A 72,089-nucleotide genomic window follows, 5' to 3' on the forward strand; every position below is an offset into this window, starting at 1 on the left:
TAAGAGTAATGCTTAGAGGTTGCTAGTCATGCCAAAATGATATCTATAGTTCGGGTCAAGGTAATGGAGTCTTGGGTCGGGTCAAGCTATTCTATGGAATCAATTCCGCTCTCTCGAGCCGGAAGTAAACGAGTCAAATCTTGATTAACAATACTGAAATATAATCCACTCTCTTGCTCATAAATTTCGGTGAAATCAATCAAGTCGACTAATCAAGTAAACTTCACAACCGAAATAGCCCTAAATCACGCTAGTGCGTCGACTAATCAAGCAAATTTCACAACTGAAATAGCCCTAAATCACGCTAGTGCATCTAGGTCTAAATCATGTACTTCCCTAAATATAATCTAATTAGTTAGCTCTCGTCCTCCTAATTAAATCACACAACAAAGATTAAGAGGCCAACCTAATCTAGGCTTTAAGCTCAAGAAGCATAACAACCACTATAAACCAAGAACCCTTACCCTAATCACCTATCTAAACAAACATGGCAATCATAACAACCCCTAAACAAAGGGTCTAACCACTAATCATCATCATAACATAGCTAATTAAGTGGTAATAAAAATTAAGCATAGTGTAGAGATTAGGTACCTTGGGAATATCAATAAGCAATAATAGCATTAACAAGATAATGAAGTTTCAATAAATAATCTAATACTTGTATTGAATAATTTTCTCAAAATAGCAAAATTTGGAAATAAACTTGAAGAACACTAAGAACATTCAATTTCTATACTATATTTGGAGAACAAAAGGAATAATAACTATTTGATTCAAAGTTGTCTTACAAAAGTGAATAATCAAAACCTAAAAAGATAAAGTGACTTATATAGTCAAGACAAATAAGATAAGTAGAGACATCCTAGTACAAGAGTGTTGGGTTAAAAGAGGAAATGGGCCAAATAAAGCTCTCTTTTCAAAATAAATTTCGTTTCAGCTTTTTACTCATGTCTTGATCGAGAAGGTCATTTAAGTTGAGCTTCTCGATCGAGAAGGTCCTTTGATAAACCTTCGTGCAAAATGTTCCTTTATGTCTTGATCGAGAAGTACATGTCTTGATCAAGACATGTGTTAAATTACACATGTCTCTTTTGCTTCTCAACTTCTCTTTTGGTTTTGAACTTCTCTTCCAAGACATGCTCTGGAAACTTGTTTTCTATTTAACTCTTTGCTCTTATTTCCAACATCGTTAATTCCTTGAATCTTCACTCTTTTTAGCCCAAATAGTTCCGCAAACGCTCCGAATCACCTGAAACGCCAACACACGTAATAAGGTATCGAAATACCTAAAAACACATGTTAAAACACAATAAAGTGATGCAAAAACTATCTAAATACTAGGAGTATTCTACTCCTATCAACAATCAATCAAGTGATCAATCTATTAAGTTTCGGACTCAATGAGAACTTTACTCATGTAAGATCTCAAATACTGATGAATGAGGTATTGCCTCCTATCAACAAGGTTGTTTCACTTTTGATACAACATGAGAGGCAGTTGAACAATCCTGGAAAGCAAGTTAATTCTGAGGCTAGTATTTTTGCTGTAAAATCTAGTTTCCATAATCAATATGAAACTGAGTCCAGCTACTCTGATGGAAATCAGATGATTGAATATGAGTCTAATGTAAATTATGTGAGAGGAAGGGGTACACCAGTTTATAGGGGAAGAGGTACCTATAGACCAGCTTTTAATAGCAATTTTCAAGCAAATCAGTTGAAAATGTGTTCATATTGTGGTTATAATGGACACACAGTTGAGATTTGTTACAGGAAGCATGGATATCCTCCAGGTTTTCAACCTAAATATAAATCAGATAATAAATACTCTACTCAAGCTAACTATGTTGATACAAATATGTTGCAGGCATATTCAGAGCAAACTAAACTGCTCTTGAGAGTAATATCTGCAGACAGCCTCCTGAAGTTAAAAATGCAAGTCATGTTTTCCCTTTTACTTCAGAACAATGTGAGCAAATAATGTCCTTAATTCAGAACTCATCCAATGGCCCCAGCATGCCTGAAGTCTCTCGTGTGAATGCACTATCATCAAACTTTAGTCCAGAAATGCAGACTCAAGGTATCATTTGTTCATGTCACTCTAAAAACAATGCATACAAGAATGTCTGGATTCTTGACACATGAGTTATTGACCACATAGTCTGCAGCATTGATTATTTAAAGGCATATATACCTGTCATGAATGTGAATGTGAAATTGCCAAATGAAATTCTTCTTCCTGTGACTCATATGGGATCAATTCAGTTAAAAGCTGATTTAACCTTGAAACATGTACTTTGTGTTCCAGCATTCACTTTTAACCTTATCTCAGCAAGTAACTCATTGAAGATAAGCAAACATGCTTAATTGTTCACCATGACTCATGTTGTATTCAGGCTCTGCCTTCATGGATGATGATTGGCATAGCTAAAAGGAAAGAGGGATTACAGACTTGGACAATGTTTCTAACACAACTTTTCAGCTAGTGTTGATAATAAATTTGTAAACCTATGGCATTACAGACTTAGACATTTGTCTTCCAAAGTTCTGAAACAAATGCAGAGGTTAGAACCTTCAATTGTTAGTATTATGGAGCATGCCTGTGATGTTTGCCATTATGCTAAATAGAAGAAGCTACCTTTCCCTGTAAGTACCTCTTTTACTAAGCATAACTTTGAATTGGTTCATGCAGATATTTGGGGTCCTGTTTCCGTTAATTCAATCAATGGTTATATATATTTCTTAACTATTGTTGATGACTATTCAAGATATACTTGGGTTTTATGATGAAAAGTAAAGCGGAAACTAGGGGTATTATGCAGAACTTTAACACTTTTGTTCAAACTCAGTTTGATGTAAAAATTATTAGAAGTGACAATGGTCTAGAGTTTATGAACAATGAATTTTATGAGAAAAATGGAATTCTACACCAAACCAGTTGTGTTTATACCCCTGAACAAAACAGTATATTTGAGAGAAAGCATCATCATTGCAAGGGCCTTAAGGTTCCAATCTTCCTTACCGATGCAATTTTGGTCACATTGTGTACAACATGCAACTTATATGATAAATAGGACTTCTTCTCCTGTGATATCAAACCAGACCCCCCTATGAAAGACTATATGGTATTTTGCATGTTCTAAGTCACCTAAGAGTTTTTGGCTCTTTACGTTATGCTGGCACTATCAGTGACGGAAGATCAAAGTTTGACACTAGAGCTTTGAAATGTATTTTTCTAGGCATTCCTACAGCAACAAAGGGATATATTCTCTACTCTTTAGACACCAAGAAACTTGTAGTTTCCATAAATATGATCTTTTATGAGCACATTTTTCCTTTTTCATCAAAGTCATCACCTCTCACACAGTCTTTTGCTGATAATTCTATTCTAGACTTTGATCTATATACAACTACCTCTCTCCCGTCATGTCCATCTCAAACAAACTCTTCTACACTCTGGAATGCTAAACCTATCATTTCTCCACCTTCACCACCTCTATTTCAAACTGAGGATTTTCCTCATCTTAGAAGATCCTCAAGAATCACTCACATACCTAACCATTAAAAGAATTTTTCTTATTCTTTACCTCATTCCCTAAACAAAACATGTTGGTACAAAAATTGAATTTGAAAAGATAAGAAAAAGAAAAGTGCTAAGTGAGAGTAAAGAGAGTAGTGTGGAAATCCCACATTGCTTAGGAGAGCTCATTTAATTGAGCTTATAAGGGTGATCTCTCACACTTGGGTTTGGGCCCCAAGGGGTACCCAGTTTTGTGAACCTGCTAGGAGTTACATCCTACCCGATTTACCACACACGCGCGCGCGCGCCGTCCGTCCGGTCGGTCGGCTGGTCTGGTCAGGTTCGGTTCGGTTTTAGCACTTAATAAATTTTTTATTTCTGAAATCTTTTTGTAACGGTTTTATTTTTGAATAAAACACAATCCCTGATTTGTCTCCCACGTTTTGACTGACTGTTTTAATAAAGGAAAACGTTTTGATTTAATTTTACCGTTTCAGTTTTATTATTGCTATAAAACTGTTGTCTTCCCCATCAGATAAAACAAGTTTTACAGAACAGCTATTTTCTTACAAAAACAAAACTGAGTTCTTGAGCAATAGACAGAAAGGTGTAATTGACCGCTGAATACAGTGCAGTATTCATCGGAGTTCGGCTGTTTTATCCTGGGGGCGACGTGGTACGTACGACTGCTTGCACAATCAGAGGCAGAGCCGCGAAACGTCTCAAAGAGAGCGACCTAGTCCGCGACTCAACCAGAAACTTTGTTTGGTAATTTCGTTCCATTTCATAAATTGTTCCAACAATTTTAAGACGTATACAGTTTCTGCGATGGCTAATGATGATGTTTCTGGTTTAGATTCTGGTCGCTTTGATGTTAACAAACCGTTCCGTTTTGAGGGTCTCCATTTCAAAAGATGGAGGCAGAAAACTTTATTTTTCCTTACTATGAAAAATGTTGCTGCTGTTCTTACTAGTCCTTTACCTGTTGTTGCTGATACTGCCGATGGTGATGAACTGGATAAACAAACTGCTGATGTTCAACAGTGGCTTAACAATGACTATTTATGCAAAAATTATATTCTGAATGCTTTGTGTGATGATTTGTATGACTATTATAATTCAGATAATTATAAGTCAGCTACTGAAATATGGGAGGCGCTGCAAAGGAAGTATGATACGGAGGAGGCTGGAACAAAGAAGTATGCTGTCAGTCGCTATCTGAAATATCAGATGACGGATGAAAAATCAGTCGAGGCTCAGTCACATGAATTGCAGAAAATTGCACATGAGATAATATCTGAAGGTATGGTCCTTGATGAACAGTTTCAAGTTGCTGTATTGATTGATAAATTGCCCCCTTCGTGGAAGGATTTTAAGAATTCTCTCAGGCATAAAACCAAAGAATTTTCGCTGGAAAGTTTGATTACTCGCCTTCGTATTGAGGAAGAGGCGAGAAAACAGGACCAGAAAGATGAGGTGCTTGTTGTTTCTAACAACACCAGAAAGTTCAGTTCTGCGGTTCTGAAGCCAACTGGCAAAAATTTTAAGAATCAGAATCGCAATGGGAACTCGAACCAAAATGTGAACCGTAACAGAAATAATCAGAATGGTAATCCTGCTCGGAACCATAACGTGAGACAGCAACCACCTGTCAGAAATGATCCGCCACAGTTTCTGTGTTTCAACTGTGGAAAACCGGGTCATATGGCACGCAAGTGTCGGAACAGACCAGGGGCAGCCCCTCAGGCTAACCTGACTGAAGAGCCGTTTGTGGCTATGATCACTGAGGTGATGGCTGAGATCAACCTTGTTGGTGGATCAGAAGGGTGGTGGGTAGACACGGGCGCATCTCGCCATGTCTGTCATGATCGTGCTATGTTTAAGACATACACTGCTGTTGAAGACAAGAAAGTGCTGTTGGGTGACACTCACACCACTACTGTTGCTGGAATTGGAAGTGTCGAACTGAAGTTCACTTCAGGGAAGACATTGATCTTGAAGGATGTAATGCATACTCCTATGATGAGGAAGAATCTGGTGTCTGGCTATCTTCTCAACAAGGCTGGGTTTTTTCAAACTATTGGGGGTGATTTGTACACCATCACTAAGAATGGTATTTTTGTGGGAAAGGGTTATGCTTGTGAGAATATGTTCAAGATGAATGTTGAAATTAATAAAGTATCTGCTTCAGTTTACTTGTTGTCTGATTTTAATGTTTGGCATGCTAGACTTTGTCACGTTAATAAACGGATAATTAATAATATGAGTAATCTAGGATTAATTCCTAAAATGACTTTAAATGATTTTGAAAAATGTGAATTTTGCAGTCAGGCTAAAATAACAAAAACGTCACATAGATCAGTAATTAGAGAATCTGAACCATTAGATTTAATTCATTCTGATATATGTGAACTTGATGGAACTTTGACTAGAAATGGCAAACGTTATTTTATCACTTTTATTGATGATTGTTCTGATTTTACTTTTATGTACTTGATGAAAAATAAGAGTGATGCACTTGATATGTTCAAGTTATTTGTTACAGAAATTGAAAATCAATTTAATAAGAAAATCAAAAGATTTCGCAGTGATAGAGGTACTGAATATGAATCAAGCTTGTTTATAGATTTCTATAACTCGCATGGTATAGTACATGAAAGAACTGCACCTTATTCTCCTGAAATGAACGGTAAAGCCGAAAGAAAAAATAGAACATTTACAGAAGTTGTAGTGTCTATTTTATTAAACTCAGGTGCTGCTTCTTATTGGTGGGGTGAAATATTATTGACTGTGTGCTACGTGCTAAACAGAGTACCAAAATCGAACAATAAAATTTCACCTTATGAGATTTTAAAGAAAAGACAACCAAATTTGTCTTATTTGAGAACATGGGGCTGTTTAGCCTATGTTAGGATTCCTGATCCAAAACGAATAAAATTAGCAAGTAGAGCCTATGAATGTGTGTTCATTGGGTATGCAGTCAATAGCAAGGCATACAGATTTTATGACTTGACTGCACGAGTGATTATTGAATCCGTAGATGCTGATTTTTATGAACAGAAATTTCCTTTTAAATTAGGAAATAGTGGGGGCGAATCATCTAGTAGCATTCCTGTTGTCAGGAATAATGAGATTACAGATGATATAGAACCAGAGATCAGAAGGAGTAAAAGAGCTAGAATCTCGAAAGACTTTGGTCCAGATTTCCAAGTCTATTCTTTAGAGGAGGATCCTGCAAACCTCCAGGAAGCTCTAACTTCTTTAGATGCTGATCTTTGGCAAGAAGCCATAAATGATGAGATGGAATCTTTGGAGTCCAATAAGACTTGGCATTTGACTGATTTACCCCCCGGTTGCAAGACCATAGGTTGTAAGTGGATTTTGAAAAAGAAAATGAAACCTGATGGCACAGTTGATAAATATAAAGCTCGACTAGTGGCTAAGGGTTATAGACAACGTGAAAACGTTGATTTCTTTGATACCTATTCACCAGTTACTAGAATAACATCCATTAGAGTGCTGATTTCGATCGCTGCACTTTATGATTTGGTAGTACACCAAATGGATGTTAAGACCGCTTTTTTGAATGGTGAATTGGAGGAAGAAATTTACATGGACCAACCTGAAGGTTTTGTGATACATGGACAGGAACAGAAAGTGTGCAAGTTAGACAAATCCTTGTATGGTCTAAAACAGGCACCTAAACAATGGCATGAGAAATTTGATAATCTTGTCATCTCAAATGGTTTTAAAGTGAATGAAAGTGACAAATGTATATATTATAAATCTGAGAATGAGCTTTGTACTTTCATATGTTTATATGTTGATGACTTGTTGATTTTTGGATCAAATATTCATGTTGTGAATGATGTGAAATCAATGTTGGGTGCCAACTTTGATATGAAAGATCTAGGTGAAGCGAATGTCATTCTTGGCATAAAAATAACTAGATCTGAAAAAGGAATTTCTTTAAATCAATCTCACTATGTTGAGAAGATTCTAAAGAAATATAACTACTTCGACTGTAAACCTGCATGTACACCTTATGATCCAAGTGTAAAACTTTTTAAGAACACTGGTGATAGTGTACGACAGTCTGAATATGCGAGCATCATTGGCAGCCTTCGATATGCCACTGATTGTACTAGACCCGACATTGCATATGTCGTTGGATTACTGTGCAGGTTTACTAGTAGACCTAGTATTGAGCACTGGCATGCTATTGAAAGGGTAATGAGATACCTTAAAAGAACCATGAATCTTGGACTACATTATTTGAAGCATCCTGTTGTACTTGAAGGGTACAGTGATGCAGATTGGAATACATTGTCAGATGATTCCAAAGCAACGAGCGGCTATATTTTTAGTATAGCTGGTGGAGCTGTTTCTTGGAAGTCAAAGAAACAGACGATTCTGGCTCAATCTACGATGGAGTCAGAAATGATAGCACTAGCTGCTGCTAGTGAAGAAGCAGGGTGGCTAAGAAGCCTGCTAGCTGAGATTCCTTTATGGGAAAGACCGATACCAGCTGTGTTGATCCATTGCGATAGTACCGCGGCTATTGCAAAAATTGAGAACCGTTATTATAATGGTAAGAAACGACAGATACGTCGTAAGCACAGCACTGTTAGAGAATTTATCTCAACAGGGGCTGTTAGAGTGGATCATGTACGCACTGATGATAACTTAGCAGATCCTTTGACGAAAGGATTAGCTAGAGAGAAAGTCCATAAAACTTCCAAGGGAATGGGACTATTGCCTATAGAATGAATCATTCATGATGGTAACCCGACCTAACTGACTGGAGATCCCAAGAAATAGGTTCAATGGGTAATAACAAGTTATGAATGATATGAGCCAGAACATGCAAAATTGAGGCATGATTCCTGAAGCGATTAGAGGATGAGTTAATAGAATCTCTTAATGAAGTCTATACTCCATTTGGAGTGGAGTACCTAGCTACGGGAGTACTCTTGATAGCTTCACCTTTGTGAATGTGAAAGTGGGGCCGCTTTCTATGAAATTTGAGGCAAAATTTCTAGAGCGTTCACTAAACTGGGATAGACGTGCATGGCCATAAACGCACGGGCTTTTGAATACACTCTTAGAAAAGGTTGTGTGTGGTTAGATGTCCGAGATAGAGTTCAAGACTACGAGTCACTCTTGTTGAATCAGAATCTAACACACTACGCAAAGGTTCAAATCGAAAGATACCTCTGCTTAAGCGCAATCTTACTGGATCAGAAATTGCTCGAGAAATTATTTTTAAAATTCAAAGTGGGGGATTGTTGGTACAAAAATTGAATTTGAAAAGATAAGAAAAAGAAAAGTGCTAAGTGAGAGTAAAGAGAGTAGTGTGGAAATCCCACATTGCTTAGGAGAGCTCATTTAATTGAGCTTATAAGGGTGATCTCTCACACTTGGGTTTGGGCCCCAAGGGGTACCCAGTTTTGTGAACCGGCTAGGAGTTACATCCTACCCGATTTACCACACGCGCGCGCGCGCGCCGTCCGTCCGGTCGGCCGGCCGGCTGGTCTGGTCTGGTCAGGTTCGGTTCGGTTTTAGCACTTAATAAATTTTTTATTTCTGAAATCTTTTTGTAACGGTTTTATTTTTGAATAAAACACAATCCCTGATTTGTCTCCCACGTTTTGACTGACTGTTTTAATAAAGGAAAACGTTTTGATTTAATTTTACCGTTTCAGTTTTATTATTGCTATAAAACTGCTGTCTTCCCCATCAGATAAAACAAGTTTTACAGAACAGCTATTTTCTTACAAAAACAAAACTGAGTTCTTGAGCAATAGACAGAAAGGTGTAATTGACCGCTGAATACAGTGCAGTATTCATCGGAGTTCGGCTGTTTTATCCTGGGGGCGACGTGGTACGTACGACTGCTTGCACAATCAGAGGCAGAGCCGCGAAACGTCTTAAAGAGAGCGACCTAGTCCGCGACTCAGCCAGAAACTTTGTTTGGTAATTTCGTTCCATTTCATAAACTGTTCCAACAAAACAGCAACAAGTTCACATACTATAGCTAATGTCATATGAGCTATGATAAATTGTTTGATGCACACAAACATTTTGTTCTCACTATTGATGCCATTACTGAGCCAAAGATTTATAAAGAAGCTGTTAAGCACAAATGTTTGCAAGAAGCTATGAGTTCAGAACTACAAGCTCTAGAAAAGAACAGTACATGGACATTGATAGAACTACCACAAGGAAAACAACCAATAGGCTGTAAATGGGTTTACAAATTAAAGTATAACTCTGATGGCACAATTGAAAGATGTAAAACCAAGTTGGTTGCAAAGGGTTACACTCAACAAGAAGGGCTTGATTACTTGGACACATTTTCTCCAATGGTTAAGATGACTACAGTCAGAACCTTGCCTGTTATGGCTGCTGTTATGGATGGCATCTCCATCAACTAGACATCAACAATGCTTTTTTGCATGGTGATCTAGTTGAGGATGTATATATATCATTACCTCAAGGATTCACTAGTTCTGATCCTCTTAAAGTTTGCAGATTACAAAAGTCTCTATATGGACTCAAACAAGCTAGCAAACAGTGGAATGTTAAACTTGTTGGTAAAAATACGCAAGCGTACGTATGCCAACTTGTAATACAGATTGTGAAGTCCGGATATCGTACCGACAGAGAAAGCTTCTAAATACAACCAGTTAGGAGACTCGATTTGGATAGTTGAAAAGATATTTTTATTTTGTTGTGTAAATTAAAGACAAAATTAAACTAGTGTAAATTAATAAACTAAAGCTGAAATTAAATTGATGTTAAACAATAATAGGTAAAGCAGGGATTATTAATTTTCATTATGTTGTTCAATCATATTGGAATATGGATTTGGTTGTTTTACTAAGGTTCAGGCTAATCGTAAGCACCTAAAATTCTCTCTCAAGCAATTGCAGGCAAAAACATACAACGAACTAAAACCAGATTAATTACTCACTCTCGCACAATGATTAACCTAATTATTGAACAATTGTTGTTTGTGAAGCAAACCCTAAGAACACGTACTCGTCAATTCACTCTCGCACAATTAACTCCTACGTTCTTAATTATATAGGTCTATTTCAGTTTTACTCTCTCAAGCTAAAACCAAAACACACGACAATGAATAAATTAGCTAAATAAATTCAAGCATTAAGAACAAAAATTAAAACATAGTAATAACAACAACCCATAAATCCAATTTGTTTAAACAGGCATAAATTCCATTAATAATCCTCACGATGGGTTTAGTTACTCATGATCAAAGATAAACCAACAATATAATATATGGAATTCATAATTGATAAGATAAACAATGAAAAAGATCTCTCTGAATTATCGCTTATTTGCATAAAAATTCCAATATAATATCGAAGAATAAAATCCAGCTCAAAGAGTAATCAAATCGAAGAACGATGAACTAATACTGAAATTAAGCTAATCTAATGTTTTTAGTCTAATACAATGATAAACTTACTAAGTGAACCCTAATTTTGTTGTAAAAACCACTATATATACCCGATGTCAGTCTTAGATTCGTATTTGGTGAAGTCCCGAAGTTGCTCCTTCATAATTTTAACATCGGACTGAAAGATTGGGGTTAAAAACATAATTCCAAACAATCAGCAGATAGGCGTGATGGGAGGCGCGTTGCTTCCATCGCGCCTTGCAAGCAATTCCTATTCTTCTTCTGAGGCGCGATGTGAGGCACTATGCTTCCATCGCGCCTTCCATCTTCCCTAGCACCTGTAGGAGCAAAATCAACTAGGGCGCGATGCGAGGCACTATGCTTCCATCGCGCCTTCCATTTTCCCTTAGGCAAAAATCTCAGAAACAGCTCCGAAACTAACTCGAAATGCCTATCCAACTCCAGTCTTGCTTAAACTTCACTGTATTGCTCCGATTAGGTCCAAAACTCCGTGAAATCTACGTGGTAGTACCTGAAACGCTCAACTAAGAAATGAGACCCAATATGCATAAAAATGATCACTAAACACACGTAAATAACTCGTAAAACAACGATAATATATGAGTAATTCTACTCCTATCAAAATTGTATACTGCTTTGCTTGCTTTTGGTTTCTGCTCTTCTGTTGTTGATCCTTCATTATTCATCAAATTATCATCTTCAAGTTTTACAGCTCTTCCGGTCTATGTGGATGATGTCATCATTGCAAACAATTGCAGAAAGGAAATACAGGATGTTAAAGATTATTTATACAATGCATTCACCATTAAGAACCTTGGCCAGTTGAAATACTTCCTTGGAATAGAAGTGGCCAGATCTGCTAAAGGTAAATACACCTTGGCTCTTCTCAAAGATATTGGATTCTTAGATGCTAAGCCTGTTCCCACTCCCATGGTCACCTCTAAGAAACTTTGCAAAGAAGATGACGATCCATTACCAGATAAATTCTTATACAGATAGTTAGTTGGTAAACTGTTGTACCTTTGTGTTACCAGACCAGACTTATCTTTTGCAGTACTGCAACTTTCTCAGTTCTTAGATTGTCCAATTGTCACTCACATAGTTGCTGCTAATAGAGTTTTTAGATATCTGAAGTCTGCTCCTGGAAAAGGACTTTTCTTCTCAACAAATTATGATCTAAATTTGCAGGCATTTACATACTCAGATTGGGCCACATGTTTGGATACTATAAGGTCTATTTCTGGTTATTGTGTATTCTTAGGTACTTCTTTGATCTCTTGGAAGTCTAAGAAACAAACAACTATTTCAAGATCAAGTTCTAAAGCTGAGTATAAGGCTTTGGCCATTCTCACTTGTGAATTGCAATGGCCTTCTTATCTTTTAAAAGATCTCAAACATCACACTACTCTTCCTACAACAATTTTCTATGACAACCAATATGCAATTCAGCTTGCACATAATCATGTTTATCATGAAAGATCCGAACATATCTCCATTGATTGTCATTTGATTAGACAAAAGCTTAATGAGGGTATTATTAAGCTTCTTCTTGTTCCCTCTATCAACCAATTAACAAACTGCTTGACAAGACCTATTCCACCTATTTCTTTTTCTCAATCAGTGTCCAAGTTGGGCCTCTTAGATCTCTATGCCCCAGCTTGAGAGAGAGAGGGGGGGGGGGGGGGGGGGGTAACACAGCATATTGGTTCCTGCTGCTAGTTCATGCTGCTGTTGAGCTTTCATCTTCAAAGTTTAAGTCATTCTGCTAAAGGTTCAAGTTCAAGTTGTTGTTGTTGTTGTTGCTACTGAGATTTCTTGCTTATTAAGCAATCCCTGGTTGATCTTCTAGAAGCAGAAAGAAGTGTATGCTGATGTGGCATCTCAGTCACTTCCTCATGAGCTCATGCTGTTCTTGTGATTAGTCAGTTATTAGTTTGTTACAGCTGTATTTGTAACAAACTTAGATACAATATTCTGTTTTCAGATTTGATAACCGTTTCTCCTTAAGTCTATACATGGAAGCAATGGATTTCATTTCTTTTGTAATCTTGATTTTTGAAAATTAGTAAAGGTATACAATTCTTTTACATGAATTTATTTTATCGGATATTTCAATCGGTGTATCGATTTTTAGAAAAATAATGATTGGTGTATATATTTAACAATTATTATAAGACGTGATTAAATTGTAAAATTATATAATTTACAAATTAAATTTAATTATCTAAGAAATTGTATTTTTTTGCCAAAGATAGAGTACAACTTTTAGAGTTTCAGTTTGTTAGTTGTTAATTACGGAAGTAGGGATCGGACACATAATCTTTTAATGCACTTGAAGATGCCTTATCTAAATTAGGTCCACACTGTCGAAATTGTACTTATATGCAACTAATTAAGCAGAAATCATTAATCCTTTTTATAAAACAAAATGAACCATTTAAAACAAGTGCTCTTTATACATCAGATTGAATTGGATTTGGATCCGACATTGCATTTGCTGGTGTAGTTTAAATAATGGTAGATAATGGATATACAACTCACTTTAAATAATGCTCCAACACATTTTTGCATTATACAAATTAAACCGATCATTTATATATATTTTTCTTCCCTTTTTTTTCTTTTTTTTTTCTCAATTTGAAGAGTGATTTTGAGCTATGCTTTTAATTGAGTACCATCATAGCATTGCATATGAATTCTTTTTATTCACGGAACCCCTGATGTTCTTATTTTTCTATTGTTCCGGTTTCGACTAATCTGAATTGAATTGGGTAGAAAATATTAAGACGATAAATTTTTTATAATAAAATTGTTCTACTTCGTAATTAATAAAGTTCAATCCTTTCTTTTAAAAAAATAAAATTGTTCTATATTCAGAGTTCGAACTCGAAACCTTTAATTAAAAAGATAGGAGTTTTGACCACAACATTCCAACTTTCGCTGTATATTAATTTTATATGAATAAAAGAATCTAAAATTTAAAAGTATAATTTTATAATTATATAATAAAATCATTCTCATAATAATTTTTATTAAATGAGCTTTATAGTTGTTTTCTACCAAAAAAACACTAAATACTCAATTCATTCAAAAATCAATCGACTTTATTATCTCTTTCACCCTTTTGAATGTTAATTGAACTTCAAAATTATTTTATTTAAGTATTTAAACATTTAATTAATTAAATAAGAATTATTAAGAATAAAAATTTCAAATTCTCTAATCATAGATTATGTTATCATGTCAAATAATCTATCATCTAAAAAATTGATACTATTAAATGAGTATCTAGCTAGAAATTTATTATTTTCTATAAATTAAAACTTAACAAACCAGTAAAAGTACTTTTATAATTCAGATACAAAAGGAGAACTGTAAATAATTTTTTCTCAAATTTTAATTTTACCTTTGACAAAACAAGTTTTAGTTTAGATTAATTAGTTTTTCAATTATAATTTTTACGAAAAACTGTAGAACAAAATATTAACTTTTTTTCATAATTTAAAGTACCGAATAGTTTTTAATAAAATAAATATTCAAATGAACATCATAATAATTAATATTTTGATGATGAAAAAATTTAGCATTTCGGATTGTAAAAGAAATAATTATAATAGAAGATTAGAATTCAGAGTTAGAGTTCACACTCTTCTATTCCATCGCTTTAGTAAATTTAGCAATACCTTAGTTTGTTCATCGTAGACACTAGCAACAAGAGTTTTAGCAGATTTTCAGAACGAAGACGACAGCTACATTATCAATATATATTGTCGTTTTTTTACTTCATCTCATGAATTCTTCCATTATTATTGCTGTCGTTTTTATTACTATGTATGGCTAAATTCTTAATTTGGTGATTAATATTTAAATATGTCTTTTTAATAGATTGAAATTGATTTTCAGCGTAATTTGATGTCTTGTTTATTGTGCTTCAAGCTTAATTTAGATTGATAATCTAAATTAATGAATTGTGTTGTTTATAAGACTTGAGAGAGCTAAATAACAGTAGACCAATAATCAACAAACTCATGAGTTAATAAACCGAGAGTGGCATGTGCCTTTTTTTTCATCGAATGTCGTTTGAATTAAGGACGTGCCCCGTTTGTTATATTTTTTTTTTTTAAGAAATGTTTCTCAATAAATTTGGCCATTTTCCTTTGAGAAATATTTCTCAATAAATTTTGGCCCTTGTCTTTTGAAAAATGTTTCTCAATAAATTTTGATCGTTGTTTTTTTGTAGAATTTTCTTTTTTCTTCATCGAGTGTTACTTGTGTATTGAGCGTTACCCAATTGTAGCATTTTATTTTTTTTCATCAAGTGTCGCTTGTATGTTGCCCGTTTGTAGCATTTTCCTTTTTCTTCATCGTGTGTCGCTTGTGTACGGGACGTTACCCATTTGTAGCATTTTTTTTTCATCGAGTGTCGTTTGAGTACGGGACATTTTCTGTTTGCAACATTTTCCTTTTTCTTCATTGAGTGTCGCTTGTGTACAAGATGTTTCCCGTTTGTAGTATTTTCCTTTTTCTTCATCGAGTATCGCTTGTGTACAGAACATTGTTCGTTGGTAGATGATATCATTTTGAATTCGGTTTAATACCTACTAAAAAACTGTGCTTTACCGACGGATTTTAGCGACGGATCTTTTTTACCTATCTGTCGCTAAATTATCATTTAAATTGGCGGGAACACTCCCGCCAATTATTTTTGATGTATTTAGCGACGGATTTCAATCCATTTCAATCCGTCGCAAATCCGTTTTTAGCGACGGATTTAAATCCATCGCTAATTACCGACGGATTTAAATTCGTCACTAATTTAAAAATAAATTATTAAATTAAATAAAAAATTATCAAAAAATTATTCAGAAAAATAATTATTAAAGAAAAAATAATTTTTTTTAATTATATATAATATTATTTAAATATAACATAATTATTTATGAAATATATATATATTGAAAATATTGTTATTTATTTATTCATTAATAATTATTTAAATAACTATTAATTATAAAAAAAATAATTATCTTAAAATGTGGGAGGAAGTATTTGTCATTTTTTAGTTACATTTAAATATAAATATACATATATATATAACAAAAAATTGAGCTGGTTCAGGTGGAGATAGACGCGGGAGAACTTCAAAGTTAAAGAGCAATGAGTGGGAGCAATGGGAACGATGGGTGACCTACTGGAAAGTTTGTAAAAATTGCGAGTGGGTGATGGAGGCAACGGATGGGTAACCGAGGACGACAGGCGACGGGTGGTTAACGGAGGGTGACGAGTGTGTGACCGATTAAGTAATAATAATTTATTTTACGATTTAATTTTTTTTTATTTTTTGGTAATTAGCGACGGATGTAAATCCGTCGCTAAACTCTGTCAGTAATTAGTTAAATCCGTCGCTAAAATCTGTCGGCAATTTCTGAAAAATTCGTCGCCAATTTTTTTGGTCTGTTGCCAAAAATATAGCGACGAGGATTTTGCCGACGGATTGAATCCGTCGGCAAAAGTTTTCCCGACGGATTTCATGCTTTTTTTCCGACGCTAAAATCAAGCATTTTAGTAGTGATAAGTGATATGAAACATGATTGGTCGACCTATCAAGTGTAAAACAACTCATAATATAACATAAATCATAAAATGCTTAAAATGACCACCCTCGACATGTATTTCCAAAATAGAATAACATATATTTTTCAGGGTTAATGTCAAAAAAAAATCACGAACTTTACATGTTTTTTCATTTTAATCACGTAGTTTAAATTTTGTTATTTTCATGCACAAACTACAATGTTTTTTTAAATTCATACACGGCGCTGAGGTAGCACTTATTCATTGTTATAAAATGACCTCCACCTCAGCGAATTACACAAATGGAGCCTTGACACCTCAGCAACGTGTATGAATTTGAAAAAAAATATTAATTCGTGCATGAAAATGACAAAATTTAAACTGCGTGATTAAAATGAAAAAGCATGTAAAGTTCGTGATTTTTTTTTGATATTATTCCTATTTTCTACAAGGTATTTGTGTTTTGCATATCTTTGAGGGCGTATTCCATACCCATACAAGATATGTTACAAACTGATGTAAAAATATGAATGACTAACATAACATAATTTGGACGTATTGCTAGTCTCGCGTGGAATAAAATGTATACTTTTGTGTTTGGTTCTAGCATTTAAAATATATAAGGATATATACACTAGTAAATACTTACTAATTTAATTATCTAATGTATAAAGTTAAAATAGATTGCTAGGCATATTTCTTAAATCATGTTACTATAAGTCCATTTACTTAAAGAATTACTTGAATAAACTTACTAAACTCTTCCCGCATTTTGAAGACTTTTTAAAGAAGTGGATCTCTAAATGAATCCAAACATCAAAAATATGTTTATAGAAAAATTAGTCATTTCCACAGACGACGTCAAATGATGCATCCGGTAAAAGATCATCATGTCTTCTCCAAGTTTGTCTTCCTTTGGGTCGTTTCATAATAACTTTTATATATAGTGAATTGCAAGTTATGTCCTACAAGATAAATAAAGTCAGATAGGATTTCAAATTCTTGGTCTGAAATACTCTGAATCTTAAATTAGTATCAGTCTCTATATAAAAAAGTACTATATAAAAAGGTAATAAAACTTAATTTATTATAGTAATAGATATGTTTGCCTTATATAGAGATTTGTTGAGTTGGCTTTTTTTAAAATTAGCAATGTTGGATTTTGATATGAAATGGTCATATGAGATTTTATCATTTTCTCTTATTCCATCACTTGTCATCACTAGACTTGTGCATTCGGTCGGTTCGGCCCGTTTTTAGGACTGAACCGCATAAACCAAAAATCGAAATTTGATAAAATACCAAAACCAAATTGAACTAAATTTTAGGTTCAAATCATATCGAACCAGACCAAAAAAATTTAGTTTGGTTCAGTTCAATTTGGTTAACAACCAATTTTTGTTATTTTTAAAAACAATGAAAATTATGGTCTAATAATGTTTTATATATGTTTGTTAGTATATTTTGATTATTATAAAAAAATTAATTTAATTGCACGAAAAATCACCAACTTTAGTGTGTTTTGCATATTTAACATGAACTTTTAATTTTGGTAATTTCGAACATAAACTTTCACATTTTTGCAATTAAAACATCGGTTGAATTTCCGACTGCAAAATGCTTATGTGGATATCAGAGCATTGCCACGCGAGAACGGTTATCGCCACCTAATAAACACACTGTTTTGGTTTAATTGCACGAAAAATCACCAATTTTAGCGTTTTTTTCATATTTTTACAATTCAAGATACCCGTTGTTTCTTTTTTATGTTTTTTTATTCATTTATTTAATTTTTTGTAAGCCTTTTTCTTTATAGGAATTATGTTTTATTATTCAATAAATTAATTTTTATGATAATTTAAGAGCACCACTTCTTTACATGTTAGCCATGACATTTCTCTATATAACACAAAATTAATGAAGATTAAATTCTTTAATTTAATATTAATAAGAGAAGTTAAAATATCTAGTTTGGAAACGTTAGAGCTATTTATAACATAAAACAAGTATATAAAAGTATATGATAAAATATTAGGATCATTTTTTACCTTTTTTATTGTTTAAAGACAATTGACATGTTTTAAAAATATTTATTGTATATAAACTAAAATTAATTTTATTTTCAATTTCGTTCATATTATATAAATTGACCATCTATCTTCACATCATAGAAATATTTAATTTTTTATTTATCAAAAGAATTATTAATATTTTTTTCCACAAAATAATCTTTATTAGTTTTAAGCAATTACAAGTGTAAAAATATAAAAATAAATATTTAAAATAATTTATGATAACCTCATATAAAATAAGACGTTTGAACTATTATGTTCATAGCATTATTCACAGCCCGCATTGCGAAACAAATATAAAATTGCATAACAGTTTTAACATAATAAGAATCAAATTTTTAATTTTTTTAATTTAGCCAAAACGGTGCTTTTATTATGTGGCGAAGACCGTTCAACTTGTAGTCGGAAATTCAACCATTATTTTAATTGTAAAAGTATGAAAATTCATGTTAAATATGCAAAAGATGCTAAAGTTGGTGATTTTTCATGCAATTAAGCCAAAACGGTACGTTTATTAGGTGGCGATAACTATTCCCACGTGGCATGCTCTGATGTCCACATAAATAGTTTGCAGTCGGAAATTGAACCGGTGTTTTAATTGCAAAAATGTGGAAGTTCATGTCCGAAATTGCCAAAATTCAAATTTTATGTTAAATATGCAAAAAACACTAAAATTGGTGATTTTTCATATTAAGCCTAAAAAAATTATTAACCTATATCATAGGTACAATTGAAAAATAAAGACTAAAAAGTATAAATAAGTATTTTTATATATAGTTAAAAAAAATTGTTATTTGATTATTCAGTTAAATCTTGAAAAGCTAAACCCAAATTGAAAACCGAATGTCAAATTTTTGTGTTGATAGAAACCGATTCAAACCATAATAATCAAAATTAGAATTTGGTTCGTTCGGTGGATTTAATTCGGTCAACTTGGTTTTTGCACAACCCTAGCCATTACTTAATTAACATTCAAAATTAGCTTATCCCATCCTTAGCTCTTTATATTTTTCACTTTTTTTATTTATTTATTCCCTAATCTATTTTATTTCTTTAGTTTGTCTTCGTATTTTTTCATTTTTCATTTATTCAGTCCCTGTATAATTAAATTTTGCAAAGATTTAAAATTTTAAAAAGAATTAAGTTAATAATAAATTTAGACGAAAATTTAGACGAAAATATAAAATATAGAGACTAAATAAATATAAAATAAAAATATATGAACTAATTAAAGAGTAAAATGTAGGCCAAACCCATATAGAGGTCCCTGTACTTTACACTTTTTTTCTGTAGGTCCTTATACTTTATTTTTGTATTGTCTGGTCCCTCTACTCTATTTTTGATTTTCAGGTCCTTTGTGAGTTTTTTTCAGTCACTCTACTTACAATTTTTGTTTCCTCCAGTCCCTCTACTTATAATTTTTGTTTCCTCTAACCACACAAAAGGACCGGAAAAAACTCATAAAGGACCTGAAAATCAAAAATAGGTAAGTAGAGGGATCAAATAATACAAAAATGAAATATAAAGACCTACGGTGAAAAATATATAAAGTACAGGGACCTCTATATGAATTAAGCCTAAAATGTAAAAAATATAGAGATATGAAGATCGATTATGCCTTCAAAATTACCAAAAGTGAAGTTACATTTCTGGCACATCCCCAATCGGTCAGAAGGCCAAATTTTAAAAAATAACAGCGACAAATATTATGAGGCATAACTTTGTTAACAAGGTATATATAAGAATTACTCATCCTTTATAATATTACTATTTTTATTTTTGATAATGATGTCTTACCATATTATTAGCTACAACATCTATAATTCAATAATTTCTTCATGCCGTTTCTTTTAGTCAAATTATATATCTTGCACACGCAATTTATTTTTTCAAATTTTTCAATGTTCTTTTGCGTATCTAGAAATAATTAGCAGATTTATAAAAAAATTAATTTTTACTAATTAAAATTTAAGTTTCAAAACAACAAAACATAATTATTTTTTTAAATTTTTTAAATTTATATTTTTTTATATTCGGACTTTTTTAGAAACTATTTTTTTTTGCTTTTTTAATATTTAAAAAATATACATATTTTAAAAAAATATAGACATACATGTTTTAATTGTAATTGACTTGTCATAATAGAGCTTGTATTTTTGAAAGGTAACATAATTTAAAATTAATAAACTGCACACTACTCTTTAGAGATAATATCTTTGTTATTTTGCGTTTTTTTTTAAGAACTTATAATTTTGAGTTAGGCACACGGGCAATAGATAATAATAGATATATAATTAAAAGATATTCGCACCAAAAGAAAATAAAAGAATAGGTTAATGATAGTATGATACCATCAACCGATTAATTATTGGTTTAATTATTCATTCCATTAGGCTTTAACTGCTTGTAGACGTCTTCTAATAACTCTTCCTTAGTAAACAAATAAAAATAGTCATTAATTATACTTTTCTGTATAAAAAAGTAGTATAAAAACAAAAACAAAAACTCTTATCTATATGTGGATAATTGTTAAATAAAGAACCACCTATTATTACTTTATTCCTTTTACGAATATACAAAAATCAAATCAAAATCAAACAATTGAACCAAATCAAAACAATATATTTAATTTGATTTGAATTAATATTATAAAAGATTATATCTATTAATTGGTTAAATTTTAAAATAAAAAATTTTTAAATTTTTTTCAGTACAAATCAATGGTGTAGCCATAAATTTTTATCGGAGGGTGCGAACTATAAAACAAAAAATTATAAACGATAATTTTTTTGTACCAAGCAAGACGAAATCCAAAATTGAAATTTTAAAAAAGAAAAATTGACTTTCTGATCAACCTTGGTGCGAGAATGACTCTGCAACTAGTACGTAGAGAGTGAATAGACGAAAAACTAACCGAATGATTCAATTCGACATATTTAAAAAAATTAACAAATCAAATTCGACTCGACTTTTAAAAAACACCGATTTTATTCGGTTCGGTTCAATTTAAATGAACACTTATTAGCCTCGTCATTTTGACCCCCACTTCCGATATACTTACTTTTCTGAGCTTTCTTGCCTTATTTAACCACGAAACCTTATTATAAAAAAAAGCTTACTCCAACCAAAAATTCAATTCTTACTCCATTTTCTCTCAAATTCTTCTTCTTCTTCTTTGCATAGCCATCATCATGGCTAAACTCATGGTTTCAAGCTGTATAATAATCTTATGCTTAAACGTCATCGTTCTGTGTACAGCAGAGCTTCAACGGTTCGACCATGCAGCCAAAGCCGATGGGTCTCTTAGCCTTTTGGTGGTTGGTGACTGGGGAAGAAGAGGCTTTTTTAACCAATCTCAAGTTGCTCATCAGGTCTCACATTTTAAACTTTTTTTTACTTTTTTAAAATTTATTAATATTATGCATGTGTTAGTAAAATATTACAAAATGGACCCTTTTCATATATGAGATTCATGAATATTAATTTTATTGTAACTAATTTGACAATTTAAAAATATATTACAGAAGTTAATATATAGCATTACTCTAATTATATATATATGAAAAATCAACAAAATTCAATTCTTTCATTTGGTTATTATTTATATTATTTAATGCTACAGTATGATATTTATTTTTCTCTCAAAACAGTTTACGTGTTTCTTGTGGCTTAATTATGTGGCAATTATCATTATTTTTGTTTCAAAAACTGATAGTTCTCCATCCCAAAGAGGTTAAAAAAACCTAAAATTATTGGTACAACTAATAAATATTGTCATCTATAGGAAGCTTCCTTGCAGCTTCATATATTGTCGTTCTCTCTATTTTTGCCCAAATTTTTTTATTTTAATTTATAATTATAAAATTTAACTTTTAAATAATATAATAAAAAATCTTTTTCATTTGTTTATAATTTCTCTATTAAAAAATATTGGTTTAAACACTTGTAACAAAGTTGATGATAAAACTATAAATACAAAAAAAAATCAACGGCATATCAGCATCACGCTAGTAATATTTTTAAATTATAATTATTTTACTAAATATAATAACATGCACTTTATTTTAATATTTGTATTTGCGACTTTTTTTAAATGAGATTTTTTTGATAATTGAGGAGGATTGTGGCAGTTTGTTGTTGAACGCTTATTAAAATATAATATAATTATGCACAACAATACTTTTTGATAGAAAAATTGTAAAAATTGATAAAATGACTTTTTCTATGATCATAAAATGAAGCAAAATGATGACTTTTCTAAGTGAAAATTCAAAAGAAATTTTATCTAACTTTCAGTTATAGAAAAGCATTGATATAATTAAAGTAACAGGTAATGCTATAGCCAATGATGTAATAGGGACAACCACCAATAGAATCACACCACATCAAGTTAATTTTACATGGTCTATTTTTCTTTGTTATTAGAGGAATTTGCACAAAATACTCCTTTTTAAAAAATATTTGCAAAAATACTCCGTTTTTTGAAAAATTATATTTTTACCTTCTTTTTTTGAAAATTTATTTTTTTACTCCGAAATTTATTTTTTTACTCTGAAAAAATTTGTAAAAATACTCCATTTTTTTAAACTGTTTGAAACTGTATTATAAACGGTTTCAAAGATGTCTACTTTAAAAAAAATTTGAAACATTTTGAAATTGTAATTGAAACTGTTTTTTAAAACGGTTTCAAATTATTTTTTAAGAAACGGTTATAAACCGTTTGAAACCCAATTAAAAACCATACTTGAAACAGTTTATAAATGTTTCAAATTTTATTTTATTTTCTGAAACCGTTTGAAACTATTAGAAACTGTATATGAAACGTTTTGTAAAATAGTTTCAACTTATTTTTTAAAAAACAGTTATAAACCGTTTGAAACCCAATTAGAAACTGTCTTTGGAACTCTATTAGAAACTGTATTTGAAACGTTTTGTAAAACAGTTTTAAATTGTGTTTTTTGAAACTGTTTGCAACTGCGGAGTAAAAAAATAAACTGCAGAGTAAAAAAATAAATTTTTAAATTTTTTAGGTACGTTAATAAATTTTCAGTTTTTGAGGTAGTTTTGACAAATATTTATAGTTTTTGAGGTATTTTTGTAAATCACCCTTGTTATTATTCATTTTTGTATAATTATTATTTTGGTGTTTTATTGATATACACACACACATGCATGGCATAATTCTATTTAGATTCTAAATTCCAAATTGAAAGCTGCTTTAGTAGAGGTATATAATAAAAGAAATAATACCCAAATAATTGACTATAGGATAAACTAATTAATTATGTCTAGATTTAAATATTCACTCAAAAAACTAAAAACAAAAAGAAACCCAACTCAGATTTCTGTTGTTATCGACCAATCAGCTTCTGACAATAAAGATAATTCCTTTATAAATTTTTGGATTCATGCATCATACGTTCATCATTTTTAAACATAATAATGCTTGCTGAGGTGTCCATACCAATTAAAATAAGATTGTAATTAAATCAATTGATCTTTTTGTGTTTTTTAGTTATTGGTGGAATTATATATATTTTTCCTATTTTATTAGATTTTGCTCGTCAATTTAATATTTTAAAAATGAATTATTGGATCCTAAGAAAATATAAAAAAATTGGAATTATTATATAGTTGGTTACACTCATAACTACAAACCCCACTAGAAGATATTGACCTGATTATGCTCTTTGATTCACATTAATTAAAGGAATAGTGAATAATATAAATAAAGCAATTTTTTAATAATGGTTTTGATGATTAATGTTAAACTATGATATATATATATATATATATATATATATATATTGATTATATTGATCAATATGTGACATCTTGAAAATGTGATTGTCACACAGATGGGGAAAATTGGAGAGGAATTGGACATTGATTTTATAATATCAACTGGAGATAATTTTTATGATAACGGATTGAACGGTGTGGATGATCCTGCATTTGTTGAATCTTTCACAAAAATCTACACTGCTCCCAGTATGCAAAACCAATGGTACAGTGGTAAGTTATATTATTTCATATTTTAGAAAAAAGATGGTACCCAAATTCAAAACTCAAAATTGATTCTTTTTTAATTTTTTTAATTTAAATTAAAAAATCTTGATAATAATTAATCACAATTTTATAATTATTTAATTGGTATATGTTATAATAGTTTAAAATAAATAATTTATAAAAGATACATGACTAAAACTATTTTTCAAAAAATATATCTTTTTTTTATTAAGTTATCAGTGAAAACATTAAATTACAGTTAAATTATTAGTTAAAGTTAAAATTATTGCTAATTTTTTGGAATAAAATAATTGAAGTTAAAAGATTTAATGAAATTTAAACAAAAATTATTATTATTATTCTCTTACAGATTCTTTTTTTATATTTCAGTTTTAGGTAACCATGACTATAGAGGTGATGTTGATGCACAACTTAGTCCCGTTCTGAGAGATATGGACAACAAATGGCTTTGTCTGAGATCTTTCATTGTTGACACTAGTAAGGATTATTCTCTCTTTTCTTTTTTTTAATATATTTTAGTAGTGAAATTAAAAAAAATAACGAGAAAAGAAAAAAAATGATAGATAAGGCGATAACTGAAAATAGACTGGAGAGTAAAAAAAAAACAGGATGATATACAAAAAAAATAACAAGTGATCGATGATCAGAAACGATTGCTCGTTCTGCATTTTAAATCAGCGTCTATAATTATATTTTAAATATTTATAAATTAAAATTCAATTAATTAAAATACTAATTAATTAATATAATTCTTTTATTTGTTGCAGAAATAGCTGAATTTTTCTTCATAGACACAACTCCTTTTGTGGATAAATATTTAGACGACGAGCATAACTATGATTGGAGAGGCTTATTACCTGATCGTCAAACTTACCTTTCTAATATTCTAAAAGTAATTATCCGTTTCATAATTAATATGCTTAATTAAATTCAAAAAAATATATGCTTAATTACTCAGAATTTATAATTAATCAGCGTTAAATAAATCAATTAAATGGTCATTATTTTTAGGATTTGGATTCGGGGTTAAAAAAATCGACAGCAAAATGGAAAATTGTAGTGGGTCACCATACAATTAGAAGTGCTGGACATCATGGAAGCACCGAAGAGCTAAACTCTCTGGTCCTCCCCATCCTTCTGGTAATTAATTTAATCCATTTTTTCAAAATAAAAAACAAAAAGGTAATAATATTAATATAATGAAATTGAAAATTTTATTTTATTTTTTTCTTCAGGAAAATAATGTTGATCTTTACATAAATGGGCATGACCATTGTTTGGAGCACATAAGCAGTGGGAACAGGTAACAATAAAATACACTAAGTTCTTTTTATTATAGTGCTGAAAAGAAAATTTACGTGGATTCGAGCTGATATTTTTTTGACAGTTTTAATAGTGTCAAAAAGTCAATTTTTTCGACTTTTTGAAAATTAGCCAACTATAGTAAAACGGATTTAGAATTGTATCCAAATTAGTGCAAAAATAGGTATGCAGATCCGGACCAAGCAGGTCGGATTTGAGCAGACGAGCGAATATCCAGACTAACGATCAGGTCTAACTCGAACTAATTAAAAATATATATGTGCAGTCCATTGCAATTTTTGACAAGTGGAGGAGGATCAAAGGCATGGAAAGGGGATGTAGCATGGTGGAATCCAATGGAAATGAAATTCTATTATGATGGACAAGGTTTCATGTCTCTCCAAATCACTCAAACTGAAGCTCATGTTGTGTTTTATGATGCTTTTGGCAAGGGTTTGCACAAATGGAGCACCACTAAGCCCCTCTTCTCCATTGTGTAGTGCACATTTTACTCCATTGGGAAGTATTTTAGGTGTTGGGTTTTTTCTATTTTTGTTTTAGCATTGTAATTAATTTAGTTAAGTGGTATTACTTTGAAAAGAAAAAAAAGTGGAACCCTATGGTACCTCTCTTTTTTTATGCGACTATTATCCATTGATAGTCATTATTTTAAATTATTTAATCTTAAATTATAGATTGTTATTATTACTTAAACTATCAATTGTTATATATATATCTCTCTCATTAGTTACATAAATGCTTTAAAAATAATTAAGGAAAAAAATAATACTACATTAAATAAAGATAAACATGTATTTTTTATAATTTGATTTATTTTATCTGAATAAAGTATAAATTTTAATATTATGTCCGTCCCAAATTACCTATCAGTTTGTGATGGAGTAAATACTTTTATTATATATGTTCATGGTCAGGTTTGAAAGCGCACGAACCTAATCTAACTGGTTTTAACTATTTTAAATGATAAATTATTAAAAAAATCTCAACTTTTTATATAATGAATTCAATTTTTATAATAAATTTGGGTATTCATCTAAAAAAAAAAATTGGGTACAAAACATATTCTATTCAAGTAGTTCCAAAACAAACTCTATATGTTAAACAGATAAAGAAAAAAAGTCAATTTGGATCAAAGTTTATTGTGGTGAACTAAATAGTCAATTTTTTATATTTTAAAAATTAGACTAATATTTTTTTTAAATATAATAAATTTAAAATTTATCATATGAAATTTAATATATATAAAGTAAAATTGTATTATTTTCATCTAACACAACTTTTAAAATAAAAATACTTTTTCACAATATTTTTCTTTCTCAATTATAAAGAATTATAAATTATTTATCAAGTACTAATTTTTTATTTGAAAAACATTATAAAATTTTAATCTTTTATCATTAACTACACGTAATAATAGGAACTCCAAATAGATTAGGATAATGACAAAATGTTCATATAAAAAGAGTCATACCAACGCATTTCTATTTGTTAAATCAAAAAATTATTTACAAAAATAAAAATTTATTTTAAATACAACAACTAAAAATGCATTCACGCGATTATGCAAAATTACTTTAAAAATATTCATTTTATTTTAAAATAATAACAGTTACTAATTTTAAATAATTTCAATATTAAATGAAAATTACAAAAATTCAATACTAGAATGTAATTATTTTTGAAAATATTATGCTTCTTTTTAAGAACTATTTATTTATAGATATTTGAAAAAAATATTGACTAATTATTATAACTTTTTATTTTTATATAATTTTATATCAATTTATACTAAAAATAAGTTGAGGGACTAAATTAAACTTTTTTCTATCAGTGAAGCTCCTTATAATATTAATTTCGTCTAATTGATAGACCTTGACAAGCTGCAGGGGCTTGTTAACAAAAAAAAAGTTAATTATAGTGTCAATTGATCGTAATGAAAAGATTTAAAGGGAAAATTGTTACTTATATTTTGGCAACCGAATAACATAGTGTTATTATCATTAACTATTAAAAATTGTAAAAGTAAAAAAATGTGTTAGTTTTCCATTACAAATATAGGAGGCAAATTGATATTTAAGTCATGCAACAAATTACAAAAATGATATTGTATTTTAAATTTAATTCGGCTAATTTAATATGTTTTGTTAATTTAAAAAGGGGAAATATGCAAAAATAACCTCCATGTATATCTCGTGTCTCTCGTCGGGACCTCATGTATTTCAGATCTCACGTATGACCCTAACGTTGTGAAAATGTATAAAAAAAGCACAAAAATGAACGGTGTCAAACAAAAATGTGTACGACATTAAACGAAAATGTTAACGGAATGTCATTTTTTTATACCTTTTCAAGACGTTAGGGTCAAAATACATTGAGGTAACAACATGAGACGCGAGCTATATATTAGGATATTTTTTGCACCTTTTCCCATTTAAAAATTTCAGAATAAGAATCAAACTGAGTTAAATTATCCAAAAAAAAATTAAAATTTAAAAATTAAAATTAACCATTAACCAAACCGAGTTAACTTAAAAACCAAACTAAACTAAAAATTAATTCGATCAATATCCAATTAACGGAGGGGTCTAATAGTTAACAAAATTAAAGGTGGGGTACCAAATCGTTTGAAAGTAAATGTCGAAATTAACGGATGGGTCTAATAGTCAACGCAATTAAATAGACTTTTAAAATAAGAGGTACTAAATTGTTAATTATGATATATCTTAGGGACCTTAAAGTAATTTGCTTTTTTTTTTAATTTGAAATTTTGTAACTATCATAACGCATTCAACCCTAAGACATGTTTATTTGCCAAATATAACTAAACGTTAGACATGCAAAAGCTTTAAAAAGAAAATCCAAATAAGCATTAAATTTAGTACTCTTGCAAGTTTCAAGTTATAGCAACCGAACTCTAGCCATCAATTAATTTGCCTCCAAATTTAATTTTCTACCATTAATCTATAATAGGTTAGTATACTTACACCATTCCTTCAGATCTATTACAAAAAATAAAACCAGACAAATTAATTAAAAAAATATTCTGTTCACCAAAAAGAACTATTTCCCCCATTCTTCCAAATCTTATTCACCATTTTTTGTAACATGCCTTCTATTTCAAGCAAGACCAGACACGAACCTCGTGTTTTAGCTGCCATTTTTGCAAGTTTCTTTTTCGTTTCATCATTAGCGAAGCTTCAACGTTTCAATCACCCGTTAAAACCAGATGGCTCCCTCAGTTTCCTGGTTGTTGGTGACTGGGGAAGAAGAGGATTTTATAATCAATCTCAAGTTGCTCAACAGGTTCTTGAATTTCCTTGTTTTCTTTTCTTTGTTCGACAGCATTTCGTTCCTGCATTTACAATTTAATCATAGTTTTGATGCGGATTAATAAAATTTGCAGATGGGATTAATCGGAGAGCAGAAAAATATAGACTTTGTAATCTCTACAGGGGATAATTTTTATGACAATGGCTTGAAAGGAGTGGACGATCCAGCATTTTCTGAATCATTTACCAAAATCTACACTGCTCCAAGCTTGCAGAAGCAATGGTACAGCGGTAAGCCGTGCAGTTGCCCTAATTCTTGATACTGCACGAAAACATATCGAGTTTTACATTTTGGCGTTTTATTTCCATTCCCCAAAACGCTTCCGAAACTCTGAGACCTTATATTTATAACATATTCTTGTAAAAAACATTGTTTTGTCGTTTCCCATTTGAGCATTTCCCGTTTCAATAGTTTGGTTTCCGTGCAACATAAGTTTTCTTACTGAATCATTTTGGTAATGTGCAGTTATGGGTAACCATGATTACAGGGGTAATGCAACAGCTCAGTTGGATCCCCTTCTTACAAAAAAAGATAGCAGATGGCTTTGCTTGAGGTCATTTGTAGTCAATGCAGGAGGTAATCTAATCTTACTTCGTATGAAAAATATTCAAGGCATAAATTTATAAATTTGATACGTACTCGGTACTCCATATGATATAAATATAATTTCTCCTCTGTAGAAATTGTGGAATTCTTCTTCGTTGATACATCGCCATTTATAAACGATTACTTCATAAATCCAGAACATGTCTATTACTGGGACGGTGTGGCTCCGAGAGTCAAGTACCTTGAAAGTCTGTTAAGGGTAAACAATGCAAATCTTTTCAATTTCATATGGCAAAGATGATTTATATGCAAGAAATCAGTTCAAAAAAAGTGCACATATAACTAAATATTTCGAAACATATGTCACTAAAGGAAATGATGGATTTGATTTCTACTTTGGAATAGGATTTGGCTTCAGCACTAAGAGGTTCCACTGCAAAATGGAAATTTGTCGTCGGTCACCATCCTATCTTCAGCGCAGGACATCACGGGAACACAAAGGAGCTGATAAAGCACCTAGCTCCACTGTTAAAGGTGAACTAAACATTAGTAGTCAATCGATATTACCGTAAATATGACATTTGTCTACTATAAGAGCATTTAAGGCAATTGAGGATTTACCAAATGATCGTCTTGCAGTTTCATAACGTTGATGCTTACATCAATGGGCACGACCACAGCATAGGACATATCAGCAGCAGAGATGGGTACAATCTGTGGATTAAAAACGTAATTCTTAAAAGAAATATCTATGTTCAACACACTAAAATACGTTCTAATTTATCTGTTGCAGCAGAGTGCATTATCTAACGAGTGGAGGCGGGTCAAAGGCTTGGAGAGGTGATATAAAGAAAATGAATACAGATGAATTGAAATTTTACTACGATGGCCAAGGTTTTATGACAGTAGAAATGACCGACACAAATGCCCAATTTGAGTTCTATGATATCTTCGGCAATAATTTGCATCAATTGAACATCAACAAAAAGAGTCATTCCGCTATGTAAAAACACGAGAATTAACTGTAGCTAGTAGGTGAAATATTATATCTAATTTTCAAGCACAGAGGTCAAGCCTTATTTCCATGGTTAGATTGCTTCTAACATAGCAGACAGTAAAAAAGATAAATAGGGGAAGACTGCATAAATAAAGGCTCCCCCTCTGTCCTCACAAACGAGAGCAGCTTGTACAGTTAGAGACACCCTCGATAGTTAAAAATACAGGATAGATTTGAAAATGAACCGAAATCTATTGAAACAATGTACAGTATGCAAAAATTTAAAACTTCCGAGCTGGTTTGCAGTATAAATAAAGATTTTAAATTTATCTTTTTCTACTAATTTACCTTTTTCTTTCTGTTAAGCCATTGTCAAAAGGCAAACCTTTTTTATGGATGCGAGGTATCTTGTTCAAGCTGCTCATATCAATCTGCGATAGAGAAGAACATAAATTGCTTTTGTGTTTCAAGTTTCAACCTTTATATGTAGCAGTTTTATTACCTCTTTTCAGATTCCCATATAATATATAAAAAGGATAATTTTGGCATGTTATTTGAATTTGGATTAAAATATAACCAGTCCAGAGCAATTTAAGATTCACAAATAAAAGACAACGTATAAAAAAAATCAGAAAAAGTACCAACCAACAAAATCAGCCAATGCTGCAGCTGAAGAGGCAAACATGTGCTTGATATATCACTCAAAAATCGTGTCAGGAACCTTCAAGTTCAACGTCGTATATAATTCCCTGCATTTTCCAATATGGTAAGCTCATCACTAACTTTTTATGCAATTTGTAAGTGTAGTCCTCCCATGCAGCAACTGCAGCAGAAAATATTGCCCAGTCAAAGGAATGTTGATGGTCGTTGTTGCCACAGCTTAAGACTGTATTTGCCAGTTGATGATCCTTCAGAATAAGAGACTTCATGGCATCTATATTCTCCTGTTTTGACTGTGATATCTCTATAACTTTGCACATTTTTACTTTATGGTTAGAATTTAGCAATTCCAAGTGTTTCCAGCAGTAGAATTGCACCACCTATTTCATTGAAAATGAATTGTCAGAGTAAATTCCAAGTTCTCATTTCAATAAAAATTAAAAGAACTTAGCTAGTCTACTATAGAGCTTGGAACTATAGCCAACAAAATAAATATACAAAAGCAGTAATGCAGATCAGCATGAAATTTCATACGTGATAGTGAAACATAGTCCTCGTTACTGTAATTTACATCTCAGGAATGGTTTATCATGGTACAAACTTGTATTCACAGGCAAAAAATAAGAACACCAGACATCCATAGTAGAGAACTTGACCCATGCCACTTTGAAAGAACAACTTGAGCTATCTACAATTGATACAATAAGCACAATTTACAAGATGAATTGAACTGGTTTATCGAATTCATCTTGTCCTCAAAGTAACAGTTGATTTATCTATTTCCTGAAGTTGGGGAAATTAAGGTTACTACGATAAGAAAGAATGAAACAGCATAATTAACAAATCTGCTAACAATTAAACTAAAGGTGTTCCCCGTCGTGAAAAGAATTCATCAACATAAAGTTACCTGAGTATTCTTGGTTGGTAAACTAAAAAGTATTGATTAAATTACCTGAAGTAAGTGCAGTATGTTGGCAAATTCCTGTCCAAATAACTTATTTCTCCATGCCAGTTGTACCGACTCCATAAGTAGTTCTGCAAAATCTGAAAAGGAGCTCTTTCCTTGAGGGGAATAAATGTCAAATCCAAGGACGTATAATCTTGCACAGCATATGTAAAATCCTAACCGTTGACCAGCTGTTGCTTCTGGACAAAACCAGTACATGTTGCTGGATGCCATGATAGGGAGATTTGACCAGGGAATATCATTAGAACTATTCATCATCTTTTCCGATAGAAGGGAAATGAGCTTAGCATCTTCATCATGGGTACTATCACGGCTAAACCATAGTGTAAGGGTAAGTCTTTCTCCTTCAATTATCTGTGAAAACTTAGCAAAGTTAGTGTCAAAAAGAATGAAAAAATAGCAACAGGGTCGGAGGCTTGGAGCCAGGGGACGGCCACGAGTAGCCTTGGCCCCCGAAACTTTCTAAAAACCTCATATTAGCTCAGAAACGTTTTTTTAGAAAAAAAATAATCTACATTTATCGGCCTCTTAACTTTAGAAAATTTTATGATAGCCCCTAAGCTCTAGACTAAAATTGGCACCAAATGAAGAGATAAATAATAGGATAAAGAAAAATAAAAGAAGTGCCTCGGATCCTGAGGAGTAATATAAAGAGTGGCATATGACTGCAGCAGATATGAACTCCAGAATAACAAATTTACCTCATCAACTGAATGGACATTAGTGCTGTCAGCAGTATATAATGCAACATCCTGATATATTACAACAACAAGTTTAGATTCATCGATTGCTTCAGTTAACTAATTAATAAAAACATTAAAAGAAAAAACAGTTTAGTTTTTATTCCAACTTCTTGTATAAAAGAAATAATTGACATTAATGTGGTGTAAACTAGATATAAACATCAAAAGCTCTTGAATATTTTTTTTCTTCAAGGCAAGCTCGGAAAAGAATAACCTGAAACAACACTTACCCCAGCCATGGGAACAATAGTTGATGGCTCTCCATCTTGAAAGTGAAAAAGTCCGCCATTGAAATCCTTGCCAAAACTACTCAAATAACAAACTGCCTAATAACCACGAGAAGCCAGAAACAGCATCAACAGAAGTACCAAGTTACAAAACACAAAGTAGATAGCAAACCAAAATGGCATTAAACAAATGCATCAACATTATTAGAATCGACAAAAAAACAAAGAAATAAACACAAACACATACTGCGAAATCCCGTTGTTTAAGATATGGCCTATTATCATCACTATGCCATCCAATACTTGCTCCTTTAGTCCAGCTGATCGACAAGGTATCACATGAAGAATTCAAGATCGACAACAAAACTCAAGAAGCTAAATGTCAAAGACTTTCAATATAATCAAATTCTGGCCGAATCATATTTCCATCGAAATTAATTCTATCAATTCTAAACTTTCCAAACAGAATTTTTTTAAGTTATCGTGGTAGTTTCTATAGCATACAAAATACAAATTCAGGGAAGGGGTTAATTGCAAATTAAATCACTAATAGCGTAATTTGTAGTTACAACATAAACTTTTAAACTTGCAAATTCAGGTATCAATTTTCACTTATTGTTTTCCAATGTAAAATTGTTGAATTGGAAGCCGAATTGCCATGTATGCTAACACGCTAGATTTTAGTAATTGCCACACAGGCTGACACTTTGCAAATTAAATCGTGAATTTTAGCATAATTTCCAATTAAACGTCAACTTTAAAAATTTGACAAAATCAGGCACCAATTTTTACTTTTTTTGACAAATCGAAATTAGCATAATTAGCAATTATAACATGAACCTTCAATTTAACAAAACCAGGCACCAAATTTCACTTTTTAACAAATCGAAACACCATATATTTTCCAATGTGGCAGCCTACGTGGAAATTCCGCCTCCAACTCAGCATAACTAACATCCATACATAAGTTAAAAGTACCTGATTAAGCCAGTGAATTCAACAAAGAGCTCAAACTCACACCCAAAGAACTCCTCAACTTTCTCTTTCAACCTCTCTACAATCACAAAAACAGACAAAACCCCACAAACAAGTCAATATAAAAGATCAAAACTTTATGCAAACCAAATGAAAAAGAAGAGATGGGTTCGGTTAGAACCTCTGATGGGAACAAAGGGGACGATGAAATGGGAACAATTGGTGGCTATGAGATGGGAGAGTGTGGTGGAGAACACATTTGGTCTGTACCCAACTGTGCTGTTGCTCTTGTGGATGTATTCTAGTTCTTTGCATTCTTCTGATGAGAGGAAATTGTGAAGGATCAGACGTCGGGGTTTCTTCTTGGCTTCCGCCATTTCCTGAGACCCACTTTGTGTTTGCAATATGTAATCTGTAAGACGACTCGTCGTTGATCTTGAGTATCGGGCAGATAGGACTGACCCCAAGAGAAGCAATCAGTTTTAATCGTTATGATCAGAAATCAATTAATTAGAATCTATAGATTAAGAAAATTGCTTCTCTAGATATTGATATATTGTCTTAATTGTAAAAAAAAAAAAAAAAAAAAAACCGACCTTTACAAGTAGTTACAATTTAATCCAAATTTTAGTGATATCCCAATTTTATTATTTCTCTGCAATTTTAGCTATTAATTTTGGATCAATTTAAATTTTTTAATATTTTACGCTAGTACAATATTTATTTGCTGATTATTTTTAGCTTCAATTTTTGTTTTTTGCTTCAACTACCAAAAATTAAAAGCTTAGATTTAGTTGATGATTTTGGTTGACAGAATAATAATTTTTCAGGATGAGGACTCCAAGATAAACAGTTGAGCTTAACTACTACTTGTATAACAGAATCTGATAACAGAAAGTACTAAAACAAGAGTTGAATTTTAAGACAACAAAAAGAGTAATAGAGAACAATAAGGTTGTGCAGAGATAACTGAGTAGTTCCTCCCTCCCTTTCGTTCTTCCTACTAAGTATCAACTGTAGTAAGTCGTAAATCTTGCCGCTCTTTACATTTGATTCGAACTCTGTTTTCAATTGCAGACAAAATACTCTCCCCCCCTAAACCAATCAAGCTCACTTGCTCACTGCTGTAGGGTCAACACTTTGTTGCTGTTCGTCTTTTGTTGCAGCTTTTCCGTTAGCAATTCCATTGCAATCCTGTCTTTCAATCTTCCCATCCATATTCTCTTTTGGAGAAGCACATGTCCCGTTGTTGGATTTCCCCGGTCCATTTTCCTTACCTTGAAATGAGGCTGATGTGTCAACATGAAAGTTAATCTCACCTCCAGTTGGTATCTGTGGAGACGACGTGTTACCAGAACCAGGTGGAGGAAGGAAAACACCCGTTCCGGGGACAGGGGCAGGGAGTCGGTTAGAAGGATGCCTTGGAGGAGGAGCTGGCCATCCGGTTGAAGCGGGTGGGATAGCAACTGAAGCAGGGAAAGGCATTGGTGCTGCCACAGGAGCAGTCACAAAAATCGGCTGCACGCCATTTGGTTGAGGAACTTGTGACCGAATGGATGGGGCTGGCAGTACGCCACTTGTTGGAATTGGTGCATAATGCTTGGGCGCAGGATGGCGAAGAATATGATTCGGTGATCTACTACTTGGTGGTGGAATCCAGTGCGAAGATGGAGATGCGGCAGCTGAAGCTAATCGCTGTCCGTCAGTTTGTGCGAATCTTCTTGGTTGTGATTTGGTGAAGGTAACAAGTATCCTTTGTTTCCGGATGGCGGGAATCGCATGCTTCGCAAAATCTGTGGATTTTCCTTGCAGCACGAGAAGAGACCTATCGCCCCAATAAGAGACTAAATCAGGGACTACCAACAGAAGTTTTCAATCACTAGTAACAGTCGAGAAAAATTAAAATTTATGAAAAAATAAACAAAATTGCCAATTCACATTCCCATGGTAAAGGTCAATTAAGTATTGGAAGTGGTGAAAAAGGATTGGGATTCCCTCGAGTTCATTTTGAAATTGAAGGGGTCATGTTCACGATCTACACCGTTCATTGTAAAATGAATGGTGTAGATTAATTTGATTAAAATTGTACTTTTTCGATCTACACCGTTCATTATCGTAAACATGACCCCAACTTGAGGGAATCTCAATCTGGTGAAAAATGCAAAGAGAAGGGTAAGGCGGTCAAAAATGATTACCCTGGTGCAAGAGGTAGCTTGAGAGAGCCTCCGTAATCACCAGGATGTTCTGCTGTAATTACTCTACCAAAAGTCAAATTACATTCTGTCAAAGAAAGCACAGAAATGGGCCTTCCAAACCATGGAGGCCACATGTGAGGCTGTGAGTGATCACCCTGCAGAAATTTCAACCATACGATAAGGTTCAATAGCATTTATATTTTAATCTGTACAAACACAGACAATTATAAAATCAGAGACCTCATTATAAATGTCAATTATGCAAGAGTCTGGCTTCACGGTCATAATCTGCATGCCAACTAGACGTTCAATAACCTCTTGCAGCAATGTCGGTATCGGTTCTATTTTCCGGTCTGTAATAAATAAAAAGCAAGATGTCAACATATAAATGTTAATTGCAGAAACAAATTGCACAAATCATGAGCATTGTAGAAACATATCTAACAAGTGAAATTTTGTTTAAGATGTAACATACCTTTAGATGTCCCAGTAGCATTTTCTTCTTCTGCAGGTGAATCGGCTATCGGCAGACCAAATTGAATCATCTCTCTCCCATGTCCCTTCATTGGTCTCTTGGACACCACATATGTCTGACCTGAATCTCCACAAACAACGATTCAGTCACGATTGACATTTACATCAAACCCACAAAGATGTATACGAGAAATCATGATGACAGTAAATTTAATCTTTTTTTTAATAAACACAAAAAATTGATCTTATTGGAAGAAGAAAACAAAATGTTACATGAAACTATATTTACATGTCAACAAAAGTTTTTGAATTTCTAGAAGCCAACAAATTTACTTTTTTCCGTAACCACGGGAGTTGCTCTAATAAGACAGACAAAGAGCAGTAATAGCTGGCACGTGCAATAGTAGAGCAATGGTTGGAAGAACATGTTTACACTAGAAGCGAGGTTAATCATTATGTAAATGCAGTTCAAGAAAGTTTTATTTGGAAGTAAACAGATGTTGATTTTCTTACAATTCCAAAATTTGCTTCCATACTTGCACAATAAACCATTTACTTCTGTATTCGTGCAATTTTAAATGGAACATCAAAACAAACAACCACACAAAACCATTGATCCAATTAGATGCAGCCCACAAATAAAGAGTCTTTGGCATTCTCAACAAAAACAAAAGCATCAAACTGGCGAAAACATGATAGAAACACAAAAACTATGATTGTTACAACTTACTTGCATGTGTTGCATCTCTATTACAAAAGGTTGTGTTATTGTATGTGCTACTAACATCAACATGAACAGAGTAATTCTAGAGTTGGCATTGCCAACAAAGTAAACACTCATGTTCAAAACTGTACAGCTTAACTTTAATAACTCAGACATATTATAAAAATATAAAAATTGCTACCTAAGTAGTTTATGACCCAACATTCATCAAGTACCGTCGCTTACTACATGGTCATTACTTCTAAGTAACAGGCTAAAATTTCATTAATGCCATAAAATTGTTCTTTAATGCAGACAATTCCTAACTGTTGATTAAAAGAAATGCAAAATATTAACTTGCCTTGAAATTGTCCTTTTCTCCCTGCAACTCGTAAATCATTAACCAAAGACACAAGCTTTGAAACTTCCACATCATCAAGCAATTGATCATACAGTTTCAGTCCATCAACCACATTAACCTGCAGAAAAGATATGTAGATATTAGAAGTACAATAAGCAAGAGAAACTGAAGCCGTAATCCAAGATAAGTTATGAATTCAATCGGGATTTTAAAGAAGCATATGCAAATCAGAATTGTTACTGTTTTTCCATCAACTATCTCTGCACCAACAAATGTCCTTGGAGTTGGAGTTGTAAGATTCTGTTTGACATTCTGATTTTCTCTGGTATGTAAATCAATCTCTGATAGAAAATAGCAGGATGTCTCAGTACTAAAAACAAATGCCAACCTATGAACCTAACCCCAGAAGAAGGCACAAATAAAGCATGAAAACAAATCAACAAATTTTCTGAAACATATATAGTTAAAAGACAGAGAAATGAACTTGGCAAATGCACACATGCACAATTAGTAACCTTAAGGACAAAATTCACTAGCACTTGAGTTTAAAAGATAGTGTACAACCTTGAGAGCTAGATTGCTCATCCACGGGATCAGCTTCAACTTCACAAGTTCCCGACAAGGTTCCTTCTGAATTTCCTGAAATCTTATCTACATGTGGTTTTGAGGCAACATCTGCACCCATAACAACGAAAATAACAATTTCAATTTTTCGACATTTACAAGCAAAGAACAGTTCGGATTGCTAGTGAATCATTCATGATTTCATTAATTTGACTTAATTTCTTCTTGTATGGCAAATGAAGTAGACAATAAACATATTCCTACTATTTCATGCAGCAAGCAATCTAGTATTCATCAATCACAAACCAAAATATGAAAGCCAACCGTTACCTTTCTTATCATCAGCAATTGCTAAACTCTTATCCTCCGATTTTCCACTATCACTACCTGATTTAATTTCTTCAAGTTTCTCACTCACTACATTCCCTGAAGAATTACTATCCAAATTATGACTCTCTGCATTATAACTAACAACTTCCCTCACCATCTCGCCGCCACCTCGCTGTCCTTTGTTAAACCCCGCATTAAAAGATCTCTTAAAATCCTTTCCTCCCATTTTAGGCTGATCATAATAATATCTATGTTGCTGTTGCTGGTGCTGGTGCTGGTACTGGTTCTGATGAAGCTGTTGTTGCTGCTGCTGCTTCCTCAATGCCACTTGCTGCAACGCGACGATAACCTCTCCAACCGAAAAATACTGCTGCATATGCAGCACCGGGTTCCAATTACACCTCCTCTGCTGTATACATCCTATAACTAGGTCATATTCCCCCGGTTCGCCCACCGCGCGCAAATGGTGGCATAGTGAGTCAATGATAGCATTGGCAGCAGCAAACTCACCCCTCAACCATGAAATAAACCCGTCACGCTCATCCACAGGAAACCACCCGTGGCGCTGGTGGTGCTGCTGCTGCTGGTGGATCTCATTTCCAACTCCACCACCACCACCAGGATACTGAATTTTGTCTGAAACAACCACATTTCCAGGTGGCATTGCCATTCTAATAACCCCAGTAACTAAAAATCCAAAACTAACACATATACAGCATAACAATCTAATATAATCAGATAAGTGTAAAATCTTTAACCAATTATACCAGATCACTAATCAACAACCAAAAGAAACCAACTTTATATATATCTACAAATCACACAATCAACCCATCAAAATTCTCTACTAAACCCAACTAAATTCCACCAAAGATTGCAACTTTAAGACAAATAAACAACTGGGTATTAACTCAAAACAGATCCACAGCTCCAAACAACAAAATTCAACAGAATTATAAGCTTATAAAACCAACTAAAAATGGAAATGTATAGAAACTAAGCAGATCTAAGAACCCAAATGAAACAGTGTTAAAATGTAACTTAAATCCTGTTCAAAAGGGTACAAATTCAACACTAATCTTTACCCAAACCCCATTAAGATCTAGGGTTTCAGTAATTATGTGTGTTTATGTGAGTGTGTACAGAGAAAAAAAAAAGGATAATTGGCTTGTGGAAAACGCATAATCAAGTGTATTTATATAAATGATGAATGTATATACGGGTATATATAAATAAATATATAGAAATGTATATAGAAATTTATGGGTCTATAATGGTGGCTGATAAAAATCAAAACTTTTTTTTTCTTTGTTTGAGTGTGTTGTTATTTGTGTGTGTTTATTAGTTCTGGTTTTGAGAGGTGAGCTTAAGTATAATACTAATACAACTTAGCTTATAGTAGTAGAGTAGTGTGAATAGGACTAGGATTAGAATATTCTTTTGATAATAAGGGTATTTTGGAGATTTTGGTAAGTGAAGTTTATGTAGTTTGGAAGTAGTTTTGGATTTGTGTTTTGCTACAAAATATTGGGTTTTCCATGTTTAGGGTTTTAGTTGCTATAATCATGTTTAAATTTAGGGTTTTTTAAAACTGAAGGCGCAAGTAAATTGGTACGTTCTCCTTATTTAAGTGAGGTCACGAATTCGAACTGTATTAATGTATATAGCCGTTTAAAATTTTGGGTCAGAATTTTGCCTCCCACAAGAAATATATCTGTCTCATAATTAGGATCCGTTCATAACATCTCAGGTACTTGTACTAAAAATTTAGTATTTTTTTCGACATTAAAATTTTAAATTTATTAATCCTTTAATTTAGAAGGAAAATTAAACATATATTTTTAACGTTTTTTGTAAAATTTTAAAAAGACAAATAAATGTAAAAAACATTTAAGAAATTTTTAAAAAAAAATATCAATCATGCCTAAATTATTTTAAATTTGTTATTTTAATATCTGTAGATTTTTTAGATTACTATTGTTATTTTAAAAAAAATATTAAATTAATAGTTTTACTTATTTTTGATAATGAAAGTCGAATTAAATGTTTATAGTCATCGATGTAATCTATCAATGTGTACTCTATATCTGTTGGTATTGTATTTGCAATTATCACCATCATTTTTCTACTAATGTGGCAGCAATGCTTATAAATATGGGATTTTTAGACAAATACCTATAAAACACCTAAATATTCTCAAGAGTACTTTTTGACTAAAATTAATTAAAATTTACGATTTGACTGTTTTAAATTGCAAAAATAAACTTCTAATTTATAAAAAAAACGGTTTATACATTTTACCCAGGCAAATGCTAATCTCACTTGCCTCTGCTTTACCTGCCATTGTTTATGTCGCTACCACTCAAAATCAATTTCTTACACCGTCATTTTCTTATTCCCTTCCGCTTTTTGTTTCAATTTCTACATCATGATATCTGATTCACTTTCATTTTATATTTCAATTTTTAGGGTTTTCTTAAACATAATTTTGATTCTGCGATTTTACAAGGTGAATGATGGCGGCAAATTTTGTGGATATCTAATTGTAGCGATGACGATTAATTTTGCTTGGTTTTTGTTAATTTTGCTTTGATTTTCTATATTTTTATTTTCTGCTGTTCTGCTTAGTTTTCCTCTATTTTTCTCTGATATTGTGTATTCCAATTTTTTTCTATAATTCTAGATTTCGTCAATTCTGTTTTAGTGCTAGTGGTGTCTGAAATTTTGCATGGTTTTCGTCAATTCTACTTTAGTAAACTATATTTTTGCTTGTTCTTCTACAATTATGCTCATATTCTTTACAATTTTATTTTGTCCTTTTCACAATTCTTCTTGATTTTCTCATTTCTGCTCTTTTTAATGGTTCTGCTCACTTTGATTGGCCTAAATTAAACTAAGGTTTGCTATTCATTCAAAAAAAATTTGTATAAATAATTGTTTCTTTGAGAATCTGATGAAGGATAAAAATTCAGAAACAATATGACTCCTATATAATGCGATTTTCTAACATCTTATGTGGTCAGGTTACAATGTAGTGTGTAAGGCCACCGGGAGCAAGTGGATTGTACCTTAGAAGACAGAATATTAAAGTATACTATAAAGACTTCATTAGAATAAGCTTTTCCTTTGTTTATTATTGGTGAAGCCAAAGTAGGTGAATTTCTTGTTATACAATGTTTCCACTGTACATGTAACACAATTATTGATTTATTAGAAAAAACAAATTTTCTATTAGTTTACTATCAGTTTTCTGAAAAACAAATTTACTTTAATTTACTATCGGTTTACTTAAAAAATAGATAAACTAAAATAAATAAATTACAGAAGGTAATAATCCAAAACAGTACAAGTATTTTGTAACCATTTAGAAATTTTTTAGTAACCTATTAACAAACGTAAAACAATAATATCTCGATAAATTGTTTTAAGCATTAGAAAACCTATTAGTAAGCATTCTGGAAACTTTTGTTAGCTTAATAGTAAATGTGCAATAATAGTATAAAACAGAAATAAAAGAATAACTATTAGGAAGCTACCCATTTTTAAGCATTTAAAAATAAAAAATTATGGGATCCTATAGAAGAGCTCTATATCATAAAGCTCTAACAAGTCACAAACATGTAATTCTCAATTAAAATTTAGACTAGCAAAATCTAAAATTATAATTTATCGGGTTGAATAACATCGTGGATAGTCATTTCAGTTGATTAACAGTTTACTAACGGTTTACTAAACATCTGTTTACTGTAATTTCACTAATAGTTTACTAATGGTCTACTATCGGTTTACTTAAAATTCGAATTAATATTTTTTTTATTTTAAATTATAAAATGTTAAATTGAATTATTAATAAATTTACTAAAAAAATTAGCGCACCATTAGTAAAACATTATTTAACCAACAACAAAACCATTACAGATACACAAGTGAAGAAAATACAGTCGACCCTCTAATAGTTAATATTCTATAAATTAATAATTCTAATAATTAATAGAAAATTGAGAGAACCAACTTCGTTCCACGTCGGATAATTAATAATTCTATTATTTAATAATTAATAAAATTTAAAATATATTCTACATGAATATTAATTATTAAAGAGATTTTTTTAAAGAAATATATAACAATTGATGGTTTATTTGAGGTAATACTAACCTTAATTCATAAAGTGGAAGTTAAAATACCATCAAATTATGACTTTCTTATTTTTTTGAGAAATTTTAAAAGAAGTTATTAGATAAACAAATTAATGTAAGTAAAGTATCTCTAGTATAAAAAATATTAAAAATTATCTTTACTTTGTGAATACAACTTCTTAATAATTATTTTTTGGTTTGATATCAATTGATATTTTTTAAATTGAATATAAAATTGTTTCTTTTAAATTGAGTAATTGTAAAGTGTATTTAGTTAGTTTTTTTATAATATAATATTAATATTAGGTCTATTAATGTAGATGCATTAAAATATCTTTTATAATTTTTTTTATACAAATTCAATAAATTAATAATTCTAATAATTAATAAATTTTTGATCCACCATGTGTATTAATTATCAGAGGGTCGACTGTACATAAAATGCTCTTTAAAATAGATGGTAACTCGTTTAAAAAAATGGTGTACCATTGGTAATTGTTTGTTAGTAGGTTACAAATACTAACACTGTAAAATTTGTTAAAAGATGGAAATTTAACTATAAATTTATCGACGATTTACTCACGGTTAACTAACGATGTACTGAAAATAAATTTATTAATTTTTAAAAAAAAACATTATGTTTAAAATATACAATTCAAGTTTATCAATAATTCATTAACCATATAATCATAATAAAAATTATTACAAGTTTCCAATAGTTAACTTAACGTTTGCTAACAGTGTATTACAAACAAAACTATCGGGGTACCATTAGTAAACCATTGGTTAACCAATAAAAAAAATTACAAAACTTTATTATAAACCCCTTCGCCTTCACCACCACCACAACAACTGTCAAACAAAACCTAAACCGTCTTTATTAAAATCTAAAATTATTGGTTAACCATTAGTTAACCATTGGTTAACCAACGGGAAATCTGGTCATAAAAATTACAAATCAAAAAACTTCCTTCATCACCAAAATATTTGGCTCAACCGTCAAACAACAACATCCAATCTGTGGCTCACTAACGACAGCTGCAGCAATAAACAAAGTCTGTAAAATCCGTCTCCGCTACAATATCTTGCAAAACGTGACTAGCAGCGCCTTTCTTTCGAAACATACTTCATCTTTATGTCATCCTACATATTTCTTGACCATTATGCATTAGGAGTACTTTTATGTACAGAAAAGTGATTTTGGCATTGTCTCTGTCAAATATATATTATCAAACTTACTCCTCTGCATCAAAATAGCGAAAGCACCATGCTGTTGTCATTTCTTATACTTATATCCTGCATCTTTTACTTGAATTTTAAGATGAGCATGCATTAATAATTAAATTTCAGAACATAAAATCTCTCTGCAACATTTCATCAAACACCTTCCTAACAACATCACCACAACATCCATTAAAATAAATTAATGAGTTCTGTACTAAAGAAACTCTCATTCCATTCTTCAAGCTGTTGTGATCTAAAAAGAGAACATTTGGTGGAATCAGTGTAGCTTTTCTCGACATGGTTTCAGCGGCGGTGATAGTGAAAGATTCGTCAGCCTTCTCTTTTTTTGCCATTTCTTCTTCCTGTTGTTGTTTTGAGATTATGACTTGTGTGAAAATGGATGATGACAAACAGTCCCAAGTAATTTGATTTCCGTCTCTCGACGGCGTGACTCTTCGCCGAAAGCTGCAATCTCTGCTCATAAAACCACAAGATCCGAAAAATTATAATCTCAGTTGATCAATGATGACGAAGTAGTAATCTCGTTGTTGTTGTGTGATCAATTTGTTTTAGGTGAGACTTTAAATCTTGAATTGGAGAAACAAGAATAGAGATCTGAGAAGATGTCGTAAAATTCAAAAAGAAAAGTGTAAATATAAAACACGTTGATTTTTTACAATAATTTTGCAATAGGATAAGCCGCATCGTATTTGTGAGAATAAATAGGCTTTTGGTGGTGGTGGGTCTAATTTCCTCTATAAATATACAGTTGCTGAACATATGGTTAAGTTTAAAATCAATTGTTAAAATTGTTGAGCATGTGGTTAATATTCTAACTTATGTAAAATAAATTAAAATCTATATATAAATTCCAATATGTAAAGAATAACAAATTTTGCCTTGTCAAAAAAATATATTAATAATGTCTTGATATTTGTAGAGAAAATGTCACCATATACCCCAAAAATTGAAAATATTATATTATTGACCAACAAAATACTTTTGGCAAAAGTTTCTTTTTTTTAATTGTTCCTTTTCAGCTCTACCCCTTTCAAATAAAAGTTACTAAATTAACCCTCTTCTATTATTACTATTGTGCACCTGATTGAACAAAAGTTCGATCCAACTGAGACCCACGAAGAAACGAAACTTCTATGCTACAAGATAGTCACCGTATTCATTGAAATGCGTCTAAAGCGTTGTTCCTCGTCAATAGCTTGTAGAGATATCATCATAGGTTTTTTGGGTTTTTGATTTTTTTGTTCAATTCTTTATGGAGTTCTCTTTAATTTTTTGAAATGTTTCTAGGTTTTTTGTGGATTGTTTTAGGTATATTTTTTTATTTATTTGATCGTTATTTAATTTGTAATTTGATTAAACGATTTACTCTTATTTATTGGGTTTCTTTTGATTTTGATGATTACTGTTTTTGGGTTCCCATTTGATTCATGCAAACTGATGTTGATTGATTATATAGATTATTTCTTTTGTTTCTTCATTGGTTTTTATATATAATAAATAGTCTGATTGTCTTCTTCAGCAGCTCAAAATGTCGAAACGAGGACGTGGAGGATCGACAGGAAACAAGTTTAGGAGAAATGAAATGATCTGCAATAACTGGTCCAATTAGAAAGGAATGTGCTGATCTATGGCCAAGAATTGCAAGTGCAGCTAATGCCATTGCATAAGAGTTTAATCTTTCAGTTGAAAGCAGAAATTTTCACATTTTTTACCTAGTATCTTTAAAACTGTGTAGGGTGTTCAATTTATTTTAAACTTTGAACAATTTCTGTTTATTGAGTTTAAAGTTGTGACAAAAAAAAGTTGCCTTATTAATTTTTGTATTTGAATTGAATCTAAAACTGGTCATTTGTTAGTTCATGATTAATTTTTTAATTCCGATGATGTTAAATTGATATTTTAACTATTATAAAAGAAAAGATACCCTTTTATAATAATTCATGTCATAATATTTTTTAACTTTTTATTTGGTATAAATATTGAATAAATTAAAATTAATTTAAAATTTATCATAAAGTTACAATTTTAAATGATATTTTATATAGAGAGATTTTTAAGATTTAGTGTAATATACAAATTAAATATCTGTATTAAGTGAAATGTATTTAACTGTCTATAAATCGAAAATTAACCTGATGTTAACCGGTTGTGAACCTATATCAACTGAACTATCTTAATTTAATTTTTAATAAAAATTTGTCTAACTACTCTTTACAATCTTAAATGACATTTTATATAGAGATAATTTTGAGAGTTAGTGTGATTACAAATTGAATATTTCTTTTAAGTGAAATATATTTGACAATCTATAAAACCGAAAATCAACCTGATATGAACCATATGTGAACCAATATCAACTGAACTACCTTAATTCAATTTTCAATAAAATTTGTCTTTGTGCTCTTCTCAATCTTAAATGACATTTTATATAAAGAGAATTTTGATATTTAGTGTAATCACAGATTGAATATCTCTTTTAAGTGATATATATTTTACAGTTTATAAAACCGAAAATCAACCTGACGTGAACTTATATCAACTAACTACCTTAATTCAATTTTAAATAAAATTTGTCTACTACTCTTAACAATCTTAAATGACATTTTATACAGAGAAAATTTTGAAATTTAGTTTAATATGTGATATACTAAAAACGCTGCTCAAAACACAATACTAACTTTAGCACGAAGAGTTAATCGGACAACCACCGTCCGGTTAGCTTCTATCTTGTTTTGCAGGTTAATCAACCGGATCAGCAGGCAGACTCCATCAATTAAAAATACTTTCATAGTTTTATTTTTATTAATACTTATAATTATTTAATAGTTATTTATTAATGAAATTGAAATGAGATGTAAAAAAATATAATATTAAAACTAATAAATATTTTATTAAAAGAAATATAATTCTAAAATTTATATTTCTATAATCATAGATAAATAATTTTAGACAAACAATTTTCTTTTTTAGGTTAGAGAGAGAGAATAAGTGAGATGGATTTTGATTAGAGGATTTGGTGGGTGAGATGCGTTGTCTCCGATCTTTAACTAGAAATTATGATCTCTCTGTCTGTTCGTGTATATTTTGCGTTTTTCTTAAATAATTACTATGTTATGGAGATTTTTATATGATTATAATGTATTTTTGGAGTTTATAAATATGTGAATATTTTTCTGATTCAATCAAGATCGGAAGTTTTCTTGAAATTTTTAAGATATCTGTGATAGTTTAAACTTGTTTTATTGCAGATTTGTGTTATCATTTTTCACGATACTTCAAATTTACAACTGTAATTTTCTAAAAGAATCAACCTTTTATCCAACTACAATGTAATTATTTAATTCATCTTTCATCTTTTTATAGATTTATAAAACAAATCTAATACTAAATCTCATATGATTATAGCATGAATCATTTTTCCTTATCAAAACTACATATTTACTATGCATCCGTATAATTGTTTTTTTCTTCATAAGTTAATACAAAGATCTTTATGTTGGTTAAAAAAATATTCAAATTAAAGATATTATAATAAATATTTGAAAAATATTATAATAAATTTTTGAAAAATATTATAATAAAATATTTATAAATAATTATATAATATGTTTTATTAACTAATCAACTAAATAATATAGAAGTCTAAAATGACAATTTTTATTGAAAAGTTTAAATAATTTTCTTTGTTTTTGTTTGTTCAATATTCAAAATTTTATAAAGACAAATTGAGAGGAAAAACAAAAACAACAAATTTTGTTCTCTCCTTACATAGAAACTCAAATACTAATTTGGAAAATGAAGATTCGCTTCGTTGCCACTGCCAAAATCACTACAATCCAACCAAACAAACCAACTCATCTCTCTAATTTCAGTTAACACTCACTTTAATATAAAACAACCTAAGCAACCCCCATTTTTTTCTCTCTGTGTGCACTGTAATAGCTTACCTTCAGCAATGGCTGCCACTTTGTTTTCACAATCTTCTGTGATAATTCAATCAAAATCTTCATTTTCTTTGAAAACCCACCAAAACCCTTCTTTATTTCGATCTTCTTCGCTCTCTTTTTCATCAAGTAATCATCTTTTCTCATACCCATGTGTTCTTGTTTTGTTATTGCATTTGATTCATTTTGATTTCTTGTTTTCAGGGCTGAGTTTATTTTCCAAGAGGAGTAATGGGTTCGTTTCAATGGCGGTTAAAGAATCGAATTCGGCACCCGGGTCCACGGTGGGGTTCAATAGTAGGGAGATGAAGAATCCTGTCATTGTTATTGACAATTATGATAGCTTCACTTATAATCTTTGTCAGGTTTGATTTTCTTGGTGTTTGCAATGTTAATTTGATTAATGAGTTTTTTATTTTGATTCACACTTGTTCTTGTTGGTTTAAAAATTTGGTGTTGTTTTGGATGTTTTATTGCATGTTTTATTGCATGTTTCATTAAGTTTAAAATGTTTGTGTTGGATTAGCTTTAATATTTGTAATGGTGAGAAAATTAAGACAACAAAATTAAGTTTCTATCAGAAACTGCTTTGATGTGTTATCATGTTTATTGCATGTTCCATTAACTTCAAAATGATTGGTTTAATGGAACATGTTTATTGCATGTTCCATTAACTTCTAAATGATTGTGTGAGATTAGCTTTAATATTTGTAATGGTGAGAAAATGAAGACAAGATAATTAAGTTACTATCATAAATAGCATTGATGTGTTATCTTGAGATTTTAGTAGAACGTTTCGCTTTAGTTTTGTGTATGAGCAAGCAAAAAAGACTATAAATTTGTTAACTTTCTTTAAAATATCATAATATAATTGTTTTGAGATTTTCTATGTTTTCAAATTGGAACTTGGAAGTCTACTATTAATGCATGTATTGAAATCTTTATTGAATTCGAAGGGAAAATCCAGTTATAGTTTGCTTTAGATATCCTTAAAGAGCGGACAAGTACTCCTGTATTTGACGTGCTGCATCCACTGCTTGTTTGGCACATTCGATTATGCTGAGAGACTGATTGGATATGATCAACAATTAATTAAAGAATAACATATGGCAAAATATTTAGTTTACAGTTGAAATGAAGTGGAACGTGGATAGCTTAACGACACAAATTATTCCTTAAATTTGTCGTTTTCGTGCAGTTTTTTGTTATTAACTCTTTTTTGTTTTGTTTTTTGCATTGATTTTGAAGTACATGGGAGAGTTAGGATGCCATTTTGAGGTTTATCGGAATGATGAATTAACTGTGGAGGAGTTAAAAAGGTAAGTTTATATTCTGTGATTAAATTCCGTATCTGCCAATACTTCCACGCGATGTGATGGCACGTTAGGTGGTTAAGCTTGACATTCGCGTCATAATAGATTATGAATGTTCACTATTTAATTTGTTTCTTTGATAGGAAAAATCCAAGAGGGGTGCTTATCTCCCCTGGGCCAGGTTAGCTTCTGCTTGTGTAATTTTTATAGCAAAATAAAAGTTAAAGTTGATCAAAAAGAGAAAAGAAAACACTACAATGTATAAATTGCGATTTATTTTATAGGTGAACCGCAAGATTCTGGGATATCACTACAAACTGTTTTAGAGCTCGGGCCTTTAGTGCCTTTATTTGGTGTGTGTATGGGACTGCAGTGCATTGGAGAGGCTTTTGGAGGTGTGTCTTCTAAAACATCTCAAAGCTCTTGAAAACATTAATTTATTTTCATAATCTATGTTGATTTGTTTTGTTGCAGGAAAGATTGTGCGTTCTCCTAATGGTGTCATGCACGGGAAACGTTCACCTGTTTATTATGATGAGAAAGGGGAAGATGGATTGTTTACTGGTTTACCAAAGTATTTTCTTTCTCTTTAATACTTTCTTTACAAAGTTTCAATTTACATGCTTTGTAGTCTTTAGTGATATGCTAAATAGTAGGCTTGGCTTATGTTTCCATATAAGGTACATATAGTTGTAGTTCTGAGACATAATTTGCAACTAGAATATTCAATGATCAATACCTTATAATTTTAACTAAAATAGAGAGCGTCATAGGCGGGATTTTCACTCTATAAGCAAATAGCAAGTTAGCGTTCACAGTTCCCCTATCTGCTTAACTATACGCTTGTTTAACAAAAGTCAACATTTGCATAAATTTATTGGTCGACTTAGCATCTTGTAGTCTATTAGCTTGTTTATAGGTTTATTCTGACAAAACTTCCTTGTAAGTTGTTTTGCATTGTAAACTACAATGTAGTTATAAGCTTTCTATAGCATGCTTAATACGGAAATGAACCAAGTCTGTATATGATAATCAGTTTTTTCGGCATTTCTCACTATTATTTCAATTTTTCAGCCCTTTCACTGCTGGAAGATACCACAGCCTTGTGATTGAAAATGATAGTTTCCCTAGTGAAGAACTTGAGATTACAGCATGGACGGAAGATGGACTGATAATGGCTGCTCGCCACAAAAAATATAAGCATCTACAAGTACGTTATTTTTTTTATCATTACTTAATCGGCAGCTGTGATGAGCTGTCAAATGCTGCTCTTCAATTTAACCTTTGTATACCAAATTATGTGCCATTAACGGGTCCTTATATTACTGATGTAACCGGATACGACATAAACTTAAACTGAAGTTGGTTACGATATTGCAGGGTGTGCAGTTTCATCCTGAAAGCATTATTACATCGGAAGGCATGACGATCGTTCGCAATTTCATCAAACTAGTTGAGCGAAAAGAGGCCGAATCTAAGAACTAGTCAGTCTATAAGCGGAAATATACATAGGGCGTAGGGAAGCATCTCGACTGGTACTTCTGTTTTTTTTTTACAAAGTTTAGAATGTTGTTGTCATTTGTATGTACAATGGTAGTTGACAATAAATTTGGTTATTGCCTACTCTCTGTGTCATTGTCATTGATGATGTCTTAGGAAAATGGTAGTGGCTACCGATCACATGAGCATTATTATACACATAAACACAAAGGCATAGTTAAGTTTATACAGGATCATTGTATTTCAACTTCATTTTCTGATAATTCTCATGTTTTACATATATTTTAACTTGGACTTTGCTCTTTTCTCAAACTAGTATGCAATAGAGCTCGAGTGGGTGATGCTTGATGGTTAATTAATTCATGCATTTTATAGGATCTAAACAAAAAAACATTGGAGGCCCAAAATCAGGCAAAAGACTGCCATGACTAGAGAAACTCACTTTTTTTTCCCTCTGATCTTAGGATTAATTACAATTATCTCTATGAATTTAAGTCCGAACTACTGTTTTTTTCCCTTAATTTTTATAATTCATTATTCCTCCCTTGATTTTTATGTTTATATAAGTGAAGCTCTCTTATAAAACGGAATTTTATTAAAAAGAAAAATAAAATATAAAAGGAGAAATAGTACTCCTTCCGTCCTATTTAGGAAGTCTTATTGTCATTTCTTTATGTCCCACTTAAGAAGTCCCATTGTACTTTTCTAGTATAATTTCTCATTTTTATCCTTTATATTATGTCAATAGCAAAGCTAATTTACAAGACTATTAATGACATGCATAATTTCAAAGCACAATTAATGAGGGCAAAACAAAAAAAATATTTTATGTCTTTTTAATACTATGTGTTAATGGGACTTTTTAAATGAAATGGAGGGAGTAATTTTTTTAAGATTTATAAGGAAAACAACAGTTCAGATCTAAATTCATGATGATAATAGTTATTAATCCTTGATCTTATATGCATATGGCTAGGGTTGTGCAAAAATAGAACCAAACAGAACCGACAAATTTCGTTCCCATTAGTTTGAAATTATCAAATTTTGTTTTTAAAAATCGGTCAGGTTTTGAACCTAAAAATTTATTCATTTCACTTTAGTACAAACTAAACGAAAAAAACCCGAATCAAATTGCAAATACCAACCGAATCCCATGGTTAGGTACAATCTGATTTGAAATTTTTAAAATTCTTGTAAGATCAATTTGACTCAATTTAAAAGAAAATTAAAGGTTTGATTCGGTTCGGTTTGAATCGAAGCAAACTCCTACTTATGGCTATTCACAAAGCATGCATGCAATAAATGTTGAAATCACATAAAGCTACCTCATTAGCTTTTGCAAGTTGAATTCAACTCTACAGCTTGCTAACTTTCATCTTTTGCATCACTTTATACATTATTAACACTCTTTTTCTTGATTTGTAGCCTGTATTTAGTTTCTTGATTTATGGTAATTAATCAAAATAATTAGTAGTATTTGTATTATATACCCACTTTATGAGATTCTTTTCTTAATTGCACTATACCAAGTTAGGTATAGCATGCTATTTCAAGTCCAATACTTTGCTAAAGATTCTTCATAGCATTTGTATTAACATACTCTTGAAACCTAAAAGAGTACACTTCAATCAAAATTAGCAATGGTACTCAATTTGTAAGATTACATTTCAAAGATATGTGATAATTACTCCATCCCGCGAATATAGATAAAATATTTAAAAATTCACACGGTCAAATATAATATTGCATGTGCGTTCTTTTACCCGATTGATGATACATATATCCGAATAAAGGATAGTGAGCCTTTGACTTAACTTCACGCACCTTAATCCAAACAAAATAATCTAATGATAAAAATATATTCATAATAAGTGTCGTCATACACACGTGAACATAATTTTCAATTATAACTGAGAAGTTCAACGAAACATCAACGTTAAGATTATCAAAGATAATTTTATCTATATAAACACACTTATAAATAAATCTACAAACTCGGCTATTTACTTGTCCGATCGTTATTTTCGTCAAGCTTTAGGGCTACTCTTTCAACTTTAGGAGTAGGAAAGTAGAAAAATTTCCCTCATTGTTTAAGTAGAAACATATCCTTATTTGGATTAGCTTAATTGCTCCACAAAATACAAAACTCTTGTACTAAACACAAGAATTCCAACACACCAGACTGATGAACAGAAAAACCTGTGAAATAAACAAAATTTTCAGACATTGAGTCAGTTGATTTTTCAGCAATTTTACATTAACCAAATTGTCACATGACATCTAACCGTCCTTGGATACCAACTACCCCTTGACAAATTGTCCTCTGAACATGACAACTCTGACCTCTAAAATATTAAAAAATGGACCCAAGTTCTGGACTATTGTATCAGAAAACATATATATTCTGGGTATTTTTGCTTATGTTGTTGCTTCAACATTTATATAATACAAACATATAAATCTCATTACATAACAAGCCAAAAATCATTCATTCAATGGAATAAATAATTACTATAAACAGTAATAAAAGATGTCTTCTTTTTTTATTTATTGAACCTATGGGTCCTTCAAAAGTACAGAAAATCATCACCAAATTCAATTTGTAAAAGCCATTTTAAATTAAAAGAAGACAACACATCATCAATGATATTATAAATCAAGGAAAAATAATAAAATAAAATAAAACTAATAATAGGTATGAAACTATATACATACCAATCAACCTTCTCAACCACCCCAATGAAAATCTATGATCTTTTTTCTCCTCTATTCACAAAAAATAACTGATGACTCCAGCTAAATCAGCATAATCTTTCTTTAATAATGATGGCAATGATGATCTTCCCTTTTGTGACATATGCAAACTCCCTCAAATGGAAATTGCGTCGTTCGCGTTGCTTGCTCGGCTTCTGCGATGGTGTTTTCCGCGGTGGCGTCTGCCTCCGCCGAATGTAACGGGATCGAATGATTTGAGTCGTTCTGCTTCTTGGGTGTTGATCGTGCACTCTGATGGAGGGCTCTTGTACCGAGTTTGATCGTAGCAGTAAGAATATGTCATGTACTTTCTCCGAAAAGCCTCCATCTTAATTCTTTGGGCAGGAGTGACGCCGGTAGGGATTGCTTCGGAATTCGGTGCAGTGTCGCATTTTGAAATCTGTTCAATTGGATCGACAGCACATCCATGCAGCACAAAGTCGGAGAAGGAAGTAACGTAAGGGGCGTATTTGTAATTTACTCTATATTTTCCTCCATTTGTCGCCCAATCAGAACCGTCCCATATTGTTGCATACAAAGACATTGGCTTAGAAGGGAAATCACCTCCCATGGATGCTGTTCTTTTCACCTCTCGAATGGGAATATTATCGACGTAAAATCTAGCAAAGGGAAATAAATAAATGTAGCACATTATCAGCTTGATTGTTACAACATCCACATTAGTACTACCAAGTAATTAATAATATTTGTTGTATATGCCACCTTATTAAAACAAATTTTGTTGTATTTGACCTTCCAAATCAATCAATTAATCTAAAGAGTAAAGACTTTTCAGGCTCAATCACATCAAAGTTTTAATTATATAGATTCTAAAGACTTGAAAGAAAAGATTTTGCAATAAAAACTAAAATCTTGTGCATCTTTTCTCAGTAATCAAACAAAAGATTAACCAAAATTAAGCAACACCCTTAAACAGGAAAACTTGTTTTAATAAAACAGGGGCATGTAACTATAGGCAAAAGAATAGTGAACCCTTTTGTACTAATCACCCTAAAAGAAGAAACTATGCATATACCCTACAACAGATATATCGACATCAAAAACCCTAAAACCGGTAAAAGTTCTTTAGTGTAGAGCATGAGCTAATTAAGTAAATAAATTAGTGAGGTACAGCCTCTAAATAGCTGTCCTAATAACTGAAAACTTCAGAGAAAAGTTTTAATTTCCTAAGTAGCACGGACACTTCATTCAATCAACGTTTCCCGTTTTGAAATGATGTCAGAAACTTAGCTTTTCGGACATGAAACTTCATTTTCTTGACATACGAAACCTTAAAATAATACTGTTTCGCTGTATACGTGTCCATGCTACATAGATTTTAAATAAGGTTTAGCAATTGAATAAGAAACATTGAGAATTTCTTAAAATTGGTGAGTTTATTTTCTTACGTGATTTGTGAATCGGTCCATAAGACGCTGTACTGATGAAACTCGTCAGAAGGATCAAACCAAAGACTGTATCTTTCTTCTCGACCAACGTTGGTGCTACCATTACCATATATATTAGTCTGAATCCTCCAATCTTTGCCTCTAATATTACCCAAGAACTCGAAGTCAATTTCGTCGTGATTCTTCTCGAATATATCACCGTTCGACATCTGTTAACAATCAAATTTACAAAATTTACAAGTCAAATAATCTTCTCAGAATCTCAGTGAATTAATGAAAAACAAACTAGTTTTTCTGGTATGGACTTCATTGGTGGACCTTCAAGAAAATATCATATAGTAAGCTAAACATTAATTATAAATAAACAATTAACAACCTGTCATGGTTCGTAATTTCTGGTTTTATCAGAAATAATTACACAACAAGCTGATAACTAACTGACATACAAAACAAAACAAATCAATCCATCTGGTTTCCACACTTGAAACAGAGGAATTATCAAATAACTCCAAAACTAAACCAAATTTTCATTTAGGTTTTGATTGATTAAATTAATCCCTTTTTTTACACAATAAACTATGACAAGAACAAAGCAAAATTAAGTAAAATCAATACAAGATTGACTAATTCAACTAAAATATTAAACTTTGATAATATGTTTATATAACCATCACGAACACTTCATTCAGTCAACGTTTCCCGTTTCAGAAACGTGTCAACACTTGGTGTTGGAACACAGAAAACCTTAAAATAACACCGTTTCGCAGGGTCCGTAAAATTAATTAACTAAAACAAGAAGAATAAGCAAAACTCACATAGAAAGCAACAACAACACCAGCAGTATAATCAGCAGGCAGCTTAATAGAAGCACTGAAGAACCCATGTAAGTAAAGGTCCTGAGAAACAAATCCAGACCCTGTTTCACAAAAATTTCCAATCAAAATTTAATCAAAAATCAAAACTTTATAAACCAAATTATTATCATTAAAAAAACACAACTGAACCTGTTCTTTCATTGAGCAACAAATGAACAGTGTTGCCATCTTTATGAATGACCAAATTATCATCACCAAAAAGATGAGAATACCCTTCATCAAATGGTATAACAGGCAAACTCAAATCTTTTCCATATCCACTAACAGTAACACAAAATAAAATGAAAAACAACAGAAATAAAGAAGAACCCATCTTAAAAACCACCATTTTTATGGTAAAGTTGTAATCTTTTTAGTACTATTATGATTATTTTTTATTGGGTACTTGAGAAAATTAATGGTGGTGATGAAGAAGAAGAAAAAAATTAATCTCTCTTGTATAGGAATGGAGTTAGAGAGAGAGAGGCTAGTGAGAGAAGAAAGAGAAGGGGGATGTCATTTTATTGGAGAGTGAGAGGTATTGAGCTGTTTTCAAATGTATTTTTTCTTTTGCTTTTTTTTTTTAATTTTTTTGAATGTATTTTTGTGAGTTTTATTTATTTGTGATTATCTTATCTCATTAGTTTCTAGTATCTTTTTTATTTGTGTAGGTTATTATTCTTTTTTTTTATGTGATTATAAATTTTTCAAGTTCTTTAATGGTTTTTGTTTTTATGTTAAGAGAATAAATTTTTGTATAAAAGTTTCTTTAGTTGATTAGTTTTGAGTACTCCTTGTATTCATTTTAAAGATGGTTTAGATACTTTTAATTATTAAATTAATATTAAAACAAGCTTAATATTATTAATAGTATATATTTTTTAATTCCATTTGACTAAGATTATTTTACAGTTACTTAATACTTAAGTTAAAAGTAATAAATTTTCAAAATCTAGAAGTAACATATTTTTTTATCTAAATCTACTATTAAAAATAATAGTACAATATATTATTAATAATTTATGACTCTTATTTTAGTACAATAAACAAAAAAATAATTGAGAGTTTTGATGAATGGGGATGATATTATTTAAATATGTTTTGACTTTTCTAAAACAAATACTTCAGATTACCATATAAATTAAAAATTATTGAAAATTGCACTTTTCTTTTCTGTGTAATTTATATTTTCAGTCAAAGTTTTAATTTAATATATAAAATGCAAACTTTTATTTTCTTTAAGTTAAAATGTTGAGCCATTTTTGATAATAAAAGTTGATGTAAATGTTGAAATCATATGACTGTCCTAGCGTATAAAAGTTCTTTTATTAATTTGTTAAAATGTTTTAGTGTTTAAATTATAATAATAATTCTTATTTTAAATTATCAAAATTGAAAATTTATATTTAATTATAAAATACATTAAGTTTTGTAATTAATTTTAAAATTGCCCTGAGAACTAATTAGGTTCAATTGTAATTATCAAAGCTTTCACCCTAATAATGTCCAGCATCTCAAATCTTTGATATATTGATAGTACTATAAGATTTTCATTAAATAAAATCTAAAGCCTTTTTCCAGTCATTAGAAATTAAAAGAAAGTCAACATTATTTTAGTGATCTACTAACGATTAACAAAATGCTTGCACTAGACTGTGCACAATATTATTCGTTTATCCTTTTAAAAATATTAACAATAAATTAAATAATTATTTCAATAAAACATATAACCATCGATAAAAAAAAGTTGATGCATGGTTTATTCGATTATGTTAACTGAACTATTACCTTAAAAACATTTGATTCCATAATAATACTCTTTATGCTCTTCAATCAATTAAGAGTTTCTTATCTAACGATTACAATTTTAGCCGCTCGATAAGGTAATTATGCTGGAAGGAGCCGAAAAAATATATCTTGTACAATATTTAAAAACTCTAAAGTTTAATATTTTAAATTTTTAGATTCAATAATTTATATCCAAATGCTTGTGTTATTTTCTCCTTTCATATCCTAATCAAAACATAAGCTAATTACTCCCATTTTTTAAAATTACATGATAATCCATTTATTCTCTTGAAAATCATGATTTCTCAAAGAAACAAATAATATCAAGCTTGAAAATTTGATCACATTTAAAGTTACAGTTGACAAATTTACATTGATGACATATAGTAGAAGTTAGGATCAGCTTTAATTAAGTTTCTAAGACTTTATTCCAAGTCTTTAAAATTTTAATTTTTTGGTATAATTGTTAATTTATTTCTAGTAAATTCTTATAGGTACTAAATTTAAGAGTTACTGCTAAATTGACTTATTCTTTGCGATATCTTTACACAATATTATTAGATAGACTATATCAATACACTACAAATTTCACATGTAGAAAATTTCAATACATCACAAATTACACAGGAGTAAAAATCGGACTTTTTTTATGAATAGTAAAAATCGGACTTAAATCTTAATTGTAGGAAAATTTTTTAGGTAGTCTACCACGTCACCCGTAGACTAAGTCAATCATGTCATAACACCTCATTAAAATAGGGATATTCTTGTAATATCATTATTCAAAAATGTATGCAAATAACAAACGAAATTACAAGAATACCCTCATTTTAATGAGGTGTTATGACATGATTGACTTAGTCTACGGGTGACGTGATAGACTGAGTCTACGTAAGAATTTCTCTAATTGTAGTCATTGTAATGCCACATTGGCTTCGACTTATTCTTCAAATTATAATAAAAAAAATACTTTAAAGATATACACATATAGATAATGGAAAACTAAAAAAAAATTGAAAGAATAACGGAATGAGTTGATTCAAAATATATCAAAAGGGATGAAGAAAGACTTACAAATAATCGGCGATTTTCGGTTACAGAGCGGTCGTTCATCATGTCTTTCTAATTTGGTCAATTATATACAAAAAAAAAGAGATAATGGTTCATTATTGCCAATTATACAAAATAATTATCTTAATTGTAATTTTTTCCTTCTTACAATGATTAAGGCACTTTATCCATCCTTCGAGCTCTTTTGGAGAAAACAACCCAATCTAAAGCTTTTTAAATTGAAAACTTGAAAGGGGGACAAAGTGGCAAGAAAAAAGCCTACACTAAAATAATCCAAATAATTCAAAATAATTTAAAAAAAAAATGATAAAGTAGAGGATAACAGTAAAGATGTAAATACAAGAAAAGTATGAATCATTAAGGGGCAAAAATAATGATTATCAAGACTTTTGGGGTCAGAAAAGAGCTTCTCCTTTTATAATTTTTTTAATACTTTTCTCTTAAAGAAAAAAATAATTAAATCAAAACGGGGTCGGTCCGATCAGGAAAGTGGTCAAGGAATCGACCGGTTAACCGAAATTCGTAAAACTACAATAAGTTTACCAATTTTACCCTCAGAGGGGGAACAGATTTACTGATTTGCCACAATGGGTGGCAAAACTGTAAATAAGAGAAAAATTAGAGAGAAACGCTGCCATCAAACGAACGAGAATCGCGTGGGCCAACGTCTAAATTTCGGCGCCTAGGTAGTTGACAAGTAAATAGGACACGTGGCAATACGTGAATATACGCGGCCCTTAATCAACGCTTTATGTTTTGTTGTCACGAATAAGGCATTATACGGTGCGTCTTCCCTTAATATTTTTGATTTTCTTAAATATTAAAAATATTTTCTATTTAAATCAAAGAGTACTTTAAATATTATTTGAAACAAAATAAGAATTAAAATAAAATTTTAAATTTATTGAAATATCTTCTAGTTTTATAACAAAAGACTAACAAATTTATCTTAAAAAATGCATAATTTTTTTTATAAAAAAATTAAATTGATAGTCTTTAAATGATTTTCTCTAATTTTTTATTTTTTATTTATACATATATTAATTTGGATATGTGCTGTTGATAAATTTTAACAAATTAAAAATAAAAATATATTTATTATTATTATTTTAAAATAAAATAATATGAAAAATACCAATGAACTGTAGTTCAAATGGTATAAGTACTAGATATAAAATATTAAGATCGTGGGTTCAATTTTTCAAAAACGCTCCCCCTTCCAATTATCAGTAAAAATAATATGGAAAATAAATAAAAATGGTTAGAAAAAGAAACAATTAGAATTTTTATTTGAGCAAAAAGAAAAAGAGGTTGAAATTGTCATTAAGCAAAAAATACAAAAATTACTATTTGTGTAGTATTTTTATTCAGAGAAATTATTAAGTAGAGTTAGTCCATCACGTCATCCATGGACTAAACTAATCATATTATAACACTTTATTAAAATGAAGGTATTATTATAATATCATTATTCAAAAGTGTATGCAAATAACAAATGAAATTATGAAAACCCTCATTTTAATGAGGTGTTATAATATAATTGGTTTGATCCACGGATGACAAATGGTAAACTGAGTTTACATAAAAATTTCTCTTTTATTCATAATAAATTTTGTATTTTTACATTGGTAAATAAATATTCACCAACTAGCCGTTGGTTGGTCAGCAATGGGGCCCTCCTTTTCACTGTTATTACTTGAAAAGGCACTCCCACTCGTACAGCGCAATCAGAGTTAAAAACTTTTAGCAGGGCTCGCCATATTCACGCCGTTAATCATGGAGACGCTTCATTCCGTTACGGCCAACATACCATAAACGGAAAAACAGTTTGCTTTTTGCTAATTTATATTTGGCTTAATTCCTCACAAAAAAACCATACCTTATACTTTTTCTTCGTTTATACCCTGGTCTTGTAAAAACACCATTTGTACTCAATTTTGGATTTTTATATTTCATCCCTATCCAAAAATATTAAATTATACTCTTTTCATTTGAAAAAAAAATTAAAACATACTTTTTTATTTTTAAAATACAAACAAATCCTTAAATTTAAAAAATAATCAAATACATCCAAAAAATTAATTAATTTTTTAGTTTTATAAATAATAAAAAAATTAAAAAAAATCCGGAAACCAATGAGGAGCCGCCGCTGCTCCTTCTCCGATGAAAAGGAGCGGCGGCGGTTCTTGTAATAATTTTAAAAAAATTATTATTATTTTTAATTTTTTAAAGAAGATGGCATTTTTGTACCATTAATAATATTAATATTTAATTAGTATATAGATTAAAAATGGAGGATTGTTTTAAACTTTTTTCAAATAAAAAGAGTACAATTTAATGTTTTTGGGTAGAGATGAAACATAAAAATTCAAAATTGGATACAAATGGTGTTTTTACAAAGTTAGGGTATAAACGAAAAAGAAATGCAAGGTGGAGTTTTTTTAAGAAATTAAGCCTTTATATTTTGATATGGAAGTGTATTAAAATTTAAAATCATAGTTATAAAAATAAGAAAGTACTTTAAAATTTAATAAAACTTGGATTCATTTAATCTCTTCCTATTTTGTGATTTATATCTTTTACTTATCATTTTTTTAATTTTAATTTGTAGCTATCTTCTTAATCTAATTATGTTTATAGATTAAACTGATTTTTTAAAAAACATTAAAAGTTTATTTTCATTGTTGTTACATTTTTAGTTTCATTTAGAAGGTCTTATTGTTAGTTTACACATGATTTGATAATAATTTGTATATTTTATTCATATTTTATCTTTTCTATTGTATATTTTTGTTAATGGATGATAATTTGTACTATTGATAGTTAATTATGTGGAGTGTAATATAAAATTTAATGCGGCATTTATTAATAATAATTTACTTAATCATTAATCATCTTAAATTGTATTTAACCATTAAAGTTAAAACATCAAACTAAAAAAATATTGTTAAAATATTAAGTATTTTTTAAGTATAATATTTTATAAAAATAAAAAGGAGACTTCTTAAATTAACAAAAAGAATATTATTTTATAGTTTATGATATCAACGAAAGTTTAAAATTAAATTAATTATAATTAATTATAATTAAGTAAATTACTTTTAGAAAATAAATCACCTAAAAAAAATAATTAAAAATAAATAATCACATTTAAAATTTATAGTAATTGATAACGTAATAGTAACACATATTAGAGGCAAACAACCTCACCAAATCGAATAATAAAAGACATGATCCAACCAAAAAACAGATAACTAAAAGATAACTAAAAAAATCTAAATGTACGAACAACTTGAGATATATGAACCCACTAAAGACTCGCAATGTCAGTACCTCGACACGATAATAATTTGAGACTCCTAAGTCCATTAGCAACTCGGAATATCAGTACCTCGGTATGATATCAGCTCGGGACCCCTAGGTATATCAATGATTCAGAACTTGCACCAGGAATCCGCTGTCCGCTCATCTGAGATATTAAATACCTGACATCACCCGTGAACAATAATTTTAAGGGGACCACAGGAGATTTGCCGATACACAAAAAAAATGTCCGCGCAGTTCGCACCTAACATACCCCTCGAGGTGTAATACCTAAGGCAAACAAAAAAGTGGAAATTAAAGAGAGAAGAAGAGAAAGTTTGCACATGTAACTATATAAATCACTTTATCGGCAAATTCTAAGGTACCACTATTTTTAACACTTAAACAATTTTCTTCTTTCTCTTCTCTTTTTTTCCTACCAACATTGACTTGAGTGTTGGAGCGGACAGCTGGTGAACCACACTGACATTCTTTCTGACCTCTATTTTCTCTCTGTTCATAGGTAGATTGGAGGACTGCTCGGTCGTGAATTATCAATGATTATTAAATTGATTGCTTAATTTTTATTTTTATTCTAACTATAGTAATTAAAATAGTAAATTTGTTTTATTAATTACTATAGTAATTAAAATGATATTAAACACTCAAACTCTTTTTTCATAATCATCCATTTTTTCAAAAGTTGTTAATCTATTTCAAATTGGCCAATTCCTTGAAAAACTATTCATTTTTCAAAATTGACTTGATATTTTTCAAAATTAGTCTATTCAAATCATGTGACATCTCAATTGATAAATCATCGAAACACTAGGACGATCTACGAGCTACCAATGGATTTGCGAAACAAAGAACATAATTGTTAGAAGGAACATCAGAGGAGTTATCCTGCTGTTCACCCAACACTTAAATTAGTTTAATAGGGAAAGAAAAGAGAAGAGAAAGAAATAGAGAAAAATGATGAATAAATAAGTACCTTTAAAGTTACATTTAAGGTGGTTTATATAGATCAATCGTGTAACCGTTTAAGATTCTCTGTTCTTGGTCCCCATTTTCTATTGGCTGAGCAGGCCAATTTCGTTATGCTTCAAGTTGCGTGTCAGATGTGTGCAATGCATGAGACGTTCTTGTGTATCAGAAAATTTCTATGGTCCCTTCTAGTTGTCAGGCATGCATGCTACATGAGATAAGGTTGTTCGGTTAACTCTCAGCGGAGTGTCTGAGTCACCTTAATGTGGTATTATCTTCTTGTATCTCGGATGACCTGACATGTGCGTACCAAGATACTTGCTACATGCTTTATCGCGATGAATCTATCTGTAATATGTCGGTTGTTGTTTGACTTTGTGACATTACATGTTGGTGAATTTACTTCGCCCCTATGTCATATTATTACTACGTACGTTATCAACTATTGTAGACAGAATTAAATCAATTTTGAAAAAAATGAATAAATTTATGACGTATTTGTCAAATTTCGATAGATTTAGAGTTTTTAAATATTTTCAAAAGATTAGCAAGATTCTTGGCACCATTATAAGTCTAATTAAAAGGAATGTAGTTTTAAATACATTATATTATACTAGGAGTGTTTATCCCATGCAACCGTTCCGCCACGTCATTTTTACATCAAGCCAATGAGCATTTGCGATAGGGAATCTTTTAATTATTACTTATTTTTTTAATCATTCAATTTTCCACTTGGCTAACGCACAATTGGTTTGTTGCACGAATGACATGGCGCAACGGTTGTGTTGTATAATTATCCTTATACTAGTATCTAATATTTTTTTGTGAAATGAATGTAAGTATGTTATGAGAGTTATTGAGAATTGCTCACTTACTTATACAAGTTACAACGCCCTAAACCTCACACATTAAAACTTTCCGTCAAAACGGCGTTAACTTTTCTGTCCCCTTAAACCTTTCACGCCTCGCAAAACATCAATTCAGATTTATGAAAAGAAAAGTGTTATGGGTAAATGTGTATCCTGCATGAGAAAGGACATAAAATGCTGGGCGCACCTTAGCAAATAAATGGGGTTTTATGCTAACGTGTGACAAATAGGTGAATGTGCATGGGATCTGATGTTAGATCCCTATGTACATTGAGGGTGATGCTCATTCTTTATACAATGCACGTGAAGATTGCTACAATTTCAATACAACCAACCACAGCCGTTGATCTTGCCATCTAGGATGATTTCATCCAGGCGAATAACCAGTCGGCTCGGTTAAAAACCGATCGGTTTAACAAAAAGTTGAATGACTTTATGTTTTTAGTTGAATTTATCAAATTAACAGAATAAATAAAATTTATATTAATTAAATCAAACCTACTGTAAAATTGATTAGTTTAATTAATCCAAATAATATACTCCCTCCGTCCCATTTAAGAAGGGACATATCCCATTTTTATTTGTTCCACTTAAGAAGGACATATCGTGTTTTTTGTGCCATAATTAATGACTATTAGTCTATACACAATATACAACACTATCATAAATAGGGGGTAAAATAAGAAAAGACTATAGTAGTTAATGTTTTCTTAATATATGTGAAAAAGTCATTTGTCCTTTCTTAAACGGGACGGAGAGAGTAATAAATAATAAAAAATATTCATTTAATCTAATTAATCTAATTTTTGATTTTCTTTAACTATAACCAAATGTGAAGCCTACTATAGGCTCTCCATAGTATCTTAGAAGTTCCAAGTTCAATTTACCCTCTACAACATGTTTCTCGGCTAATTTTTTTTTTTTTAAAATTGAATGGACCGAACTAACTGAAATAACTGAAATCATAAGATATCAGGTGGATTAAAAATAATTTAATGAAATGTAAAATTTATAATTTATAAATTTTATTGTTTGAAATGGTCTTATAAACAATGAATTTATAGAACATCTTTTAAAAAAATTAAAAATAATTCATTTTTTTAAATGATAGATATGTTTCATCTATAAGATGACAATTTAAAAGCAAAACTTTGAAAAGGGATTTTTTTTAAAATATATGAATTGTTATAAAATAAATTATAGGCAAAACTCATACGGAAACCTTCTACTTTACTAGTTTTGTTCGAGAGGCCCCTACCTCTCTGCATTTGGTAAAATTCCAATTTTTATGTCCTCTTAAGGAATTGGAGAAATAAAAAAATTATAAGTAGAGGGGTTAAAAAAAACTAAAAAAAGACCTGAAAATCAAAAATTATGTAAGTAAAGGGATCAGAAAAACAAAACAATAGTATAAAGAATTTTTGAACAAAAATGATATAATATAAGGGTCTCTACATGAATTTAGCCTACATTCTATTTCCGAGTGGATTGGTGGCTAAACAATGGTGAAAACATCCTATGACTTGGGTGAACTCAAGTCCTAGTTTATTCCGATGTTTTCTTAAAAAAAAAGAATATTACAAATATATTATATATTAAAAATAGAAATAAATTTATAAAGAAATATTAGATTAGATAGAGATTAAGTCTGGAGTATCAAAAAATTTACATATGAAGTAGAAAATAAGCTCGGACTAGAATACATTCGAATTCTGCCACTGTGCCTAAATGAATTTAACTGAAACATATTGGTTAATTCTGTTAAATAAAGAGTGTTTGTTAAAAAATGTTTCATTTTTCAAAAATATTTGCAAAAAGTACTCCAAATTTATTCCTTTTTCTTTTTTAAAAAGTTTACCTTTTTATTCCGAAATTTATAAAAATCTGTTTTTTATAAACGATTTTAAAAATGTGTGTTTAGGAACTGTTTGAAATATTTTGAAGTCTTTTGAAACTGTTTTAAAAAACGGTTTGTTATAAAAACAGTTCGAATTGTGTATTTAAAAATTGTTTGAAATCATTCAAACCCATTTAGAAATTGTTTAGAAAACAGTTTTTAAAATAGTTTCAAATCGTGTTTTCAGAGATCGTTTCAAACTGTTTGAAACTGATAGTAAAAATGTAAAATTCATACTATTTGAAGTAGGATTCAAAAATTTCACTACAAAATTAAATTTTACAATTATTTCTTTTTAAGTATTTTTTTATAAAAATCACTCAAATAAATGTCTTGCTTACTCTAAATGGACTACAAATAAAAAATCAAACGATTAAGGATGAATCCCAAGTTGGTCATTGTGATCAAATTGTTGACTAGCTTATTGCATTGTATGGATCTGTAATTGCAAAATAAAATGAAAGTAGGTGATGGTAGTTAAGTAGTCAGAAACGAATTGGTTGGTTGGTTAGTAATTTGTTGGGATAATTAAGACACATTAAATAAATTTTTGACCAAATACTGTTTTTATTGCAGGGATAAAAGAGATTCCAAATTTAATTACTCTTCAAACAGATTAATAAAATTATGTACTATAAATAAAAATTTATTCAATTGTAAGTAAGTTTATCAATATAATTTTAAATTCATCATTACAAATATTTTAAACCCTATTTAGATCAACAAACTATTAATTAATAGTAAAATTAGTTAAAATTGACACTACATATGTAAAGTTTTTCCTAAAAATATTAAGTCTCTTATTATTAAAATGAAACAATCCAATGTTTATAAATATTAATATTATTTTACATTATCAAATTAGTGATAATAAAAAACAATGATGCACTTCAAATAAAAAATCAGTAAATCAATAATTACTTTAAAATGAGAATGCTATAATTTGATACTAATAAATAATGTATGAAATTAAAATTAATCCATGAAAAAATAGTAATGATAAATTAACTATAATAATATAAATTCACGGGGCATTTTAGGCATATAAAAGTTATGAAATTAGTATCTGTTTGGTTCTTTGCTTAACTATTTTGTAGTAATTTATAATTTTATAAAAAATACTTTGCTTTAATATGTTTTAGGAAGAGGATGTTTGGCCGCCGTATAAGAAATGAACAGCGAAAGTATTGGGGTCCACCCAATGATACTTTAACACGTGTCAAAAGATTCCATCACAGCTATATTTGCGTGCTGACTTGGTAATCCAGATATGTGCTTGCCGCGTCATCATGATTTTAATAAGGTTTATCCGTTTCATAAATCATATGTGGACTGCCCCACCCCCTCAAAATCATTAGATATACAATTATTCTTCTGTTTTTATTTAATTATTATTTTAATTCAGTGCATAATGCATATATACCTTCTAGAAAAATTCCCTACAATTTGATAAAATAAATTATGTGTTTTTTTATAATATTTATAATTTGTTAAACGGAGTCCTTAATTATTTTTAATATGTACTTGATTTTATGCAAATTCTTTAAAGATATATTCGAAATTAGCAACTGAATTCTAAAAGAATATAATTATACAAAATGAAAGGAATATTAGTAAACATGATACTCCTTTCATTTTATATGTTGTCCCTCTTGATTAATGAAATTTTTAGTATCATTCGTATAAAAATTAAATTTACATTAAAAAATTAATTGCTTTGAGTGTTTTTAGAAAAACATTTTTCTGGTTAGTTTTTTTATCACTAATACTAGCAGTCAGTATCTCCATTTGATTTGATTTCTATTTTAATTATATTTATTGGTACTCCTGTATCGTAATAAAAAATAAATCACCTACATATTTAGGATATCAAAAAATATTGCACGCAACCGTTATGCCATGTCATTCGTGCAATAAACTAATGATGCGTTCGTTATGTGAAATATAATAAAAAAAAAATTAAATGATAATTAAAAAATTTCTCATTACAAATGTTCATTAACTTATTGTAAATATGATATGTCACAACTAATGAATGAGATAAATGCTTTTCAAATATACATATAATGGTTGCAAGGATTATAATTTTAAAAAAATAGATGATGTTCCAACAAAAAAAACAAAGTTATTCAATTAGAAATAGATTTAATGTGTTGCAATATTTTAATGTACTACTTTGATTAAGTAATGTAATTTTTTAATTTTTTATTAAAATTTATTAATGAAAGTTTTTTTTTGTCTTTTTATAAAAAAAATCTGTATATCCTCCTTTATTAGATTTAACAATAATTTTATTTTATTTTATAATAAATCTAACCTGTTTAAAAACTCTCATCCAATTGTAATAAAGTTAATATTACAGACACCAAATGAAATATTTTTTACGTCAATAGGTCAAACACAACTAATATGTTGTATATAATTTAAAATAGAATAAACATTTAAATAATTACTTAGATAAATTAAAATAAATCATGATAATATTTTATTTGATTTAATTAAATAGTAATTTTATCTATTAATTGAGAATTGAATTCTTATTTGAGAAGCCAACAAAAACATGGGCGTAGCTGTCTGATTTGAAGACTTAAATAAGCAGTACTCGTGAATTTTTGATCTGCAAATTTGTAACCTAAAAACAAGGTAATTATGAATACTAACAAAATTAAACATTAATTAACCAAACTGGCCCGTGATCATATATTCAATTTTTCTTCTTACTTTTGTCACCAATTGGCCTATTTGTCTATTGCAGTTCACACTTTATGTTGGTTTTTTCAACTCGTCTTGTGAAAAATAGAGTCGTTTTTTGAAGGTTTAATCTGCAAATTGGTCCATATATAACACTTCTTTTACCTTGAAAGCTGCGTTGTATGCTTTCAAAAAACAGTTCAACTTTACTGATTTTAAACACATTTTAAGAGCTATTTTCTGATATTTTATGGTCCAATTTTCATGGACCATACCGGAAAAAGACTAATTTGAAATTTTTTTAGCATAGTCCGTTTTACAGAATTTTAATTTATTATTCCATCAAATTCATAATATTCGTAGCATTTGAATTTTTTTTGGTGTATAATATTTGTCACTTTAAAATATCAAAAGAGTATCAATTGCTATTTTTTCACGTTTTCCTCATATTAATTTATTGAAAAAATTACAATAAATAAATAAAAATAGAAGCTAAAAATGTAAACAAGTTTCAATGTAGGGTTAATTTAGTAAAAATATTTTCAAATTAAGACGTATAAATTGTTTTCTTAGTTTGTGTATTAAAATCAAATGCGATAAATATAATAGACCAGAATGAGTAAAAATCTAATAAATGAGTATTTAGTTTGTTATTTGAATTATAAATATGTTTTTCCAAATGTAATTTAATGTGGGAAAAGGGTCATCCATATCCATATATATAATTTGGGCCAAATGAACCCTCAACGTCAAAAATTTGAAAAGCAAGCCCTCTCTAACTCTGTTATTTCAATCCTACGTGGCTGTTTTTTTACCGTTGAAACGGTCACCCATGTATTTATGGTTGAGATCAAGATCAAGGGAGCCTTAATTTTCAGAAAGATTTAACTATGCTCCCAATATTTGAAAATTTAAACAAGCAGGTTCCTCAATTTGACACAGTCTCTGACTCTGTTACTTCAATAAGATTCAAATGTACTCTCAACGTTTGAAATTTTAAACAAATAGGTCTCCAATTTGACACTGTCTTTGACTCTGTTACTTTAATCCTACTTTGTTATTTTCTTGCCATTATGACATGACTTTTAATTAATGACGTGGTTTTTATAAGAGTCACTTTCTTCTAATCTAAGCTCTGATTCTCAAATCTCCAACTAAATTCATAAATACCAAACTCCATAAACCCTAAGAAGTAAACTGAGTTGTAATTCAGTATGCTTTCATTGTCGTCATATTTAGCAAGGTGTATGCAACGAAATAACAATATCAAATACACCTATGAAAGTCACATCATGTGGTGTAAATGTTCTGAAAATCGTATTGCACTATAAGATGTACATTTTGAACCGAAAGAAACTCTCGAGAGAGATTCCATGGCTGCCAAATTTACAAAATAAGGTCTTTTTTTCAGTTAATTTTTGATTATATTATGCATTATTATGCAAAAAATAGCCACGTCGGATTGAAGTAATGGAGTTAGAGCCAATGTCAAACTGTGGTTCTTGCTTAAATTTCAAACATTAAGGACACAGTTGAATCTTTTCAGACGATGAGGGCTCACTTGATGTTGACCCCAAGCTATAAGAGTATGGATGATCCTTTCCAGGTACGGAAAAGCCATGCCATTAATGGCCACGGTAAAAAATAGCCATGTAGGTTTGAAGTAATAGAATCAGAGATGGTGAAAAATTGAAGGGGTCTGTTTGTTTAAAATTTTAAACGTTGAAAGTACAGTTAAATTTTTTCAGACGTTGAAAGCTTATTTGATTTTGCCTCAAACCATAGAAATATTGATGACTTTTCTCCCAATGAATTAAAATGTTACATTTGAATAAGAATGTCTCAAATAATTATATTTTAATAATTTTGCAAAACAAAAACTTGTAAAGATTCTTGTGGACTGTAATGAAAGACGTATAAAATGAATGTAACACTATTATAGAAATGTGAAAGAAATCTTATGCTTATGAATAGTCAAAGATTACTTATTCTATAATCATGTGCATCTAAGTTTGAAACAAACTCTTTAACCTCATCCTGCTTATCACTATCCTTATTTACTACTTGATTCTCGACAGGTAATACATATATACAGTGGTCGGAGCCTGAGCCCGTCCTGTCGGAGATGCAAGATTCTTTTGAAAATAATCACGATTCCGAACTCCGGCTTGATAAATGTCGAAAAATCGTTGATTATTTACTATTCGCTCCCAACATAATTTTTTTTGACTACACTACTACAAATGTTATTTTTATTTTATAAATATAATTATTAATTAAAAATTAATAAATAAATATTAGAGTTAGAGTACTAATTAAAATAAACTATTTATAATACTGTATCAAGATAACTGTGTAAAATATTAACTAAAATAAACCACTTCAAATATATAATAATTGTTATTTTAATTATTATTTAATCGTTTGGAATTATGATTAAGATAAACTATTTTTAATAAATTATTAATTTAATTATTATTTATATATTTTTTATTTATATTCTATATAAATAAAATAAATTATTCCTAATTAACTACTATTTTAATGATTATTTAATATTTTATATTTAAATACACTTTACAATTATAAAAATAATTATTAATTAAACATAAATATATATAATATTTGGCGAGTTACACTACGAGTCATGTGTGAAATATAAAGCGACAACAATATATTTATAAATATACATAGTCATTCCACTTAATTTTGATTCTTGATAATTATTTAGACTGCCTAAATAACAAATTAACAGTATAGAATTTCAGAGAATACTTCAGTATATGAAAGAAGTTTCTTGTTAGGTTGAAGATAATCTTTAAAGTTTTTCATTAACTTCTTTTAAGATAAACAAACAGAACCCTAACAATATTATAATTAATTATTTTCTGAAAGAACTTTCGGTGACACTACTTAACTTGAGCATGAAAACATATTCTACTTTCTATGGCACTATATATGTAAAAGACTATTAATTACTTTAATCATATATGCTTAGCCAGACCTACACTAATATTATAATAATTTTAATCTAATACATAACAATGATCTTTAATTTAGTCACTAAAATTAACCTAATAAAACAAAATGGAAGTTCTCTACCATACATACATGTTTATCAATCATTCTACCTACAAAAATAAAAATAATACTATACATATTATTTCTGTTTCTTATATTGAAATGGCAGCTTCGAATTAGAAAATTAATTTATAAGCAATCTATTTTGAGTTTATAAACTATAGTAACTAATAGGAGTAATTGTTTGTTAGTGTTCTATACTTCTA

General features: G+C 30.3%; 6 protein-coding genes across 13 annotated transcripts; 3 read left to right on the forward strand and 3 right to left on the reverse strand.

Annotated features, from left to right (window-relative positions):
- The first annotated feature begins 21,716 nt into the window (after positions 1–21,716).
- LOC126683469 (purple acid phosphatase 3-like) lies at positions 21,717–26,662 on the forward strand. The gene is made up of 7 exons (XM_050379377.2): positions 21,717–21,987; positions 24,475–24,631; positions 25,016–25,123; positions 25,414–25,538; positions 25,658–25,786; positions 25,882–25,949; positions 26,235–26,662. Exons 1-7 carry the CDS (start codon positions 21,808–21,810, stop codon positions 26,446–26,448), a joined length of 981 nt encoding a protein of 326 aa, XP_050235334.1. The 5' UTR covers positions 21,717–21,807; the 3' UTR covers positions 26,449–26,662.
- A 2,236-nt stretch (positions 26,663–28,898) lies between these two features.
- Positions 28,899–34,945, reverse strand: LOC126682381 (uncharacterized). 7 transcript variants are annotated; one of them, XM_056105805.1, is made up of 12 exons: positions 34,596–34,945; positions 34,418–34,493; positions 33,687–33,759; positions 33,443–33,538; positions 33,171–33,221; positions 32,455–32,823; positions 31,488–31,882; positions 31,228–31,273; positions 30,467–30,559; positions 30,241–30,370; positions 29,939–30,095; positions 28,899–29,321 (listed from the first exon to the last, which is right to left on the reverse strand). In XM_056105805.1, exons 1-7 carry the CDS (start codon positions 34,789–34,791, stop codon positions 31,556–31,558), a joined length of 1,188 nt encoding a protein of 395 aa, XP_055961780.1. In that variant the 5' UTR covers positions 34,792–34,945; the 3' UTR covers positions 28,899–29,321; positions 29,939–30,095; positions 30,241–30,370; positions 30,467–30,559; positions 31,228–31,273; positions 31,488–31,555. The 7 variants fall into 7 exon arrangements, with proteins under 7 accessions (XP_055961780.1, XP_050233988.1, XP_050233989.1 ...); XM_050378031.2 differs by having other exon boundaries at positions 31,191–31,273; XM_050378032.2 differs by having other exon boundaries at positions 30,241–30,384; positions 31,191–31,273.
- On the forward strand, positions 29,075–31,185 carry LOC126682382 (purple acid phosphatase 3-like). Of its 2 annotated transcripts, none has more exons than XM_050378036.1 (7): positions 29,075–29,272; positions 29,373–29,529; positions 29,765–29,875; positions 29,980–30,104; positions 30,251–30,379; positions 30,485–30,552; positions 30,639–31,185. In XM_050378036.1, the coding sequence occupies exons 1-7, from the start codon at positions 29,075–29,077 to the stop codon at positions 30,850–30,852; spliced, it is 1,002 nt and encodes a 333-aa protein (XP_050233993.1). In that variant the 3' UTR covers positions 30,853–31,185. The 2 variants fall into 2 exon arrangements, with proteins under 2 accessions (XP_050233993.1, XP_050233994.1); XM_050378037.1 differs by having other exon boundaries at positions 30,642–31,185.
- A 322-nt stretch (positions 34,946–35,267) lies between the features above and the next one.
- On the reverse strand, positions 35,268–40,397 carry LOC126680691 (RNA demethylase ALKBH10B). The gene is made up of 8 exons (XM_050375856.1): positions 39,042–40,397; positions 38,712–38,822; positions 38,388–38,488; positions 38,148–38,265; positions 37,085–37,204; positions 36,850–36,962; positions 36,610–36,764; positions 35,268–36,239 (listed from the first exon to the last, which is right to left on the reverse strand). Exons 1-8 carry the CDS (start codon positions 39,709–39,711, stop codon positions 35,525–35,527), a joined length of 2,103 nt encoding a protein of 700 aa, XP_050231813.1. The 5' UTR covers positions 39,712–40,397; the 3' UTR covers positions 35,268–35,524.
- Positions 40,398–48,147: 7,750 nt separating this feature from the next.
- On the forward strand, positions 48,148–51,467 carry LOC126683321 (anthranilate synthase beta subunit 1, chloroplastic-like). Its single transcript, XM_050379177.2, has 8 exons — positions 48,148–48,495; positions 48,571–48,731; positions 49,615–49,685; positions 49,823–49,860; positions 49,964–50,074; positions 50,154–50,253; positions 50,754–50,889; positions 51,060–51,467. The coding sequence occupies exons 1-8, from the start codon at positions 48,378–48,380 to the stop codon at positions 51,162–51,164; spliced, it is 840 nt and encodes a 279-aa protein (XP_050235134.1). The 5' UTR covers positions 48,148–48,377; the 3' UTR covers positions 51,165–51,467.
- Positions 51,468–53,700: 2,233 nt separating this feature from the next.
- LOC126682153 (probable xyloglucan endotransglucosylase/hydrolase protein 28) lies at positions 53,701–56,717 on the reverse strand. Its single transcript, XM_050377735.2, has 4 exons — positions 56,347–56,717; positions 56,158–56,258; positions 55,343–55,551; positions 53,701–54,553 (listed from the first exon to the last, which is right to left on the reverse strand). The coding sequence occupies exons 1-4, from the start codon at positions 56,543–56,545 to the stop codon at positions 54,049–54,051; spliced, it is 1,014 nt and encodes a 337-aa protein (XP_050233692.1). The 5' UTR covers positions 56,546–56,717; the 3' UTR covers positions 53,701–54,048.
- Between the last annotated feature and the right edge of the window lie 15,372 nt (positions 56,718–72,089).

Source organism: Mercurialis annua, linkage group LG5 (genome assembly GCF_937616625.2).
Source record: "Mercurialis annua linkage group LG5, ddMerAnnu1.2, whole genome shotgun sequence".
In the NCBI taxonomy this organism is placed as follows: domain Eukaryota; kingdom Viridiplantae; phylum Streptophyta; class Magnoliopsida; order Malpighiales; family Euphorbiaceae; genus Mercurialis; species Mercurialis annua.

Coding starts and splice junctions, on each gene's coding strand:
- LOC126683469 (XM_050379377.2), top strand. CDS start 21,808: ATGGCTAAACTCATGGTTTCAAGCTGTATAATAATCTTATGCTTAAAC. Junction 24,632..25,015: donor GCAAAACCAATGGTACAGTG/GTAAGTTATATT, acceptor TTTATATTTCAG/TTTTAGGTAACCATGACTAT. Junction 25,787..25,881: donor TGGTCCTCCCCATCCTTCTG/GTAATTAATTTA, acceptor TTTTTTCTTCAG/GAAAATAATGTTGATCTTTA.
- LOC126682382 (XM_050378036.1), top strand. CDS start 29,075: ATGCCTTCTATTTCAAGCAAGACCAGACACGAACCTCGTGTTTTAGCT. Junction 30,105..30,250: donor ACCTTGAAAGTCTGTTAAGG/GTAAACAATGCA, acceptor ACTTTGGAATAG/GATTTGGCTTCAGCACTAAG. Junction 30,553..30,638: donor CATATCAGCAGCAGAGATGG/GTACAATCTGTG, acceptor TATCTGTTGCAG/CAGAGTGCATTATCTAACGA.
- LOC126682381 (XM_050378034.2), bottom strand. CDS start 34,791: ATGGCGGAAGCCAAGAAGAAACCCCGACGTCTGATCCTTCACAATTTC. Junction 33,760..34,417: donor GAATTCACTGGCTTAATCAG/GTACTTTTAACT, acceptor CTTGTCGATCAG/CTGGACTAAAGGAGCAAGTA. Junction 31,883..32,454: donor ACATACTGCACTTACTTCAG/GTAATTTAATCA, acceptor TCAATGAAATAG/GTGGTGCAATTCTACTGCTG.
- LOC126680691 (XM_050375856.1), bottom strand. CDS start 39,711: ATGGCAATGCCACCTGGAAATGTGGTTGTTTCAGACAAAATTCAGTAT. Junction 38,489..38,711: donor TGAGCAATCTAGCTCTCAAG/GTTGTACACTAT, acceptor ATTTTCTATCAG/AGATTGATTTACATACCAGA. Junction 36,240..36,609: donor AAGCTACCTCTTGCACCAGG/GTAATCATTTTT, acceptor TTGGGGCGATAG/GTCTCTTCTCGTGCTGCAAG.
- LOC126683321 (XM_050379177.2), top strand. CDS start 48,378: ATGGCTGCCACTTTGTTTTCACAATCTTCTGTGATAATTCAATCAAAA. Junction 48,732..49,614: donor TCACTTATAATCTTTGTCAG/GTTTGATTTTCT, acceptor TTGATTTTGAAG/TACATGGGAGAGTTAGGATG. Junction 50,075..50,153: donor CATTGGAGAGGCTTTTGGAG/GTGTGTCTTCTA, acceptor GTTTTGTTGCAG/GAAAGATTGTGCGTTCTCCT.
- LOC126682153 (XM_050377735.2), bottom strand. CDS start 56,545: ATGGTGGTTTTTAAGATGGGTTCTTCTTTATTTCTGTTGTTTTTCATT. Junction 55,552..56,157: donor GTGTTGTTGTTGCTTTCTAT/GTGAGTTTTGCT, acceptor GATTGTTAACAG/ATGTCGAACGGTGATATATT. Junction 54,554..55,342: donor TGGACCGATTCACAAATCAC/GTAAGAAAATAA, acceptor TCCCTTTGCTAG/ATTTTACGTCGATAATATTC.